This window comes from Manis pentadactyla, chromosome 13 (assembly GCF_030020395.1).
Source record: "Manis pentadactyla isolate mManPen7 chromosome 13, mManPen7.hap1, whole genome shotgun sequence".
NCBI classification, from domain to species: Eukaryota; Metazoa; Chordata; class Mammalia; order Pholidota; family Manidae; genus Manis; species Manis pentadactyla.
In genome coordinates this window covers 15,433,143-15,505,231 of record NC_080031.1, presented here as the reverse complement: position 1 = coordinate 15,505,231, position 72,089 = coordinate 15,433,143, and the positions used below count along the sequence as shown (strand labels likewise).

Below are 72,089 nucleotides of genomic sequence, written 5' to 3'. Positions count from 1 at the left end.
TAGCTTTGTAGTCCCTGAAAAATGCATTATTGTATAATGTAATGACAGTTATGTATGAGTATACCACTTAGGATTCATATTGCTTGATGAATAACAGTCCTAAAATTGTGATATTTTAACTGAGAGAAGTTTGAGATTTGAGGAATTGGCAATGAAGAGAATTAAGTGCCACTTAAATGTGGCACTTGCCCTATTTTCACTCATTTACGAATTATGAAATTGTAAGTCTAAAGTGTATATCCAAGTGAGGGAAAATAGTTTTCTAGATACTAATATTAATTGAGGAGGAAAAAACTAGTAAAATCTGCATTTAGAAGTGACCCAAAGTTGCTCAAAAGTAATGTGGTTTTCACCATAAGTTATTGACCTAAGATGCTTTATTTATGATATATTTAGATTTTTAAAGTAACTGAGAGAAGAATGTATAGAAACTAGATTTTCTTTTCTGAAATTAACAAAATTGCAGGGGAGGCTATAATAGTAAACATGTCTATGAGGAATAGTTGTAGCTAAGCATACTTCTACAGGCTTTAAGCTAAAATGGTCAAAATTTAAATTTATTCCTTATTTTGTTTATCCCTATTTTTATCATTGTTTCATTTTTTTCTTGATAGAATATGGTGACATAGGGTATTTTTATTTGGGAAGTCCTCAGCAAGACAACTAAGGAACAGACACTCTGTGGATATACCATTTTTAGATTATGAATATGTTGAGATTTATTAATGGGGAGTTCAGCCTATGTCAAATTATAGGATGAAGATTCTTAGTGTGACATCATAATTGTACCTTTTTTCCCATAATACTAAACTAACACAGTTAGATATTTCCACTACATTGTAGTGACTATATTTTTATGATAGAAGAAAATAGTTGCTTGTCTTTACAAATAGTCTCTGCAGAGATGTCAGGTGATGTTATTGGAATCTCAGTTATGCAGTATCTGAACAATGAGACTGCCTTAAAGTGTGTGTTAAGTAAGCTCCCTCTGTATCAGACCCAGGCCAGTTCCAACTAATACCAAGGTTCTTGTGTACATAATAGTTCACAAAGATTTTAAGAATTCAGACCATTGATTGAAAAAACCTTTTTTTTTTACAATTTTTTATTAAGGTATTATTATACAGTCTTACGAAGGTTTCACATGAAAAACAGTGTAGTTACCACATTCACCCACATTATCAAGTCCCCCACATACCCCATTTCAGTCACTGTCCATCAGTGTAGTAAGATGGCACAGAGACACTTCTTGTCTTGTTTGTGCTACACATTGCCTTCCCCGTGATCCCCCACACCATGTGTACTAATAATAATACCCCTCAATCCCCTTCTCCCGCCCTCCCACACCCCTCCCCTTTGGTAACTGCTAGTCCCTCTTGAAATCTGTGAGTCTGCTGCTGTTTTGTTCCTTAAGTTTTGCTTCCTTGTTATACTCCACAAATAAGGGAAATCATTTGATACTTGTCTTTCTTTGCCTGGCGTATGAAAAAACCTTAGGTTTTTTTAAACACTTAAAAATTTTTCAGTTTGAATGCCTGGTTTATAAAAATCAAATTCTTTGATTATTACCTTTCTCTTTCAAATTAACTAATTTTGCAGATTAAACTTAAAGCCCTGGGCTAAATTATGATGATTTATTGTTAAAATTGCTACTTGATGGATTGAGGGGCTAGTGTCATGATTTTTATTAAACTGCCCTTGTTTTCCTAAACGCTAGTCTAATCACATACAGATTCCACTATTCAATTAACCAAGTTAAAAAATCATCCTGTAAATGAATGTTCGAGTTACCAAAGTACATCTTCCCTGCATTACAAGTAGCCGGTCACCTCTTCTTAACACACATTGTTTTGCTTGGTATCAGCGGGAGCTGTGTTCATCTAAAGATGGGAAGCCTTTCGAGCAGTTCCCAGCAACACCTGTTTTCTAAAGAGAACCTTTTCTGTGATTAGGTTATTAAGTATGTTTTCTCTAAGAGCTTTCTTTTATTTCAGTTTTCTATTTAATTTTAAGTTGACAGATGCTATGTAAAGTCTCTCATACTGAGAGTAGTCCATTAAATTACTGGAAGTTGCACTGCTTTTTATGCTTCAGGTGCCTGAAATGAATGCCTTCGGGTATTTGGAAGGAGTAAGATCATAGACTTTGTACATTTTCTTCCTTATACAAAGTGATGGCTTCTAATGCTTTTATTTTCAAGGTGTTTTTGAAGAAGTAACAGTCCACAGCAGAGTAAAATTTGGTATTGATCCAAGACCCAGTAATATATTTGATTTTTCTGTTGTTACTGGTACCTCCTGTTGCATCAGATAAATTGCCTGCCTCTTTGTAGGGCACCCTTGTGGCACCTTATGTCCAACTGGAGGATAGTATATGGCTTCTTTGTGCCACTACTATCTTTTCAAAAGCCATTTTATAAAAATCGTAGGTAGCCTATTTTAATATTTAGATATATATATATATTTGTGAAATACTTTTAGAACAGACTTTTTTTTTTTTACTTTAGAATTCCTGTATTCCCATTTATAAAAGTAAATTTAAATTTTCCAGGATTAGGGCTTGATTTTTCCACAGCAGCATAATGAGAAAGTCAGATTGAGATAATAGACTGTACTTTAGTGATAGAAGAAATTGATGTCTGGTTAAAGGAGACAGATGTGAAGGGAAAAAAATGTTTTGATGTAACAAATGCATTTTTAAATGAAATTGTTTTTGTTTATGTAATTTCATATTTGCTGCTATAGTAGCTCAATATTTTCCAGAGCTAACATATAAATTTGGCTCCATTTAAAAACTGGAGTACTTTTTAGCACAACCAGCCTAGGAGGAAACTGTACCACAGTCTTCCGGATGGGTGACTGTTTTGTTTAGCTGATGCATGCTTTAATACTTGCCTATAATCCAGCATCAAGGAAGTCTGGGGGGAACTTTTTTACCTTGCTAGTTACAGCATTATGATTCTTTTGGGCTCTGGTATTTTGTGAAACTCTTGGAGGAGGATAGTGCTGGGGAAGAAATGTGAATTAAATTATGTAGGTGGGTGTTTTTATATCTTTTTCCCTCTCCTAGAACCAGTACAACTCTCTGAACTGTGCCAGTCCCCAGTTCACCAGCTTTGTATCCAGTTGTCATCTCATTCGAGTAAGGCTTTACTTGGTGACAGTGGCCATAGCTAAGTTACTTGGCATGTTTGACTTTCAACAATAACAAAAATGGTTTGGGATTTTATTTCATTTCCTAAAAATGTATATGTCAGAACTTCACATTTTATATACTAGTATCTGGCTATTAGTATTTTACAGGAACCATAGTTCTTGGTGAATACATATATGTATATATATATATTTTTGTGACTTTTTTGTAAACTAAGTGCCGTTTCGATGTTACAATCATTTTTAGAGTTACTGTAATCAATGTGAATATAATGTTTTTCAGATCTGTTCTGAGCCTATAGTGTTTGCTTTGTGAACATATGTGCATTGTATATATTCTGTATAGTTATATTGTACTGAAATATTAGCTTGTTTGATATAAGGAAAGTATGTATTGAGTACCTTTTTGCTAGCCTGGTTGTTTAATCTTTTTAAAAAAGGTTTAAACTTAAAAATATATATATTTAAACTGGCCTTTATTACATGGTCACAAAGTTTCAGTTAGAAGGGATGGGCAGGGAAAAAACTAGTTTTGAGTGTCTTTGAATAGAAACATAAGACTGAGGTTTGCTTTTCTTCATTAAAATATCTTATTAATGCTTTAAGGAGTAAAACTTCCTGCTGTTGTTATTTATTTTTGGCTGGAAGGAAGAATTGGTGGTGTGGGCCGAAGTCAGGTGGATAAGAAAAGTCATCAGAATAATGCATTACCTTAGTAAACATACACTGAGTGTGTACAGACCTGGAGTGTTACTTCAGACAGCACGTCAGCTTCCTGTGCAAGTGCGAAAAGAGCTGGAGTCCTGAGTTTCCACAAACACCATCTGCGATGAGCAGGGATGCAAAGGAGGCTAGTTAAAGTCTTCAAACCCTAGAGCAGTGGAGCCAGGTGTGGAATCATGTGCGAAGCCACGTCCTGAGTGGTGGGTCACATCTTTACAAGTTGCTCTGAATCTTTCTGAAGTTATATTTTACTGATTAGAGACCTGTTGGTGACATTTCCATAATATCTTAAAACCAGAGAGTAGAAACCAGTGAAACACAGCACATTGGGCAGGTAATGAGCCTAGGAGAGCTTGAAGGAAGGAAGGGCTTCTTAATTTTAGCTTCATCTTGATTTGGATTTTAATAATAACTGCTCTACAAAATGAGAGTAACAGGCAAAGATAATTATTTCATTGACCCAAAGCTACCAAGATCACTTTAGAACTAAGTTCAGAGAGGAAGAAGGGTAAATTTTAAGAAGCATTCTCTTTTGTTCAGTGATTTTTAACAGTGACTCACCAAACCACTCAAGGTCAGCAGTCTGTGTTGGGTCCTTGGTAGCCTCAGCCACAGATGATATATATAACTGCAGAATGTAGAATTTAAAATAATTATGTCCTACAGTTTTATTTACATGGGAGTTACATACCAGGAAAAAATTAATTCTTCCAGGATGATACTAAAGGTAATAAAGATGTACGTCCTCAACTCATAGAGTTGAAATCAGTAGTTTGGGCATTCTCTTTCGACAGGAATGTTTGTTCAAGTGCTGAGGTGAGGAAGTTGACAAAAATCTAGAAACATGTCAAGCATTTTAAGTGGGGGAACCTTGCTCATAAACATCAAGTCCCAAAGTTTAATTCATATTTATATGAGTGAACTATTATACAGATGGATAAACTAAGATAGGACATATTCAGTCCAAAAGAAATTACTCATCAACCAGCTGGCTTAGAGCTTGGGTTTGCATAGCCTCTAGGACAAAGGGAAAGCTGTTCTGTTGTTATTTTCTTGAACTCTGATTGGTTTACTTGACTTTTCCTACCAAAAAATATTTGAAATTTCTATACCTATCCATTTCATAGATAAGCAAACAAGGCATTGCAGAGGCTATGGACTGAGTTGGTGTTAGAACCAGAACCGTTGTGTATTTTCATTCTGTCACTAATGATTTGCCTCAGATCTCACTGGTAAATCCACACCCTTCATTCTATCCCTGCCTAATTTTTCCACAGCTAATATTTCTGCTGCCTTTGGCTGGAGGTCATTTAGGGAATGAGTGAGTCTCATTGACCAGGGATCCTGAAGAGTTAGGCTTAACAACACACACAGACCCAAACACAGAGTAAAGGCCAGCCTCAAATGAGTTACTTCTGATGATTCTTGCCAGAAACCCTCTGTTGGGAAGGTTGCTTTAGAACATAAGAAAAGATCACAACCAAGTAAAATTCCCACAGTCCATTTTAAATTAGGGGCTGGGCAGATTTGCCCTCTTTGGCAGTCCAATCACCAACGACGTGGTGGGACCTGTGGACCAGAATTCTTGAGTGGATGCAAATGAGTCTACCTACGAAATTAGTAAAAATTCCTTTTCAGTATGTTCTACAGTTCACATAATGCTAGCACTTTTAGTGATTTGGTCTTCAAAAACCCAGTGAAATAAGCAGAGAAAATAATAACCAATCTGTTTTCCACATAGTTAGTGCCCTTCCTGCACGTCACAGAACGGCTTCCAAAATGAGGCCACCAACAGGGCTGGGACCTGAGTGGCCTTGAGCTGGTAGAGACTGTGTTGTGCCTCCTCTCCCAGACGCAGTGATTGGAAGATAAGCCAGGAGCCTTTGTCCTGCCAGTACTAGCATTATGGTTCTTTCTGGGTACTAGCATTTTGGGAGACCCTTTAGGGAGGATAATGCTGGTGGGAAATATGAATTAAGTTATGCAGGTGGGCGTATTTTATGCCAGGACCTAGTTCTTTCAAAGAAAAGCCAGAGGTAAACCTTTTCTTACAGTGCAAAAAGAATTGCATATGACCTTGTTCTAAAGGTGTGCACTTGATGTGCTCTTACCTAGTTGATACTAGTTACTTTTCCCATCTCTGTTGATAACATTTTCTGTCATTTTCTCCATCCCTCCTGCTCTTTGGTTAATTCAGGCCTTTGTTGTTTCTAGCCTATAACATAAACGGGCTCCTAACTGCCCTTTGCTGTCTCAGTGGGACCCCTGCAATCCCTCCCTCACGTTGCTGTTAGAGTCAGCTTTCTAAATCAGGCCACTGCCCTATATAAAATCCACCTCCCTCTCTCTCGGATTAGCTCTTTCTGGCTGATTACAGGTGGACTTCCCAGACAGAGCAAGCGCCACCTGCCCTCGGACCCCAGCCCTCACTTCCACCTCCAGCAGCTCCAGCTGGGTTAAGGGTACCTCCTGTTCCCACAGCAGATTTTGTTTAGCTCCACCAAACTACTACTGAATCACACTGTTCTGTAAATCTACCTATAGCTTACTTGTGAGAAATGAGTTATATTGAAAGTGCTTGGAACCATACCTAGAGTATAGTAACCACTTTAAAAGTCTCGTTTGTCATTACGGGCGTGTGTCCCCTTTAGTACCTGACAGCATAGTACAGAACAACAGAAGTCTCACCCTTAGGGAGTTAATGCTGTCTGTGGAACAGTTGGGGAAGTGGGTATGACCAACAATATTATGAATAAATGGTCATAAACCCAATTTATCAGACTGCTCAATAAACTGGAGAGCCTCTAACCTTAGGAGCCTATAATTTCTGAAGTAAAGGAGAATTATAGAAATAAAACTAATACAGAAGTAACTGTTTGCCATCAGAGAAACACCCAATAGTGTGCTCTGGAAATTTGAAGGTGGAAGAGACCTGGCTGGAGGGACCCAGGAAGACAATGTGGAGAACACGTTTGAGCTGGAAGTTCCTTGAGAAGACCAGGATCTGTACTGGCAGGAAGGGGAGAGGGAGGCCGCTCCAGGATACGGCATTGAGCCTAAGGGGTAGGGTGCCCTGGGAATGAGAGCATTTCAGTTTGCAGAGCACTACAGGATCCTTGAAAGGGGAGAGTGGAAGAAAATGTTATAAAATAGAATGGAACCAGATCAGCGAACGCTTTAAGAAGATAAACTGAATTTGGTAGGAAATCAAGAACCATTGCATGTTTTCAGGTGGAAGAACAACTCTAGGAAGATTTACTGCAAGCATAAAGCAGATTAGAGAAAAAGAACACAGACTCAACTTTGAGATTGCTTAGAAATTAGTAGTTCCTGCAAGAGCCCAGAAGTTGGTAACAGAGTGGGGCTGGTAGAGGAGGATGTGTGGAGATGGGCGCAGGGTTTGATTAGAGGTGGGCCTGTGAGCTTAAGGCCCAGTCTCATCTCTGAACAGTGGACAATGTCTGCTCTATTCCAAGGCCTGTCACTTCTACTTACTTGACCTCATGAAATTCTTAGGCAACCTCCCTTAGTTTTTGAGGGGAACTCTGTGTCCTAAAAGAAATAGAGTAAAAATTAGGCAAAGTTCTGAGCCAGGTTCCAGAGGGGAGCGCAGATTTAGATTGGGGAGGCTGTTTTCTCTAGGAATAGTCATGCAGTTATTTAGCTGGGCAGACCTTTCTGGCAGAACTCAGCTCCCACTAAAGCAGGTTGGTGGGGTTGAAAAGATCCAAAGACATTTCTTAATGCTTATGTCACTGCTTCTCACAATTCGCCCTCCCCCATGCTTCAGTAAACACTGAGTGTCTGCTACACCACACACTGTCCTTGGCACTGCAAACACAGCATCGGACAGAACAACAGATTCGCACCCTCGTGGAGTTGATGCCCTCAGCGGGACAGTTCCGGAAAGGGGTGTGACCAACAGTAAACCCGATAAATACAGTGTGTTCGTGGGCAGGTGAGCGATTGCAGGATGGCCAGAGAGAGAATGACGTAAGTAAAGGCCCCAGGGAGGTAAGGCAAGAAGCTGCAGACAGGCTCTGCAAGGACAGGAGCTTGGCTTGTTCAGCCAGAGAGATTAAAAAGTGAACCAGATAGCATGAAGGAGGTTTGTTTCCAGGCATAATATATGTCTTTTCCTGCCCAATCAGAGGAAGCCTATTTCCCCCAACATAAGCCTAGGAGCAGGTTGCTCTGAGTTAGAAGCTGAGCTTAAAGGCCAGGCACTGGCAGTAGTTGAATATCTTCATTTTTTTATGTAGCTGAGTTCATCCAAATCTTTGGCTTCTATATGAACCTGAGATGCCATTTAAAAGACCTCTGCTAGTGTCAAATATCTGGACACATCCTGTCTTGCAGGGGACTGACCAGAGGTGTACTGCATGTGCAGGACACTCCATCGCAGGTGAGCCTCATCCATCCAGTAAGTGAACATGGAGTGGCTTTGGTAGGACAGTTTCTCTTCCCCAAGAACCTCCTGACAAGGGAGGAGATAGGCATAACTGCCCTGGAACATGTTATTCAATAGCTTTTCAATAGATGCAGCAAGGAAGCCTATGAAAAGGATGGATTTCAACAGGGAAACATGCATATGCATGAAACTGCACTGATTCATCCAGTGTCCCCCATATGTGTGGGTACACTTGTGGAGTTCCTACCCAGAACTGGGGTTCCACAGCATCCCAGACCCCCACATGTGAATGTGTGACAGCTATGAGAATTCAAATCTGCCATCAGACATGGCAGGTGGTTCCATGTGGTTCCAGATGTGTGTGTGTGTGTATATAACTTCTCTCCATAAAAACTGGAGAAAGCAGGTCTTCTATTTCAGTTGGAGGGTACACCTGTAGCTTCAATCCTCCCCATGCATTGGCGTGCCGCCCTAGCACCCATTCCCTGGACTGCTACTAGACCACCTTGTGAGACTGAGGCCCTGAGCCTCCAACCCGGAAGCTCATGGGCCCAAAAGGCCTTTCATGGTCACTGAAAATGAGTGTGCTGTCAGCAACCACCACCAGGCGCCAGAGCCAAACAAACCCTGTCCCTTGTTTGCCTCTGTGTTTACACACACCAGGTGCAGGAGCATTTCCGCAGTTTGCTGATTGCCTTCCCATTGCACCTTCCCTCCCCAGCCTTGGTCTACCCCAGCATCTGCACTTGTCAGTGGGTTTTCCAGCTCTGCCACCATAAAGGGCAGGCTGGGAGTAGGGTGGAGGGGATGGGCAGAGCCCAGAGCAAAGGAAAACAAGTATCGGCTTTGCCCAGCAACTCCCAATTTCCAGTGGGGACCAGATGCCTCATCCAGGCCCAGCCAGCCAACTCTGCACCTGGTCCCAAACTTTGGAGTGGGGCCTCCCCATGGTTCTCCCCATGTGTCACTCCAAGAGGCCACCTTTAAGAATGTTAAATGAATTGTTTTTATTGTAGATTTGACAGTTTGGTCCTTGCTTTCCAAAAATTATCTACAATGCGGTCTCATGAATAGACTTTAAAAAAATACAAGAGGATCACTAATCCCAGAGAAAATGAACAGTATCTAGGGGGTCAGGCTGCATATAACACCCACCATGCCACATCCGCCCTAATCTAGGGTGGCAGGACCACGCGATAACAAACGTGCTTGCCTTTCCAGAGCCAAGAGCTGGCCTGGCAGTGGCTGGGCATTGATGCATGTTTATGAAGCATATATATGAAGCTCCTGCCTCATTAAGGTCTTTCCTTCCCTCCGGTGACAGGCGGCGCCATCTCAGAGCGCACTGTGCACAGTCAGGAACACTCAGTCCGGAGGGATGAGTCCTTTAACGCCCCTAAGCTTCACTCTCCTGAGCTGTCTTGGGATCAACGCTGCACCCCAGGGCCTAGGGCAGGCCCGGCACACAGTAAGGACTCAGTGTATCCTTTGAATGGGTAACTGAGGAAGAATACTGGAAATGGGCCCCTAACAGTGGCAGTGTCAGGCTACAGAGAATTTGTTCCTTAAAAGTATAATATGAGCCTCAAAATACTTCCTTAACCCTGTCATTTTCACTCTCAATGGAGAAACACCTAATTATCAGCTGTTCATGGCAAAACCAAGCTCATGAGCTTCCCTAGTACTTGACGTGAACATGACCTAAAAGCGAGACAGTGACACCAGGGAAGAAAGCTTAACGGGTATGATTTGACCTTGGAGAGGAACAGCTTCACACGTGAGGTGTTTCCATCACATTAAATGGGAGGAAATCCAAACTCCGCAAAAGGCGACCGAGGAGCTTCTCCGGGCGCCAAGGAGAACAGAGCACGCTGGGCCCCCCCGCAGCAGGGACCAGGACCCCAAAGTCCCCGGCCTCCCGCCCCTGCTCCAGCCTGGGACTCCGCCAAGGACCCCGGCGTGACTCCCAGCCCTGAGCACGCTCCGAGGTCACAAAATGCGGCCTGCTCCTCGTACAGGGATGGGCCACCCGGTTCGGGAAGTACTGGTGGGGCTTCCGGGGGCGCTCGCCGGGCTGTGCCGCAGCCGCGGCCCCCGCCTTCGCCCTGCGCGCTCCCCCGGCAGTGCCGGGTCGGGAAGAGGAAGGGCGGCACGGGCGCCGGAACGTCGCTTTCACCAGGGTGTCCAACCTGGTGTTTGACAGGTGGGAACCAGGGATGCGCTTGTGCCTCGCCCAGACTGGATCGGGGAGGGGTTGGGGAGCTGCCCCAAACGTGCTGCCGGCCCGCGGCCGCTTCCGCGACTGGTCCTGCGAAATGTGGCGCGTGGGCGCCCCCTACTGCTCCGGCCGAGAAAGCCCCCAGCAAGGGACCCTTGTCTCTGCCCTTAACCCAAAACTTAAAAAAAAAATTTTTTTAACCAAATTAAAAGGCTTTGGTTTAAAATAAATACCCGGTGAAACAGGACACACACACACACACGCTCAATTTGTGGGTGTTCTTGGAGACTGGAAAAAAATCTGCGCAAAGGGGATTTCCCGGGGCTTGGCAGAGCCAGGACACGCGCCATAGTGTCAGCAGAATTTCTATCATCCTCTTTTCCGCTCTCTACCCCAAGCCAAGGTGCCCCCATCATTTTAGTTTCTGTTCCTTTTGCTTAAGCCTCTCCCAAAGCAAAGCCGCATTTGGCAAAAATGAATGGTTCCAGGGAGGAAGACGAGGGATGTTTCTGAACCTCAGGGCAGAACACATTGTTCTGTTGCCAATGGCCAGGACCTCAAGGAAACATTTTCTCCCTCCAGTCCACACTGGCCCCAGGCAGAGGAATAAGAGAAAGCAGATGGTTTGGCCTCTAAGAAAGGGAAATGCCCGGGGAACTGCTGGGGATAGCCAAGGAAATGGGAATGGGAAAGATTTTGAAATGCTAAAGGATCCGTTTCAGAGTCCAGCTCGTGAAAATTCATTCTGGCCTCTTCCATATGTGCTAAGCCAGTGAGCTTATTACCTGGCAAGAGAGGTCCTGGATGCACCCTGTCAAGCTTCAGGTGGAGGGTGCTTGGTTTCAGAAGGCAGTGCAGATTTAACTGCACAGGCTCAGGGGTCCGGCAACTGGGTTTGCTTCCTTCGTCTTCCCTTACTGAGAAAGCTTGAGCAGACAGTGCCCGCTCGGGGCCTCGGTCTCCTCTGGTGTAACCAGGAATGATAAATCTACCCTGTGGCCTGTGCTGAGGACGCGGGGGGCTGATGTACAGAAGGCCCTCGGTCCATGCTGCTGGCCGGGACCCACACTTCTTCTACATTACTGGAGCAGATGACCTCGCAGATCCTCTGGGGAGAGACGGCCATCACAACTCCCAGACTACCTGCAGGGCAGGGGTACAGAGAGGGCTGGGGGGCCGTGAGCTCCCAGTCACCATGAGCCTGGTCTCACAACAAGCAGGAGGGGACGGAGATTCCTCGGCTGCAAGTTGGCCTATGCGACCTTTAAAGTTCTTCCCAACAGTGAGGGTGAGTCGTGCTCTTCTTCCAGTTCTAAAGGGTGCCCCTCGGGCAGCTGTTACCCCAGGAGATGATTCTCAGTGAGCAACTGGAGCCTGGCGGAACAGCCCTGGCGGAGGCCCGTTCCCCTGTACCCGGCCTGGGTGGCGCCTGGACCACACACCCACCGGACGTGAACTCCTAGGCCCTCTCTGGGCCCTCAGGCCTTCGGAGCGTGTAGCAGCCCCACGTCCCACATCAGCTGCCCTCCCCAGGCACGAAGGGCACAGGGCGGCCCTCAGCCGAAGCTTGTTGAATTACTGAGTGCTGTCTTTCCTCATCTTCTCCTCTGGCCCATATAAAGAAGCTTGTTACCTATCTTGCCACAGTCGCATGTCTCAAACATAGATTCCAATTTTTTTCTAAACTATTTCTACAAATTTTTCCTGTCCTATTTGATACTTCACAGCACTTAGACTGAAATTCAAAGACATATCCGATGCCTTGTTTTGGGGAACTGTTCTCTGAACACTTCTGGGTGGAGAGCGGGAGAGGGAATGAGTTTCTTGGTTCTTCCTACCCGACCCAGCCTTACCACTACACACACGCCCGTGTCCTTGCAGCTCTTTGGAAAAAGCACAGGCTAAGGATGGTCGAATTTTCTTCTTGAGTTAAACAAATCCACATGAAGTTCCAGCAGAGGGGCCCGGCATAGAGACTGAGTTATTCTTGATCACAGGGGTGTGGGCAGGGAAAATAATGATAACTAACTTCAAGGTGAAGTGGGCGTGTGGTGGAGAGACATCAGGGAAAGCCAAGGGGAAGGGAAAGTCAGGCTGACTTCCCAGGAAAATACACATCCCTCCCACTGGAAGATCTGGAGACAATGGAACAGAACAGAATTCATTCCACCTGAGCCTGCAAACAACTCTAAACAGTGGCCTTTTAGGAAACGATGGAGGTGAGGGGAAAGGATAGAGTAAATGTCCAGTCCCCACGCTGCAGACACAGGAAGACGGAGCTTGGGAGGATACACCCTTGTTGAGAAGAAACCGGAAACGAAGAATGAAACTAATCGAAACCCTAAGCGGTAAGATTTGTTCATCCAAGTGCGGTGTCGTTACTGCCGGCGCAGACCATCCGGCAGTCCGCGCGCACAAGCGCCAATCTGCGGCTCAAAGCCACCCGCCCTCAGCGATGCTGGACGGGGGGACGCAGGAGCAGCCTGTGTGTTCAGCCGGCGCCCGCTGCTCCTGCCCTTCCCTGGAAGTAGGCACAGCAGCTCCCTCTTCTCTCCTGTCTCTGCGTGCACTCAGGAGGGCCCATCCCAGAGGAGGGCCGGGCCAGGTGCACAGGAATGGCCACTTGCTCAAACTCTCTTTCCTCCCTGTTGCCAGCGCCAGTGTTTGCCATCCAGGGAAGAACAGTTTGAACCATTTTCTAGGTAATCCCAAGATGTGAAGCAGGTGGGAAATATCCAAATGCCTGCTCTGGGGTTTGGTCTCATCATCCTCAGGGGAGTTGGGTGGATTTCCAAGCTCTCTGACTGTCACCCTGACAGCCCAGTGACCAGGGACCTGGGGGATAACGGTTATCTCCCCACGCTCTTCCAAAAAACACTCCTCCCTTCCTGGCCTCATCCAACTGCCCTTACTGGCCAAATGGAGCTGGTATGATGGCAAACGGAAGTCACCCACCTTCTGCAAGGCGGACCCAGGAAGCAGTGGCACTCCACCCAGGCTGGCAGAGTGCGTCAGAATGGAAGACAAGGTCATACCAGCCTGGCGCAAACCCCAGCCTAGAAAACGGGCCTTATGGCAGGAAGGTTTGTCAGGATTCCCAAAATAAATGGGGACGCATGTTTAGAGGAGTGGCTCCCAAATGCCGGTCCACCAGATTCCTGAGAGTGCGGTCTATCTTCATTCAATGTGTGAAAATTGCCTTTCTTTATGAAATGATGGTGTAGGAATAAAAATAGATTACGGTGGCATAGTACCTAAGAGTACTGGCTCCAGAACCAGATTACGAGCCCTCAACTCCAGGTCCAGTCTTTCCTGAACATGGGACCTTAGGCAGCTATTTAAATTTATGATTCCTCAGTTTTCTGTCTGTAAAATGGGAATGGCCACAGGGCTGTTGTGAGGCTCAAATTAAATACGACAAGTGAAGCATGCAGAATTCTTAGAGGCGTTCTTCCGTCAATGCGTATGTTGGATCTGCATCCTCTTGCAATTTAATGGAGCCGAGAAACTCAAACATCTGAGGACCACTGGCTTAAAGATCCAATTTCCCTTACGTGTGGTAGCAGGCATGCAACACGCACACACACACATACACACACCCATGATTCCATGCCTGGGAAAGTGACATGCATCATTTCATCACATCCAACAAGAAGTGGTAAGGCCCCCTGAATTAGTCTGTAGGCAGCTGGGGTCTCCTGGGGAGGGAGAGGGAGTCCTGGTGTGACAGCAGGGTCACATACTGTGGCACATTCTAATCAGTTTATCCCCAGGACCAGGAGCCCGATCCCTAAAACATGCACCTGGCTCTTCCCCGGAAATGCCTGTATGTGGCAACTGTCTGCTAACTGCAAGTGTTCAGTGGGGCAACACTCTGAGATGTCACCCCCGTCCTGGCCACAGGTCACCTCTGTTCTCAACTTCAAAAGCTGTCTCTGACTCTGCCCAGGGGACATATGTCCTCCAGTCCCTGTGAGGGCCAGCAGGTCCTGACTGCACTGGGGCAGGGGACTATGGAGGAAAAGGACTGAACAGGAAAGGCTTCGCACTGGGGCCTCTTACATTTCCACCCCGAGATGGGCACAGCTGTACTGCATGCAACAGTGACTGCAAAGCAGCTCAAGATGGCCCCAAGAACGGTTGGACCTGGGGTCCGCCCCCACACCACCTCACCATCCTCCCGCAGCCACTGAGGCAGTGAGCAGCCCCCGCCTGTGAGTGCAAGCTCATGCCCCACGCCCCACCCACCCGGAGCGAGGTCCTGTAATGTCCCCTGGAGGCAGGACAGCGTCTGCCCAGCCTCCCCATTCTGCAGCTTGTGGGTCTCTGGAGTCCAAACCAGACCTTTACCTCGTTTACAAAGCCTGTCCTAACTAATCCAAATCTCACTGTTATTCCTGCAGAATCTAGGTCTGGGTCAGACTTCCTATCCATGCAATGGGATTAAACATTCACTTAAGTAATTTAAATGTTTTTGATTGGTGGTTAAGGCAACTGAGATACAAGGTAGTTTGGAGGGACCAGAAATGGATCGTTTCGAGATCCTAGCAACTGGAAAGGGCTGGTCAGTCAGGAAAAGCCCCTGCAGTGGTTCCCTGAGCTTGCGGGCGACCCAGCCCACAGCGCTGGGCCCTTGCGCTGGGAAGCCTGGGTTTCTGCCAGGGAATTCAGCTCCTGGGACTGGGAATCCCACGGCGCCCTCACACTGGCCCCGCCCCCTCCTCCTCCTACTTTGCAGCCCTCAGCTACAGTACAGAGTCTGTGGGTGCCACACGCGCAGAAGCTGCCAGGGTCCCCTTCACCAGCTTTGGTAAAGGGGCCTGAGTTCCCCCTGGAGCCCACACAGCAGGGCAGCAGCTAGGGGGCTGGGAGGAGTCCCGTGCAGCTGGGATTTGCAGCCTTGCTCCACCCACCTCAGGCCTGCTCTGACCTGCTCTCACCCAGTTCACACCTGTAAACCTTAGGATGCCAGAGAATGGCCCTGAGCATAAGGCTACAGGACCAGTTACCTGATTTGTGGGGTCCCTTGTTCAAAAATTACATATTTAAGAAAGGTAACAGAGCATTAAACCACGTGCTGGGCCCTTCAGGGCAGAGTCTCTGTGACTGCCCAGGTGACAGCCCCACTGAGGGTGCGACGAGGGCCACCATGCTTCCCCCACCTCCTTTACTCCAGGGTGTGACTGCATGAGTGCGCCCCGGGGTGCACGTTCATCCTGTGCTGTGGACCTGGCTTCAACCACAGCAGACTGCATTAAGTTCAATTTCCCATCACACACTTGGACAGGTTGTAGAGTTCTTGGGTAGAAAACGCAAATGTGTGCCAAACAGTTTTGGTCCTTGGTTTCTCCGCAGCCCTTCCCCGGAGTGAAGGAAAGGTCGGCCAGCAGTTGCCCCACGCAGGCCTCTGGCCCCACTGCATGCATCCCAGCCGATGCAGGGGCCCCCGCTACACGTCCTCAGCAGGGAGGGATGAATGCGGCCCAGTTGTCACTCCCTTTGTCAGCTCAGCAGCATCTGAGGACCAGTGACTGCTCTTCATTGGAGACATCAGTGACGAGCCTCAGAGAGAAGAGTTTGATTTCCAGCTAGTTAAGGACTCAGACCATTCTTCTTCCCTCCCAGCAGAAGTAACACTGGACTTAGCTCCAGTCTTTTGAAAGGCATTGAAACTCTGTTGAGTTTCCAGGCACCAAGTCTGAGGCTTGCAGGACATGCCTGCAGACCGGAGCCCCAGGTGTGTGGCGTGGGCCCTGCCGGCGAGGCCGGTGCTGTCAGCCTGCAGAGACACTGCTGAACCTGAGGCTCTGGGAGTTTAGGTGCGGCAGAAGCCCCTGGAAGACTGGTGAAAGCAGAGTGCTGGGCCCCCCGGAGCTCTGATGCAGGACGTCTGGGCGGAGCACGACGATCTGGGCCTGGGACTTCCCAGGGGTGCCAATGCTCCGGACCCAGGCGCCATGCTGCAGGAACATGCGTGGATGATATGCCTGCCTTGTCCCCCGACAGACATGCCACTGACACTCCTGGAGAAGGAGGGGCAACCCTGAAGGGCGACCCACCGCCTCTTCACCCCGCTCCCCAGGTGAAAGACAGTGAGCCTGAGAAACCACAGTAAACTGGAACAGGGGGTCACAGAGAGACACTGGGCCATGTGGGGACAAAGGCGTTTGACAGTGAAGTCTTCTGATGACCTGCCTGTGTTTCTGACCCGGAAAGGGCATTTTCAACACAATGTCAGACCCTGGTGGGAGAATGAGGGTGCTGGGGCAGGCACGGGCCAGGCAGGCCTCCCCGAACCACACCGTGTGGGCAACCAGTCCCACACCTGGGCCAGGGCCCAGCTGCCTGAGGGGCACGAGTACTTAGGAAGCAGACAACAGGTGAAGCCTCTTTCTACACATCAGCTCCTCACAGCATGGCGCCATCTGGACAGGGGTCTTCCTGTAGCATTTTCATTCCTATACTTTACACACCTTGGTGAGAATAGATGCACTTTCCCTTCCCTGGAAGGAAAACCCAACATGGATGCTTGCACAGGTGTCAAGACAAAACTTCTTCCCTCCAGCAGGGAAAAGACTCAGGCTAAAATGAAAGCAGCAGCTCACCTCCTCCAAGAAGTCTGTCCAGATTGCTCTAATCAGATTGCATCTTTCCTCCCTTTGGTTTCCAAAATTCCCGGAAGGTAAAGACCATTCATTTAATAAATGATGTATTAGCATCTTCTAGAAACCAGGCCTGAGCTTCCCTCATGACACTGGCCACTGGATTTCTCTTCCTAGGTTTGTTCCTCACCCCTGGTCCCAGCTCATGTAGTGCCTTGGCATACATACAATATATAGTGCCCTCAAATGTCCCTCCGAGAACTCCCTAAGCCCTCCCCAGATCCCTGACACTGTCCCTCTGGGTCACTCCCTGCAAGGGGACCGAGAATACTCTTAATTAGTAGGTGAAAACCAAAGGAAGATGGCTCTAGAGACATGGGAACCCTTATGCAAGGCAGCATCAGTCCTGCAAGGCCTCAGACACACCCACTGAGCCCACACTGGACAGCCAGGAGTTCACACACACCCTCACGTCTGCGTGTGCCAGCACACACGCACACAGCGCTCACAGGACCTCCTCCCACCTAGCGGAATGCACCGCTTCCTCCTTTCTTCCTGGGACAAAGCTCCACCCACTTGGGTGCCCGGGCTGAACAGCCACCACCCACCCTCCCCACCTATGCCTTTACCCCAGACCCCTGTCTCCCCTCTGCACCCTCCTATAGGGGTACCAGCAGAACCAGCCCCCTGCTGGCCTGGAGAAGGCCCTGGGGCACTTCACCTAACACCACGGTCTGTGCTGAGGGGAATTTAAACCAGTTCTTGCAACTGGGGTTATGAATGAAGGAGGGAAGCCCACCGACTCAAGAAAAAACATTTACCTAAAAAGAAATAAAATGTTTTACTCACACACACAAATGCACACACTGAACCCATTCCACAGCTGGTAAAGCAATTCAAATCTTAGACCCGACTGTCTTCCTGGGTGCTCCAGCCTGGGCTTCCTGCAGAGTGGGACCTGCGACCCATGGGCCCTGACCAGCCCCACCCCAGGGGGCCCAGAGACAACGTGAAGGCTGCTCACGTGTGGGAGAGGCAGAGGAAGTCCAACTTCAGAAATAGGCCTCGGCCCAGCTGGGGCTGTATCCTCAAACACCGCCCCCATCAGTATCCTTGCTCCGTACCCCCTGACCCACTGTGGGGGCTACGGGGGCCCATCTGCTGTCTCCAGAGTCCTGGGGATTCAGGTCACAGTCTGGGGGCTGGGGGGCCCCGAGGCAGGGTGTGGTTGGTGATCCTGCCCTCAGCCTGCAGGTGTGCACGCTGGGGCAGCCGGTGACAGCCCCACATCTACACGCCAGTCTGCTCCTTTATCCAGTCCCGAAACACAGGGAGCCTCGTGTACACGCCAGGCTTGTTCCTCTGAGCGCAGCCGTCACCCCAGCTCACCACGCCAGCCTGGAAGATGCGCCCATCGGCCTCCACACTGGACAGGGGGCCCCCGGAATCACCCTGAGGGAGACAGGCCCTTCTGCGTGAGTGCCCCTGCCTGCCCCCAGCCCCCCACCGCCCTGCCGCGCCGGCCCACCTGGCAGGCGTCCACGCCGCCGCTGAGGTAGCCCACGCACATCATGTTCTCGGTGACCTGCTGCGGCAGCAGGCTCTCGCAGGTGGTCTGGTTGATGACGCGGATCTCTCCCTTCTGCAGGATCAGTGCTCCCGAGCCTGGGGACAAGGCAGGGCAGGCTAAGCCGGCAGCCGCGCTCCAACAGCAGCGATGCCACGTGGGGAGGCACCGTCCCGGGGTCCCCAGGGAGTAGCCTCACAGCAAAACCCAGACGCCTGACAGACGGCTAAAGAACTCACGACGCACTAGCAGGATGGGATCTTATGCAGCCACATGAGTAATCAGGCGGCAGGCTGAAAACCCACCAGGCGGTAGAAGATGGGGTAGGAGATGGAATGGAGACCACGGGAGGGCCGTGTGAGAACAGGACCAGGAGACGGGAAGAAAGCACCGCATGCCCACAGCGGTCTGCAAGGCAGCGGGACCCTAAGTCAGGTTTGCTTTCTCCCCTCTATATTCTACAGGTTGTCAGCAGCGTATTCGTATTATAACTGGTTTTTTCAATATAACATTACCAGCTAATGGCCTTCAGATGAAGGCAGGACAGAGGCGGCCAGTCCCTGAAGGATCCTGACACAGGCCTCTCTAAATCACAGTGTTTCCACAAGTGTTCCTACGTTCACCAGGCACCATTTGGGAAGGTGCTTTTATCTTCATTTCAGAGGAAAATGAGGAAGCAGGCTCGGAGAAGAGACAGCTCGCGCAGATCCCCCAGACACCGAGGGCCACAGCCGGGCCTTCCACGCAGACCCCCACCCGGCCCCGCCTGCCCTCCTGCTGTCCCGCTGGGCAGCCCATCCTCCCTCCCAGCCCGGCCCCAGCTCACCTCCCTCCTGGGTGTGGCCCCAGCCTGTGACCCAGATGGCCTTGCCGGCCGGGAAGACATACAAAGCATCAGGCAGGCAGATGGGCCGCACGGTGCTGCTGTACGCGGCCGGCTGCTGCAGCTCCAGCAGAGCGATGTCATAGTCGAAGGTGAAGTCATTGAAGGACGGGTGGACGATGATGCGCTTGAGCTGGTGCTCCTGCACCCCGCGGGCGCTGCGCTTGCTCTGGTCATGCAGGCCCAGGAAGGCGGTCCACACGGCGGGGTCCGAGTACCTGGGCAAGGAGGCGCGGGGGCCGCCTGGATGAGCGCCCGCCCCCAGGAGCCATGGGACGCCCGCCCAGTAACACTCAGCCCCCTCTACCTCTTGGTTTTCCTCTTTCAGTATATTTTAATCTGATTACCAAAAAATACATATCCTATTAATCTGGCCTTTCACAGAAGGAATAACACAGAACTCGGTCCACTTTTTTCACACCGTGGTGTGTATTCTAAGAACGAAATGAACTGAAAAGCAGTTCATCTCCTGGGGTTGTGGTTGGTGACAGGGTAAGTGTGGCGGCTCTGGAAGTGTCATGTCTGCGGGAGGACTGAGCAAATGAGGACGAGACGCTGATGCTGCCAGCAGCCGGTGCTCGGAGTCGGGGAGGGAGATACAGACAGGGGAGGGAGGAACGGGGGGTGCCGGTGGCCGGAGCGATCAGAGGCGGCACGGAAAGCTCAAGGCTTTTCAGAGAAAAAGCCCCAAAGCGCGGACAGGCCCCAGAGCACCCAGAACTCAGTTCGTAAATACCCTTCTCCATAAAAGGAACCCAGGCTCCTTGGAGAAAGGTTGATTCCAGGTCTGCGACAAGTAATGCATAAAGCAAACCTGGAATATTTCATTTTAAACCAGAGGTAAGCAAGTTCTCCATCCATGCTGGAGCCAATATGATAAGGCGTTTTCACCGGCCAAGAGCAAGACCACGCAAACATTAAAATAAATCGGATTAAATTATTATATGAGCTGAATAACGGAAAAAGGGAGATAGAAACCCATGAGCCCCCTCTGAACCTAAAAAATAATTCGAAACAATGTAGAAGGAGAGAAGGAAAACAATCCCCTACAGAGAAACACCAGCTAATAAATACAGAGGAAATGATACCTTATCATACCAAGCTGGGCACCTACAACAGCAATAACCAGCACACACAAGCAGCGCCAACACAGGCTAAAACCGCTGGGAGGAAGGTCGCTGGGAACGTGTTCACCCTGATTCAAAGCATTGCCCAGGGTTACTAACTCATAACCAAGGGGGGAAAAAACCCATGGATGCCCCTTGTCCAAGCAGCCAGGTCTCGCATTCATCCCCACGAATGGGATATCATGCGCTTCCTGAGGACACAACACCCGTGCAGTGTTTCCTGACAAAAAAAATGTGCAACCTAACTCTAATCATGAAAAAACAATCAAAACACACACACTGGGAGAAGTTCTGCAAAGTACATGGCCCGTACTTTTCAGAAATGGAATGCCACACAAGAACAAAATTAAGAGGCTGCAGAAACTGTTCGAGTTTTATGAGACCAGAGAGAACTAATGCCTAATACAAGCTGACCCCTGGCTGGATCCTAGACTGAAAAAAAAGAGCTTTAAGCCTTGGGGGGAATCTGAGACAGGACAGCGCAGGCTGGCAGTGCCCCGTCAACAGTGCGATGTGATAACCACACAGAGGGATGCGGGGGGACCCCCTCGTTCCTGGGAGGCGTAGGCTGAAGGGCTTAGTGCAGGAATGCTGTGACAGCTGCAGCTAACTCAGAAACGGTTCCGAAAAATATACACGCATGTGTGAAGAGAGGGAAAGAAGACAAATGTGGTAAAATTCAACAGTGAATGTAGATAAAGAGTATGAGGGTGCTCATTGTGACTTTTTTATTGTATCTGTAACTTCTCTGTAGCTTTGAAGTTTTTCAAACTAGAAAATTGGGAGAATGTATCTTTAAAATAGAAAATATGTAAAGACAGAGAAAAGCATAAAAACCTGCTTCATATTCCAACCTCTCAGGAAACTCAAGAAGGCTACTGAAGTGGCCAGGCACAAAATGTCCCTGCAGACACTCTCCCTTACCCCCTGCACTGACCCCCAACCTCCCTGAAGCCTGATCCTCACCCCTGCTGGCTCCCTGCCCTCTGACCCCCCAGCCATCCCCTCCCTTCTCCTCCCCACAGAATCCACACCCGGACTGCAACACCAAATTGGCCTTTTGCCTCAAGTCTGTCTTCAGTCTTCTGTTGTTGCCAGATAATAACTTCCTAAAAAGCGCTTTTGTGAGATCCCTTTTGTCTTATTCAACAGCCTAAGATGATTCCCAAGACCTACCAGATCGGGCCTCTCCTCCCAGGCTAGGCATTCTGCACCAGCCATTAATTCCTCCTTACCCCTGAACCTCTCCTCCCGCTCATCCTCATATCCGACTTGTGATTCGTCCATCCAGCTCCTCATTTACTCAGTAATTACTGGGCACCTAGGAATTGCAGAGACCCAGTATTCAAGTTCATGGTGCACTTGGGGACCAAGCATGAAATACACCCTCACCACCATTAGAGAGCCTGTTCAGCCTGCAGCCACAGCTCAGCCCCTCTCTCATGAAGCCTTCTCTCTGAAGCATCACACAACTGAGAACAGTCTTCAATTCTGTGAGCAGACTTAGTCACCAGGTTTTTAAGGGACACCCAGCGGCTGCCATGGTGTTGCAGAAGACAATGTAGTGCACAACAGAGCAGACAGCACAGCAAGCGCTCTCTGTGCCAACACGTGAAGTCATTTTGTGCCCCAAACAGCCTCTCAAGGTAGGGCTGCCCACTTTAAGATGAGGACTTGGGCACAAGGGGTTAAACAACTTGCCCAAAATCACACAGTGAAGAAGTGGTGGACCACGACATGAACTCAGGCAGCCTGTGTCCTTAACCACTTCACACCATGTCTTGGTGACACCCTGTGAGCACCTGCTGATACAGAAACTCGTCCGGAGGAACTGCCCTCCGGGTCCTTGCACACTTCACACCCACCTGCCTCTCGGCTCACAACTCTCCCTTTGTCTGGAAGGCCTGAGCCACCTTGCCCAGTGATAAACACCCCCTCATGTTTCAACACTCAGATCAGACAGCCCTGCTCATAAAGGCATTCCTAAGTCACCCACCCCAACTCTGCGGAAGAATCTAAAGAGGCACACTGGGCCCCAGCACCCAGCACACCATTCTGGCACAGCTCTTACTGCATGCATGTGTGCCCACGTGTGCACATGTGCATTTGCATGTGTGTGTGTGTGGCCTGTCCAGCCCCCGGCCCAGAGAAGTCTCTGAAGCACAGGAACAAAATCTCCCTTATCTTTGTCTCCCAGGGCTAATACTAACAATGGGTGCTGAATGCATTAATTCACTACGAATGGGCAGAAGTTAAGACTGATGATCAATAGAAGATGAAGGAAAAGGAAATGAGAAATAAAACGATGGAGAAGGGGAAGCAGTGAAGGAGGGCACAGGGCAAAGGCCTCAGGAAGTAAACAAACACACACATGCACACACACATACTCCACGGACATGCCCCTCATCTGAGAGGATCTAGAAACAGCGGGACTGCAGTAATGATGAGGCCCCTGAACGCCCAGATCTTGACTTCTAAACACCATCCCCATGAGAGGGCTCCTTTGGGAGATGGTGGGTTGTAGGGTGCGCCAGGGGAAATACAAGGCAAGCCTAGAGCCCCTGGTACTGCTAGAAAGCAAGGAAATAGCTCAAAAAAAAAAAAAGAATGGGGATATGTCAATGGTCCCAGAGGCCACCCTCAGAGAGATCCCAAAGGTCAAATCTGGAATAATCTGAGCCACAAAATAAATAACTTGGCATTGAATGAAAACCCAGAAGAAAAATATATACAAGTCTATACAAATATAAACAGACAATTAAATAAATGGGAGAAAAGGGACAAATCCTTAGAGAATTCCAAAACTGACTCCCTTCCAAAGAACAGAGGATAGAAGGAGGAAATCCTTCACGGTGGAGGAGGCTGGCACACGCTGTCTGAACCAAAAGATGATCAGAATCAGCAGTGAGAGGGCACGTTGCTATTTACCTGCTGATGGGTTGTGACATTCTTTGCTGACACTCATAATGCAGTGTAAGCATGAGAACACCAGACAGACACAGATGGGGGGCGTTCCACAGGATGCCCAGCCCCCGACTGTCAAAGTCAAAACGAACAAAGAGCTAGAAACCATCACAGGCCAGAGCAGGTCAGAATGCAAAGTGCTGACCCGGACTGGCCCCAGCAGTGGGAAGGACAGGAGGGTAAGAATGCGCTATGCTAGGGAAACATGGAGCTGGGTCACCAGGGAGGGACCAGGGTGGGTTCCTGCTGTTGACAAATGCACCACGTTAACATCAAGAGAAACTCAAGAGGGGACGAAGGAATTCCATGCTGTCTCTGCCATGGGTCTGTATTCCAAAATAGTTTACTGTACAAAATTCTTAAGAAAGCTCTTATAACTCCAAAAAAGAACGAAAATCATTTCCACACGGGGTGGAGTGAAGTATGACAAAATGGGAAGTGAAAGGCCAGTGAGGTGGGATGAGGCTGCGCTCCAACGGCCCAGCCAGGCCCCGGGACAATGACGCTGACCCCATCCCTCGAGGCCTTCACTGCCACCTCCACCACCCGTGCCTTGGTGCGCCTGCCTGCCCAACGCCCCGCCTCATGCAGCTGCCTGGGGCAGGAGGACATGCCCCCAGCAGGAGGGCCCCTCGCCAGTGCCCACTTCTCCAGGAGCAGCTGTCCTACAGGCTCGCTCCCAAAGTCAGCAACCAGAGGGCTTGGTAGCTGGAGCTAAAACACGGAGATCCCAGCGCCGGCAGGACCACTCGTTCCTGCTGGTCCTCCGGCCTCCCGGCCTCCCTGCTCATCCCGTCCCGAGATGCCCGCACAACTCTCCCTTCATGACCTTCCCTGCTCCAGGCCGGTGTCTGTCTGTGGGCCTCTGGGCCAGGCACAAGGCTCTGAGTTTCAGGCATGTTATCGTGTTTATTTCTCAGAACTCTACGGAAAAGACTCAAGGTGTCACCATTACCACTGGAGAACCCAAGGCCTGGGAACCATGAAAAACTTGGCCCAGGTCACGTACCCAGCCAGAGCTGGAATGTGGGTGTGAGGCTCATCCTAACTGACCCAGGTGCCCTTGGTGCAGACTAACCCCTAAGGTCATGGAATCCACACATCGAGTTCAAGCCTGGCTCTGCCACTAGGTAGCCGTGCAACCTCATGCAAATGTCCAAGCAAATGCCTGGACCTGCTGGGTTGGGTTGTTAGGAGAGGCACCTAGATACTGCCTGGCTGGCATTTGTTGTTATTATCCCTGTATTTAAGCCCCATCCTGAGGTGTCTGCCACCCATGCAGCCCTGGCCCTGGCCCCTGCACCATCCCATCTTGCCATGAGAGACATGGGCTCTGCAATCCCGAAGACACAGAGGAGGGCCCCAGTCCAGAGGGCCTCTCTGCCTCCCACCCAGTGCCCACCTGAATACGCTCTCAGGGATGAAGCAGTGAGCTGCAGACACCATCCAGTTGGGAGAGATGAGCGAAGCCCCGCACACGTGGCCCTGGCCCAGGACATGGAGGCTCACCTGCCAGGGCCACTCGCCTTCTTCTGCGTTCTTGCCCCCGACAACCCGAGACTGCCTGGTGAACGACCGCAGCCCACAGTCTGCAAGGGGCACAGAACCCGAAGGACGGTGTTTCAAGGTGGGGTGCCACCCCCTGGCCCCATGACAGCCCCTGTGGGGCAGTCACCTTTTGGGGGGAACCAATGTGCTGCTGGGGCAGTTGGAGCATGAGGGACCCCCTACAAAGTACCTTCAGGCCCCAGAGACCCACAGAGGCTTCCACCCTGCCCCTCTCCTCTGCTCCCAAATGCAAAACCCTCACACTTCCTCCTTCCCACTCCTGCGCAAATGCATTTAGGGGTCTCCAGACATCTGCTGGTTTGCTTAGATTTAATTTGGGTGTCATTTGCCTAGATGTCCTTGTTGAATGTTGAAGGACACAGCTCTCAGAAGGCGGAGTGGATGGGTGACCTGAAGTCACAGAACAGCTGCAGCTATGCTCAAATTTAACCTAGGGCCGGTGCTTCTGAAAGACAAAGAGGCCACAAATGAAAGTCCGGGCCGGGTGGGGGCAAACGCCTGCTGAGAGCTCCAGTAAGCTGCACCTCTCCTCCAGGCCGGGACTTGCCACTCCCCTATGGCCAGGTCTACAGAACAGGGGCCAGCCTAGGATACAGCCAGGGCTCCCTGCCAGGAGGCACCGATGTGCTGGCTGCTCTGGGCCTTGCCTCCAAGAGCAGAGCTGGCCCATGGACAGGGCCTTGGTGCCAGTTAGCAAAGTCATCCTTTCTTCTAGACAGACACACCCTCTCACCAGGACAGAGCCAGGGAGTGAGGCGCTAGCATGATTTCTGCCTGTTTGCCCCTTGCACTGTGAACAACCTGCACAACTGAATTCAGCACCCCTACTCACCACAATCCTTCTCATCTGAGCCATCAATACAGTCCTTCTTCCCATCACACTTAGGGTCCTTCTTGTTCACACACAGTCCATTGTGGCAGCGATATGTGTGTTTGGTACAGGTGACGATGCTCACTGCTCCAGGAGGGGCATGGGGGAGGGAATCAATTCCTTCATGGCTCCCAACCAGAAGCCTGATGATCCCCCTACCTTATGCCCCTCACCAAGGCCTACCCCACCCATCCACACCCATGTCGGTCCTTCCAGCCTTCCTACCAAAGGCTCTTGACCTTCCATAAGATTCTCCACCAACTGACACGCTGTCTCATCTTACTTGACATGCAGGTTGTTTATTGAAGTCTGGGCAGGCTCCCTGTGAGTGTGCTCATGGCTGCCTCCTCGGGGTGCAGTACCCACTCACAGAAAAGCCCCCAGGGAAAGGTGGGCTGGGCCAAGCCTCACCGTTATTGCACGTAGCCTCATCAGACACATCCCCACAGTTGTCCTCCCCATCACACTGCTGGCTCTGTGGGATGCACTTCCCATTGCCACACCTGAAGGTCTGAGCCGGACAGCCTGAGAAGACACAAAGCGCCCAGCAGTGACCGGACCCGCAGGGGACAGTCAGAGGCAAGGAAGGCCAGATGCCCGCGCCACAAGCACTCACGGCACTCCAGCTCATCACTGTTGTCCCCACAGTCATTCACGGTGTCACAGACCCAGAAGAGAGGCTTGCAGAACTTGTTCTTGCATGTGAACTGGTAGGTGGCATTGCAGTCTGAAAGGGGTGAGCGACAGCTCAGCTAGGATCTGAGCCCGCCCTCAGCCATCACCGATCTCTCCCTGCTTCCCGGGAAAGCACAGCTGCCTGGGGATCCCTCCCCCATCTGGAGAGAGGCCTGCTGCGCCCCTGCCTTACAAGCTATGGACACCAACCTCAGTGCTACAGAAACACTACCACCTGCCCCAACAGAAGACAAGGCTTCCGTACAGCACAGGGAGGATAGGGGCTTGATGTCCGCACAGAGGCAACCTCCCCACCGCCCTGGGGGGCAGCTGGCAGGACCCGGCACAGCAGGAGCAGAGGGGCCCGGGTCCGCAGCCCTGACTCACTGCAGTTGAGCTCATCACTGTAGTCGGCACAGTCGGCCCAGCCATCGCAGCGCAGCTCGCTCCCGATACACCGCCCTGTGTTACACGTGAACTTCCCGGGGCACGCTGCAGGGGATATGGCAGGCCTGAGGCCCCAGCGACCACACCTGCCTCCCACAGAAGCCCCTGCCTCACCTCGCCTCCCCTCCCTCAGAGCCAGCCTCACAGCCACACTGACCAGAGAGAAAACTCTGGCTCACCCAGCCCTAAACCAGAGAAGGGCTGCAGCGGCGACCCAGGGTGGGGCTCTCCCAGGCCCACTAAGCTGTGGCAGGGGAGGGCTGGCCCCAGACATGCAGCTGGGGTCCCTCCTGACTGCTGCCCACCAGCCTCCAGGAAGCGCCAAGTGCAGAGAGGCTGGCCAGGTGACTCAGTTCCTTGACCAGCCACACCTGCCGGGTGCCAGGCCCCACTGGCAGCACCGAGCGAAAGAGCAGCTTGGCAGACCGATGATGCACACTTGCTATCCAAGCGTCAAATGGCATCACCGGATTTCCTTAATGCTAATACATTTTCCACATTTCAGTGTTTCTGAAATCGGAATGTGTCTGTCAACTGGTGTCATCAGGCAGATGACAAAGTTGAAAGGAGGCCATTGTCACTTTCTCTACACAGGTAGCTTAGTCGTATATCCAAGGGGCTTGTTCACCTAATGACATTTTTGGTGGTGAGCCATGCCACTGAATTTTAACCCAAATTCCAATTTCTGCATACAGTGAAAATGTCTGCCAAAAGGTTATTCCACGCTGCAGGGTTGAAACAAGAAATCACCGTGTGTGTGGAACTGCTACTCCCACAGCAGGCAGTGAGACAGAAGGCAACAGAAATCACCAGATCTCTTAGGTACAGACGGTAGAATTCCCGAAGCTTGGAGTGTTAGTGTACTGATTCATGCCTCTGTATTTTCTAACACCTCAAAACTATGCTATTAATCTGGCAGGTGTTAAAAGGCCACAAAGAACAAACAGCTTCTCAAAGTCACAGGGATGCTGAACCAAAGAGACAAGTGACCCAAGGGAGCTCGGGGGTCCTCCAGTTCAAGGTGACCCCGAGGGACTGAGTGGCTCAGTTGTCCCAGGGTTCCCTGTCAAGTGTTTTAAAATGCATGAAAGGCAGCCTGAATCCCCTGAAAAAGCTATGCATCGGTGACATGCACCTTAGCATCGGGAGGGCACGATGCTCGTGAGGTCCAGAATCGTGAGCATCCCGGGTCAATCCCTCTAGCGAGGCTCCCCTCCTCAAGACGTGTACTCACGGTCACCGGAATCATAGGGGAGGTACTCAGCCAAGAACCCCGTGTCGGTGTAGGACTGATCCGAACGGAAGCGGACGGTGATCCTGCTGGTCGTGCTGGTGACGACGAACTGGGGCCTCTCTCCACAGTACCTGGAGAAGGCGGACGACGGTGGGATGGGGACCACACGCCAGGGATCAGGCCCGCACGGGCACGGGGCCCCCTCCCGGGCGCTCACTTCTCCCCGTTGACCTCCACGTAGTCCTTGGGGCAGCTGCCCAGGGGCACACTGGGCTCCAACAAGTAGAAGACTTTGAAGATGACTTTCACATTTTTGTTGTTGGGCACCTATGGACAGACATGCAGCCGGTCTCAGCTCCTTTTTTCCCTCCTTCCCAAACCCAAGGACACCACGTGGTGGCGCGGGGGCTGCTGGGGGCACTGCTGCACTTCCTCCTCTCCGACCGTGCGGTGACATGGGACACAGCCCGAGTGGTTCAGGTCGGATGTTTGGAAGAACTTCTGGCCTCAGAGGTGACACTATTATATCAAACTCTATTATACTAAAGAAGGCTGGAGAGTTCTCCTGACATTAGGAAGGACATTAGTGGCTGACATTAGGAAGAAGGAAAAGAGTCTCTGACCAGGATGTGGGGGGCAGACCCTTATCCGGCTGCCACCCAATAAGTGCATTCTTCACAAGTGCATTCTCTGTGCTCCACACACAGTTCCTACCTCAATGTCCCATGTGCAGTTGATGTTGGGCGGGTAGTGGCCTGGATAATAGGGGCTGCTAAATGTCCCCTGGGCGTCACGTAAGTAGCCTCCACAGCCTGAGAAGAAAGGCAGGAGAAAGAGCGTGAGGGCCGAAGACCTCTGGGCCAGGCTAGCAGCCCAAGGGGAGCCGAGGAAGCCAGCCGAGCTAGTTGCTGGGAGGCTGGCTGCTTCAGGGAGGGCTCCTGACCCAGGCGAGGGGTTAAAGGCCTATGGCTTATGCTCCAAATCTCTGCCGCTAACCTGGGCCAGCTCACCAGGCACAGGCACCGGCTCTCCGGAGCTCAGGCCAGCCCCTTAGCCTGTCCCCTCTCCTCCTGCCCCCCTGCCCTTCCTTACTGCTCATCTTTGGCAGCTGGAAGAACACGGCCTCAAAGCCAGGATGTCGCCGCTCAGTGTTGGTTATCAGCGTGATGAGCAGGACGTTCTGGGAGGAGAGGAAGGTCAGGTTGTAGGAGGGCGGGTAGGTGCCGCACAGCCTGTGGGGGCAGAAGGGGCAGGCACTGAGCAGACAGGACCCACGCAGAAGGGCCCAAGGACCCCACCCCAGCCTGGGCCTGTCCACAAAAGGCCCAGGCTGGGGTCAAAAAGCCCCTCCCCACACAAACCATCAGAGACCTGAGTAAGGATTTAATTGTAAGATTGTCTTTGAAACAGCAAAAACTCCGAAACTGGGTGCCGAGCAGTAGAGGATTCATTAAATAAACTATGGGCTGAAAATAACAGTACAGTAGTAGTAGGAGCACCACCAACGAACACTTACTAAACATGTCAGGCGCTATCCTCACGCTTCTATGTCTATCGACTCAGGAATTCTTCATAACTCCAAGAGGGAAATACTATTACCCCCACTTCACAGAAAAGGAAACTGAGGCATAGAGAGGTGACATACTTTGCCCGAGATGCCACAGTTCCAAGGGGCAGGGCTGAAATTCAAACTCAGCATTCAGCCTCCAGAGCCCATGTCAGGCTGCCTCAAAACAACACCACGTTACGCAAACATTAAATGACAGAGGCGGGTTTACTGATTCTGGAAGACCATCGTAACTACTCCATTTTTGAAAAGGAGGTACAAAACCAAATGTGCCATATAAGCTCATTTCTAAATATACACAAAAACGTACACATACACAGAAAAAATCTGGACGAATATGCATCACAAATTCAAGTGATTATCTCCAGATAGTAAGATTATGAATGATGTTTGCCCCTGTTGTGTGCATCTGTCTCCACATTTTCCTTTCAGGACCATGTATTTGTTTGTTGTACAAATAATAAATTAGAGCAAAGGAAAGAAACTGCACAGAAGGGTGTTTAGACAGAAGTCCTGGCTGCTAAGCTGTGGCAGCAGATGGTTCTGTCTTGTTCGGTGCCCGAATGTTAGCCCATTATTAATCATGAGCCATCTGCCCAGCTCATTTCCACAGACGGCACTAGAAGGCTCTGGCCCACTGAGTCAAGGAGAGCTGGGCAGGGGCAGTTCACCCCGACCCGAAGCCCCTCTGGGGCATGCCCCATCCTGGTGTGCCGCTGCCTGGGGCGGGCATTCACCTTGGCACCGCCCTTTCTCAGAGGTGTTAACATGCCCCTTTATTCCCTATAATACTGAAGCTTTGGTATCTGTAGACTTGCTGATCCTGCAGAGACTAGCCCTCCCAGGGCGACCCAATTCCTAGAGATACAGAATCACCTGCAGGCCAGCCTTTCATATGCAAACTAACCAATCCAGAGCCTACCCCTCAACCACCTACACTCCGGCCACCCTCACCTGTCCTAGTCACAGGTACTAAAGACAGCCCCCTAGGCCCCAGAGTCCACTAGAATTATTCAAACCAGCCAATCCTAAACTTACACGTCCTGCCTTGCGTCGTTTCGCCTTTCCTGGGAACCACAGGAAAGGCTCCTGCCCACGTTTCCCTGCAGCCCTCTCTGCCTCCTGACTGACCCCGGAGCTTCCCTGTGTGGCCCCTCCTCTTGGGAACTGTGAGTGACACTCTTCTTTCTCAATAGTGGCCGACTCCTGATCAGTTGGCCTCACACCTGAGTAATAATAAAAGCTCCATCTTACAAAGCAGGCCACACCTTCACTCTGGCAAGTAAAGGAAGTGCCCCCTGCCCATTGGCATCGAGCGGCCAGCAAGCCTTCCGCACCTTGCCAAGGCTGATGAGATCCCTCTGAGATGTTCCCTGGAGCTCACGCTGTAGGCCACCCCACACCTGCTCTCTGCTGCCTGCAAGTCTACTGTGCTCTGTGGACAAGACTCACACACTCTATCTCCAGCCTACACTACAGTTCACTCCAGAAGCCCGGCCCACCAAGGGTAGCTGCCAAGCTCCCGCAGCCCACTTCTACTGCCCCAGACACTCACTGCACCAGGGCACGGGGCTCCACAGGGCTCAGGGAGTCATACACCATGACCAGGTCACTGACACTGTCATCGCAGGAGGCAACATCAAAGCTGCGGAAGGTAAGGCTCAGCACAGAGTCAGCATCCCCCCGCAGGGTCCACTGGCAGCGGGCACGAGCTGGGTAGGGGCTGTCAGGGAAGCCAGGTGTGGTGAAGCGAGTCAGCTCCCCACCATGGGCATGCAGGGCAAAGCTGCAGCTGTCTGTGTGGGAGACAAAGAGGACGTCGGAGCAGAGCTGGGCAGAGCCTGCAGGGTGAGCAACCCAGAGCCCCACTGTGGGGTGCACCCAGGCTTGGCCCCTCTGACAGGCCAGGCTGCCCCAGACCTTGGAGAGGCTGCGAAGGGGATTTCTCATGGCCTCAGAGAGGTGGAGGGGTATGTGTGGCCTTTGGGGACCGCCTAGACTAAAGGGGCATCTGGCCACATCCCTCCTCTTCTCTGGGAGGAGGGCATCATACTCACTGTCCTGGGTGGTCTGTACTGTTCGGGGGTCAGTGGCTGAAGAACAAGAGGGAGAATAAACTATTTACTGATATGGTCTATTTCCTCATCCCCCTCAAGGGAGGGGCCCGGCCAGCAGGCAGAGTCTTCTCTCCGTGCCCTGGTATGTTGGTTCCTGCTCCACCAAAGGCTGGCCGGACATGTGCCCACCCCCAGGGCCCCTGCACTCACGGAAGGCCACCACCGACGTGAGCTCAAAGGAGGTCAGGGCGCGGGCCCGGGGCGGCAGAGTGACCTTCTGCTCCTGTGCCAAGGCACGTTTGGCCTCCTCCACCAGGTACTGGGGGATGCTGAACTTCGACCAGTAGTAGGCGATGACGCTGCCCTCACTGGAGAGACAGGCGCCAGCATGAGGGTGGGTGGGCTCCAGGCACCCCACCTGTCCCCACGCTTTCCCAGATGCCAAGTGCAGCTCAGGCCCCAACGGGGTTCACCAAGACACCTTCCCCAGGCAGGGCTGCCCGTGACTCTCTTCCATGCTCACCCATTCCTGATGCCCTGAGCATGAGGTCTTGCTCCCTACCTGTGGCTCTCACAGTCTCATGCCCAACCGCGTGTGTCCTGAGACCAGCTCAGGTTTAGGGGTGAGGAAAAAGCCAGGACTGGAGTCACGGCTCTACCACTGGCTCGGGCACCCCAGGTAACGACTTCCTGAGTCTGTTTACCAACCTCTGAAAGGGGCTGAGAAGCCACCTGCTACACAGCGTTTGTAAAGATTAAATTAAACCAGCAAAATCAAAAGTACTTTTAAGATAAAGTCTATCTAAAGAAAAAAAAAAAAGGTTTTTGGGTATCTTGAAGGCTGCCCAAGCAAGGAAAATGTATGTGCAGATGCACTGCAGGCTTCCTCACACCTCAACCCTCCCAGACCCAAAGGTGGGAAATAACAGGCAATCACCACGGTTCCTGAGTGGCTTGCAGGGAAGGAACCGTGCTAAGCACCCTACCTGCACCCACACACTTCATCCCAGCGCCAACTCTACGGGTACTGCTACCGAGACAGAAGAGGTGCTAAGCAATAGAGCAAGGCCTGGCGCCGGGCTCTCCCAGCCAGGGCCACACAGCTCCGGCAGCCCACAGGCTGTGGCACTGGGCCCCACACACGATACCACAGCAATCCCACTTCCAGCCCTCTGCCCACCCAGCCATCTCCCCAACACCCACCTGAAGGCAGTCACAGCAGACTCCGTGTAGTAGGGGCCCAGGGCTGGGACCCTACTGTATAACACCTTCAGCTGAGGGAGGAGAGGAGGCTCACAGTAGGCCAGAGAGAGGCAGCAGCCCTGGCCCCAAGCGCGGGCCCACCCCGCCCTCCCGGGCCTCCTTCCCAGGGACCTCCTAGAAGCCCACGTCACACGCCAGCCCAGGGATCTGGGAGCAGAGAGAGGAGTGTCCCGTCTGCCCCAGCGAGGTTGGTGCTGCGAGGATGGGACAGCGTTCCCCGCCCAGGGACGGGACTCACCGCCTCCTTCACTTTGTTGGCCAGGTTTGCAAACTCAGTGGAGTTCGGGTTCTCATAAGCATCCAGGAAGTTCTCATTTGTGATCCTCAGGTAGCCATTGAAGACCTTCTGGACCCGCATGTTCTGGTCTATGAGAGACCAGGGGAGGAGAGTGGTCAGAGCAAGTGACACCGCCCCCACCTGTCCCCCCACTGTCCACCAGCCGTCCTCAGCCACCCTGGGGGAGTGAGGCCAGGAGGGCTGAGTGGATAGGTGAGGCTGAGGCCGGCTTGGGCCAACCCAGGCAACTGCCACCACTCCCCACTCAGAGCGGGGAGGGGCGGGGACCGCGCCTAGGCCACGCCCTCTGCACCCGGCATTCTCTCCCTCTCGTCCACCACGGGGGCCCCTGCGCCTGTCCACGAGAGAGGAGGCCCGGCCGCCCCCGCCCACTCACACTGTAGGTGCCACACCAGGAGGCCGGCCGCGAGGGAGAGCGCGCAGACCCCGGTGAGCGCTGCCAGCAGCACCACCCAGCGCTTCGGGCCCCGCTTCTCCACCTTCCTGGCATTGTTGGCGGGCAGGAACTCCACACCTTCCTCGCAGCCATTCATGCTCTGGACAGAGAAATAAAAGCACGCCGCTCAGAAACTCTCCCAAGAGCCTCCCGGGCCCGGGAGGAACACACACGTCCTAAGGTCCCGCTTGGAGAAAGAAGCCAGGAGTGAGAAGAGCCGTGCGCATCCATGCACCCCAGCGTCTGCACAGCACCAGGCATGTATTGCCTGAGAGTTGTTGGTTTAAATAAAAATGAAACCAACAGCCTGTCTGAACCGGGTCACCGAGGCTCTCCCTGGAATGAATCATCTTTGACGCAGAAAGATGCCCGCCCGGCGCGGGGACAGCTCCTCGCAGGCAGCGGGCGGGGTGCAGGGAGTCCCACAGGGTTCCGCCCACCAGTCACCTGGGCGGGGAGCCTGCGGGCAGAGGGGAAGCAGGACCCCCAATCCTGGGGCCTTGCCCTGGCGCTGTTTAACCAGCCAAAAGCAGAAAGGCAGTAAACCTGGGCAGCTGTGGGACGAGCCGCTATGCTTCCAGTCCCGAGTGTCCCAGCGCAGGGTCTCAAGTCGAAATGAGAAAACTGGGTCCCTACTTGTAATCCACATCTGTGCTCAGACCCAGAGCGTGAAAAACAAACACAATTTCCAACAGGCAGGTTGGCAGCTTCCCAGGCTTTGTCCACTGGGGATACCCAGGAGGGGGGGGCATGAATACACACAGGGGCAGGCGGGCATGTCTACAGTGCTCAGCGACAGGCAGGCGAACCTTCCTGCCCTGCAGCGTACTGGATGGGCCTGCTCTGAATTCTGGGGAGGAGCTGCGCCCCTCCAGGCCTAACGGCCTCCAAAGGGTTTGTGACAAAAGCAATGCCCCCACGCCAAATTCCACAGGTGTGGCCATTTCTGACAGTTTGCAGATGTGGCTCTTCTGATGTTTACCTCACCAGAGGTAACCTCTGTAAGTGATGTGCTTGGACTGATATTTCCTGATTTATCACATTTAAGCTTTATCCATAACTCACCCTAGGAAAGATTCTCCCCAATTTCTAATTTTAGTTTCCTAATTTGTCATATTCTGACTTCATCCAATATCCACACAGAAGCACACCCTAAACACACCACGATAATCATAATGCAATACATGAATATATCAAATCAACACATTGCACACCTTAATATTATACAATATTAAATGTTAATTATATCTCAATGAAAAAAATTTTTTTAAAGGAAACACACCCCAGAAGTGACCACTTAAAGTGCTTCTTTCAAGCTGCTTGTTCTGGAATATGTCACCATTATTTCTAAATAATATGCAAGGACCACTATCTCTTAATTCATCTATTTAAAATACAATCAACTGACCTCCTATTATGATAATGCGGATTTTAATGTCCTTCCATCTCTCTCTCTCTTGCTCATTCTCCCAGTAGTTATAGGGCTAAAGTTTTAAGAAATTATATCCACACTCTATGTTTTCATTATTAGTCTTTGAAAATATTGCTCACTATTGGTTTCCTTTCCAGTACAATTTGTTTCTCCTGCTACAAATATTCATTTATTTGGGTTCCTTTTTAACATATATTCAAGGCTTTCCTTACAATTAAAAGCTCTGTAATACTCTTCTTTACCTTCTACATCCACTGTCCAATAACCTCTCATTTCACTTTCTCCCTGGGGGCCTCCCTCCTAGAGCCTCTGTCCTTCCCTGTAACAGGTGAGTGGGGCTACCTTCACCATCACCCTGGGAATTTCCTTTATCTCCCCCTTGTGTTAAAACCCCTATTTCCTGGTTCCTGTGTCTTCACCTCTCCTGGCTTACTTATGGTAATTAAGTAAGTAAGTATACACTGAACATGTACTTCAGTAGCTTCCTAAGAGGGAAATTTTTTGAAACTGCATGTATCTGAAAGTATCTTAATTCCTCACTCACATTATTTATAGTTTGGGTGGGTATAGGGCTATAGGTTTCAAATAATTTTCACTTAGAATTTCAAAGGCTCCATTGCTTTTTAGCTTCTAATTTTGTATTTGAGAAAGATGATAATAATATGAATACATTATTTTTTATTTATGATTTGTTATCTTTCTCTGAAAGTCTTGAGGATGTGCTTTGAATTGGGTCTTTAAATTTTATCATGCTGAGCTCTCTGCCTGCCCTCTGAATTTGGAAACTCATATCTTTTAGTCTGGGTAACTTCCTTATATTGTTTCTTAGATTGTATCCTCCCCTTCATTTTCTCTGATCTACTGAAAGTTCTACAGTTCCTATTATATGGATGCTCTACTTTACTCATCCTTTTTCTGCTACAATCCATTTCATTGCTTTTCTATGTTTGAGTTTTCATTCCTATTATGTTTTTCATTTCTGCTATCAAAAATTTTAATTTCAAGAATTCTTTCTTATTCTCTGCATTTTTCTCTTTCTTGTTCTCTGAATTTCGGAAGCAAAATCTTCTCTTCTTTATATTTCCATTGGGTACCTTTTCTCTGTTTTTGACTCTTTCATGTTGAAGTCTTTCCTGACGATGCTTGCTTGTTCAATAGTATATAGGAATGAGCTCCTAAAGGCTGTTTGGAAGCCCTGTGTGCATGGCTTGCCACAGGTGGCTTCACTGTAGGCCACAACTAAATGGCTAGCCAGATTTTTTTACTGGGCACTTTCAGCTGTTAGGCTATGCAGATCTTTTCTACGGGATGGCTTAGTTGCTCCAGAGAGTAATTTTCTAATCTCCTGAATGGAGTGATTTAAACCCAGCCATTAGCATTCAGAACATGTGAGAAAATATAACTTGGACTCTTTTGACCCCTTACTATAGTCTCACTCTTCACCTGGTGTCCTCAAGTCTGGAGAAATCCATTTCCCATCTTTTATGGGGGACTGATGGGGTAGGAGTATTTTTGTTGGGGACAGACAATTTTCCCACTCACACAGACAGGTGGGGATCTGGGGATTTCCAACCATGCCCTTCCCTCTCACAGCTCTATCTTCTGTAACACCTGAACCCAATTCCTGATCGTGGTAGAGGAGGTTATCCAAGAGATACTGGAAGAATATTTCCAAAAGCTAAAGAGAGATAAATTCAAAGGGGTCACTGAATGGTGAGAAGATTAATGAAAAGGCACATTTAATTAAATATATAACTAATATATAACTAAATACATTCATGATAAAATTTCAGAACACCAAGGATAAAGAGTAGACCCTCTTCTCCTCAATGTGGCTTTATTTTTCCTCTCTCATATTTTACATTTCTTTGTCATTTGGTTCTATCTGGGATTGTTTTGCTTTAACTTACTCTTATAACCCTCTATCAATATTTTAAATAGCTTCACCGAGGCATAATTGACCTAAACTGAACATATTTAAAGTGTACAGCTTGGGACATATATACACACCGAGGAAACCATCTCCCATTCCTCCCCGATTCCCTCTCCTGTCCCCAAGCACCCACTTCTCTGCTGCCTATCAGTAAAGATTGATTTGCTCTTTCTAGAACTTGTATGAATGGAATTATACAGTATGTACTCTTCATTGTCTGGCTTCTTTTACCAAGCACAATATTGTACAGTCAGCCTTTTTAATTGCAGCCATTCTAACAGAAGTATAGTGCTATCTCATTGTAGTTTTAAGTTGCTTTCTCCCAGTGACTAATGATGTTGAGCATCTTTTCATGTGCTGAATTGCCATCTGTTCAACTTCTTTGGTTAAGTGTTTTTTCAAAAATTTTCCCTAATTTTTTAAACTGGTTTGCTTACTTATTTTCCTATTATTGAGTTTTGAGAGTTTATATATATGCTGGATACAGATATATACTTTGCAAAGATTTTCTCCTCGTCTTGTGGCTTGTATTTTCAATCTCTTGACAGTGTCTTTTGAAGAACAGAAGCTTTCATTTGGTGAAGTCAAATATGTCAAGTTTTTCTTTTATGAATTGTGCCTTTGGTGTTGTACCTAATCTCTGCTACAAGCAACAAGGACTTCCTCCTGTTTTTTTTTTTTTCCAGTAGTTTTATAGTTTGAGGCTTTACATTTGGGTATATGATATATTTTGAATTAACTTTGTTATATGGTACAAGTATGGGTCAAAGTTCTTTCCTCGTTTCTTTCTTTCTTTTTGCATACAGATACCGAACTGTTCCACTACCATTTATTGCACAGACAATTCTTTCTCTAACAAATTGCTTTGCACCTTGTCAAAACCGGTTGTCCATATATTTGTTGGTCTACTTCTAGGCTCTATTCTGTTCCACTGATCTCTTTGTCTATCCTTATGCTAATAATATACTGTCTTCATCATTATAGCTTTGTTAAGTCAAAAAAGTTATTGAAATAGGTTACTAAGGCTGCAGGATACAAGATCGATATACAAACATAAATTTTATTTCTATATACTAACAATGACCAGTTGGAAACTGAAACTAAAAAATTACCATTTACAATAGCATCAACAACATGAAATACTTAGGGGAAAACTGGATAAAAGATACACAAGACCTGTACAGTGAAGAATAAAAAAGCATTGCTGAGAAAAATTTTTAAAGACCTCAGTACATAAATCAAGCATTATCCCATGCTCAGGGACTGGAAGACTCAATATGGTTAAGACATCTATTCTCCTCAAAATTTATCTATAGATTCAATAGTCTTGATCAAAATCTTGGTAGGTTTTCTAGAAAGTGATGAGCTGCTTCTGAAATTTGCATGGAAATGCAAAAGACTCTGAAAAAGGGGAACAAAACTGCAGAACTACTATCACCTGATCTCAAGACTTATTATAAAGGCAACGGATGTTTGCTTTTATTTTGAAAATCATAGATTTCATTTCCAAAAGTATGTTTTATTCTTGATGGTTTCTTTTTTGAGCAGCCTTTCTTATTTTATGAATGCCCTACCTTGCTGCTCTTTCATAAGATACTAACTAGATTTTTTTGTATTATCTTCAGAACTTTGCCTTTTTCTTTCAGGTCGTAGGTTTTTTTTTTTTTAATGTCCAATGGTCCTTGGTGGTCTAATCAGATTTAAAAATGAAAAAGTTGTAAGGCTTTATAGTAGGCCCTCTGAAAAGACTCTGTGTGTTTATATGTGCCAGAGGAAATAAAACAAAATGACAGTTTATCATGTTTATTTTCAATTTACAGAGTAATTTCACAACTATTTCCTTATCTGATCCTTACAACAATCCTGGAATCTTTCATGACTGGTGCCATCACCCCCATTCTATAGATTGGCAGGGAGAAAGGATGACTTTGCAAGATCACACAGCCACTCAGTGGCAGATGCAGATTTGATCCGGCTTTCTGCTTCCCAGTGTGATCAGTTTCCAGAACTCAAAGAGCAGGTAGGCAGGGAAATGAGAAAGCAAGCTCCTTGGGAGAGGGAAGGTGGCTGACAGCAGGGACAGTGAACCCCAGGGGTCACCCCCAGCCTTGCCATAGAGCAAGGCTGTCAGCAGTGGGACGGGCTCAATGACAGGGCCCTGGTCATCCCTGCAGTGTGAATTCTGGGGCTCCACTCAGCCCAGAAATGCTGTTTAATCAGTAACTACACTGCTGTCTTTTATAACCGTACTCTCGGCTCCATTTTCAGGCATATTAGAGATCATCTTGCCTAACTCTATTGATAAAGAAACTGAGGCTGAGAGAGAGGGAGTGACCTGTCCAAAGTCACAAAGGTAGTAAAGTGAGTAAAGCAGCACTGCTGGGACAGGAGCCACACCCTTCCAACCCCAGACGGGCTTTCAGGCATGCTCACGGTCCGCCAGCCTCCCGAGGAAGAGGTGGCAGGAGCTCCCACCCCTCAGGCTTAACTGTGTACATAACCATCTCGCTACACGTAACAAAGTCTCTGCAGGGCCACATAGCTGATGGAAGGGAATGTACGCCAGTGCCGGCTTTTACCTCTCCCTTCTCTCTTTCATAAAAGCAAACACATTTGCAGGTGCACCTACACAACCCAGGGCTGTGAAGCCAGGTGCTTTCTTACCACAAAACAGAGACAGGAGCCATAGAACTCTCTGATTCCCACCTGCTGCTAGAGTTGGATCCAGTCAGAGGCCCCAGAAACACAGGATGGGTCAAGGCCGGCTCAGACAAAGGAGTGAGGAAAGACTTCCCGGAGGACAGATGGGCGTGGAGGACTTGGGGTGCACACAGAGTGAAGACCAGGGCAGGATGAAGCAGGAGAGCCCCAGGAGCCGCTGCTGGGACGTCAGATTATTGCCATTCCCACCCAACTGCCTGGAGGGATAGAAGAGGCAGTGCTGAAATCCAGGAGGAGAGATGTACGCCCTCTGGAGAACACCACATCTCCTGTTGTTTCAACACTAGAGCAAGTGATCCATAGTCTCTCCAAGGCCAGTGGTCATCCAAAAAACTGATTTATACAAGGCATTTGATGATACAGGAGAGAACTGTGCAGTCACCTGATTCCCATTAAGAAACTCACCACTGCTGAAAGCTAACTGCTTGGTGCCCCAGTCAACCAAAGGATCCTACTTGAGAGGAACCTTCTCCTGGTTCCCCAAACACACATACTTCCAGACGGACTCCAAATTTTCAGGGCCCACTCTCCCCCTGGACCAGCAAATCCAAAGCCAGGAAGACGCCACTGGTAGCTCAGAGTGTGATCTTCACTAGAGAAAAGCAACTGGTAAGTGTTTATGTTTAGAAACACAAAAATATCCAAATATCTACACAAGGTTCCAATCACAGCAGAGTGGGGGGGTATAAATCTTCATGCCAGACTTTTTCTTTTTTAAAATACTGCTCCTCATTTGGCTATGGTTTGGTGCAATCTACTGGGAAGGCAGAGCATGAACCTGAGAACTGAAGAGGTCACGCAGAGTCCTGGAGACGCCATGAAAGGACATCACGTGACAACTGGCGATCTGCTTCTGCTGCTGAAGAGCAAGATGAAGGGGCAGAGGTGAGGACACTGGCTGGAGACACAGGTGTGATGCTCAGACCTCGATCTAGGACAAGAGTGGCTACCTTCATATGCCACTGCCACCTCTGCCACTGATTTGGTTCAGTGATTCAGTGTCCCACCAACAGATGGGATGGATTTCAGTTTCATGATGTCATTGTGGCCACCAAGGTCATGAGTACCATGAAATATCCCTGCGATTTTGTTCAAGCAAGAAAGGACAGTGTGAGCCTCTCCAAGGCTTTCCAAGGTGAGCAGACACTGTGCAGCAGACACTCACAGATGCCTTCCTTTGCAAGGAGAGAGACTCAGACAGCAGGGTCACTTCCCGATGCCAGTTCTGGCCAAAGTCCCCAAAAACACAGCATGGCTCGAGGCCACCTGAGATGACAGAACAAGGAATGACTTCCAAACACGAGGGCTGTATTTGTCATCCTGGGCAATGTTGAGCTCGGCAGAAGCACACAGCCTGCAGATGCCACAGATGAAACTGTAGAAACGCCTCTCTTTCAAGCTGCTGCTGCTGAAGGAACCCTGTCCACACAGAAGGGGCCTGTTTAGAGGGGCTCTCTCCAAACTCAGGCAGCTGTGGACAGAGAGCAGCCAGCCCATGCACAGGCTCCCAAGGGCAGGGACTGTACCCACCCTGCTGCCCACTGAAGTCTGGGCCCAGCACGGTGAACAACATAGAAGAGACATGGGATTTGTTCATCGCAAGATGATTGAAGGGACAAATAAGAAGGGAAAAGAAACCCACATGGGAATCCTGTGCCCACTCACCAACCTGGGGCAACTGATCCCACCAGAAGCCAGATTCTCAAAAAGCGGTGGATCCTGTTGATCAAACCACCCCAGCATTTCCCAGATTTGTCAGGTCATAAAGAATAACAGTAACAGGTGAGGCTAGTGGCCCAGCTCACCCTCTTCCCAGCACAATGGGAGTAACCAGCCGGGTCAAGTTGGAGTTTCAGTCAGCCTATTTTAAGTAACCACCCAGGACACGAGGTACCTGCTGTACAGGGCTGGACTTCACATCTGCACCTTGGAACCCTCCCATGATACGTTATAAACACCACCCGGAGTCCCTGACTGCCACCAGACTTCCTCAGAGGCACATACTCCCAGGCGAGGCCTGGTCAGCTGGTGGCCCCAAAGCCTCCTGCCTGTCTGCTGCCCAACCCTCTCACCCTTGCCCTTGACCCGTCACTGTCTACAGCTGCCCCCCCCCCCCGAAGAGGTAGCTGCTGGGAAGTGGGTGAGGCTGCAGAGCCCCGAGGAGGGTCCAGCATCACCTGTGGATGTGTGACCCCATGTGCCCTAGAAAGACAGAAGCTGACCCACGGCCAAGAGTTTCTGCTGGAGGAAATAAAAACTCTGCACACCTGGTCAGAGCAGGAAGAAAAACGGCCGCAGGGGCCTGACTCAGCCAACCGTGGGCACTCTGTCAGCACAGAAACCTGGCGGTTCTCGGCAGGCAGTACCTGACTCCGCAGGTCTCAGCCGTGTTCCCCCTCCCAGCCCCCCAGCAACCTGCACAGCCCAGGCCCCGCCCACACAGCTGTGGGACAGGGACCGCACACACCTGCACCGAGACCCTATAAGGGCACAAAGAACTGGGGTCCGGGGAGCAGCCACATACCCATCTCTTCTTGACCTTCAGAGGGGCTGGGGTGGATGTGGCCAAGGTGAGGGGCAGGCCTGAGAACCCTGAGCTACTGGGGCAAATAGCTCTCTGTGCCTCAGCTTTCCCCTCTAAATAGTGGGTTAATAACCCCTTGCAGCCTTCTAAGCAGAGGTGTTGTGAAACATAATTAGCTGATCCTGCTAATGACAGGGACCAACCTACTGTCTCCCTTCAATTTTGATTCCTCCACCCATCCATCTGCCCAAGCCAGGCCAGGCCCATTCCTCCCACCAGTCTGGTGGAGCAGCTGGAATTCAAGTTCAAACACTAAAATGAAAAAAAATAAAAATAAGCAGCCCAAGTCAGCGCTCCAAAATCTTACAACTACAGACTATTTACTGTTAAAAGAACATAAGGGATGTGAACATTCCCCAGGAATGGGTTGTTTTAATTTGTCTGATTTCCCTCAGACTGTTCAAGTTCAGTTGGACAATATCCACCATATCATAGATAAGTTTTCACAAATGCCTAAGGTGCCTTAATGGTTTTCTTGGTTTCACTGGAGATGGCTGGTAATTACAGGTATGCTTTGGTTATGTAACTATACTCCTATTATGTTAATGTGTGTGCGCAATTTAAGTAGTAGCTTAAAACCTATACATGCTGAAGTACTCTACAAGAAGATATGTCAAAGAAATAATCAATCTTCCCATGTTTTCTGCCGCCTGCTACTTCTATAGCTTTTCTTCTTCCTTCCTAATTACAACCCTTAAATAGAATTCGTGCCTCATATCAAATTTACCGAGTATCATAATTCTTCCAAGTGGTAAAGATACCTCAAGACAAATGCTGGGCATAGAAGCCACAGGGCATAAATATGCAAAGAAGTAAAAAGCTAACCATTTCAAACAATAAGGCTTCTCTCTCACTCACCAACTTTACATTTCCCTGTATGGCCCCGGAAGATGACTGGTTAGCCAGAGACGGGTAAGATTCCTCAAGGGAGGAACAACCTAAGACAGGCACAGTCGCAGGGGGGCTATCAGGTGAGAAATTGGGGATCAACAGAGGTGAGGCTTAGGACCTCACCCCCCCTGTTCTGAGAGAAATCTTCTGCATACGTGGATGTTTTATTGCCCTTGTCTAGCTTGGATTAACACATAGTCTACAGGCACACACCTGATCATCTACATTTGCTCCCTTACAACACTAAACTATGTTTCCTACCTTTATCTTGTATCTATCTACCACTTCAGCATTTTATTAAAAATAATAATAAAGAGAGAAATGTGGTATCCACATATAAATCAAGTATAAAAATCAAATGAGTATTCATATTTGAACTGACTGTTTAGAGTTCATAATGCATGAGCAAAACCGAAAGCTTCTGTGATGACTGCCCTTGTACTGTTCACTATGTAACTTATTCACTATGTAAGAATTTGTTCTCCATGTAAGAACTTGTTTGTTATGCCTCAGAGGATTGGAGACTGACGAAAATTAGGCTTGGGGTGGATTAATGATTGTGCATTGAGCATTGACTCCCCTATACAGAATTTTATTGTTGTTAACAACCATTTGATCAATAAATATGAGAGATGCCCTCACACACACACACAAAAAAAAGTACAGACTTCCAATGGTAAAATAAATAAGTAACCGGGATGTAATGTATAGCATAAGGAATATAGTCAAGATATTGTAACAGCTTGGTAGGGTGATAGCTGGAACCTAGAATTATCATGTATATAAATGTTGAATCACTGTGTTGTACACCTGAAACTAATGTAATGTAATACTGTGCGTCAACTACCCTTCAATAAAAAATAATTATCTACAAAAAAATAAATAAATAAATAAGCAGCCCAAGTCTACCATGCAGACCTCAAAGGGCCAGGCAGGAGCAGACCTGTGGTCTAACCCCAGGGAGCCACAAGCCAAGGCCAGCCTGGGTCCTGCGGAAAGCGACAGGAAGGGCTCGGCTCCTGGCCCCCTGGTTCCTGTTCCCCTTCCCGTCCATCCCCCCATCCCCGCCCCCACCCCCAGGAAGGCAGGGATAGCCTGGCGGGGCCTCTCCACCCACTCACGGCACAGAGGCAACTAACTGAGCCAGCAAAGCCATGAGTGTGCCTGGCCATGTCTATTCTCTGCGCCTCCGTTTACATATCACTTCTGAAACATTTCTTGGAACAATTTTTTGCAGAACCTCAAAACAGTAACACAATAAACAGACTGGCTCAAGTAGCAGCAGGACCCAGAGGGCCTCCAGACTACTCCTCGAGACACTGTCCCAAAAAGACTGTGACAGGTTTCAAAACCACCGAGTCAGATGATGCCTGATGCACAGGTGCCCTGGAAGCTGCCAGGAAAGGGGGCTGCGCCAGGACCAGGGCCTGGAGGCTCTTGGGACACCCAGGCTCCTGGGGGCCACCCATCATCCCTGTGCCTCCCAGCTCTGTGAGGGGGCGAAGGCCACACAAACAGAATCAGCATTTTTGTGCATCTGTGTGCCGGCATTAGGCACATTTAATATATATTATCTCTAATCCTCACAAGTAGCTTTCATTTTCAGATACGGAAATGGGTTAAAGGAGGGTAACTTATCAGAAAGCTAGAAAGTAGCAGGGCTGAATCTCAGACCCAAATCCAACTCCAAAGCCAGTGTCCCTCTCAGGTGACAGCCATCACTGCCCCTTCTTCCCAGGGTTACAGACAAGCAACCTGGAGCTCGGGGCTGAACTGCTGTCAGGAGCACCCTGCAAACTCCACCTGCGAGAAAACCTACTTCATGGGCTAAGGATGTGGACTTTCACCCACTCCACACTGGTCTAGGGTGCTGACACCCCCACCTCTGGCCTTGTGCCAGCCAGGAGGCCCCCAAACCTGGAGAGAAGCAGGAAGCTGGTCCCATCCTGCCCACTGAGAAGGTCTCAGCCCCCGTGAACACCGACCAAACCTGCCTGCCCTTGGGGACACAGACCAGGGCCAGGCCCCTCCTCCGACCGTCAACCCACAGTACTACCTCCTGGGACCTCACCTCTCTCACGACCTGCACCCCTACTTGGCATCAGCGATACCCGCTGCCATGCTTGCACAGACCAGGCAGTCCTGGGAGGTGAGGGACCCTCCCTTCTTCTTTGTACTGCTCCACCCCAGCCCCCTGTACCCTTAACTTTGCCCACTAGATTGCTGATTAATTGATTGAGAGACTTCTCTCTCCATAGCCAGACTTAAGTAGCCACACAGGGCAAGCTGGGATGTGGGCAAGCCACACATCCAGGCCAGTAGCCTCAGAAACTAAACGAGAGAAGTGGGAGGTGAAGGTGGCACCAGGTAACTGCTTTTTGTTCTTTTCTCAGCTTTGCAGTGACCCACATTCTGATTTCACTGCCTAGTGCTCTTTTTAATTACTGGAATTTTTAATTAAGATCACTGCAGATAAACATGAGGTTGTAAGAAATAATACCAAGAGAGCCCATGTACATTTTGCACAGTTTCCTGCAATGGTAACATCTCGAACAACTGCATTTTAATACTTCAATATTTATATAACCCACTAATCTAGGTTTCCCATTTTACTTATACTCACTCCTGTGTGCGAGTATTAAGTTCCACACAATTGTATCAATGGTGTAGTTTCCTGTATCCACCTGCAAAATCAAAAATCTCAGAGTTCCGACACAATGATCCCTCCTGCCGCCTGCCTGTAGCCACGCCCACCTCCCTCTGCCCCCTCCACTGACCTCTCCGCCAGTTCTAGAGTTCTCATTTCAAAAACGTTATATAAATGCATCACCAGTATGCAATCTTTGGGGTTTGCTGGCTTTTTTCCCTCCCCAAAATTTCCTGGAGAATCTTTTGACTTATCACATGCACCAACAGTTTGTTCCTTTTCATGCTAAGCAGTATTCCACAGCACTCGGGGTCCACAGTCTGCTTAACTGGTTTTAACAGCTGCCTTGGTGGACCCAGGGATCTGCTGAAGTTGTGGAAAAACCCCAAGCCCACTCGCCTCCTGGAATTACTAGATTCTCAAAACACCTCCTCCTCCCTGCTAGGCATGTTAATGGCTTGGGTGAAAGGACTGAATTTGCAAACAGGAAAGCACCGGCACCCGGAGGCCAGGTGGCCACTCTTACAAATCAGAATCTCTGTGCTGAAAGTAAAAGGATAGAAGAGAGAAGGGGAACACAGAACCCTGTTCTTGGAATTGGAATCTTAGAGCTGAGACAGAATTTAGAGGCCACCCAGCGCCCATCCTCCCAGATATCCTTTCTGAGGGAAGTGCCGATAGGAGGAAGCTCTTCTTTGCTCCCAAATCCAATCAGCATCACAATAAACCCTGTCCATTAGCACTGCAATAGAGCCAGCCCAATCTCTCCAGCTCCGGGCGGCCCCAGAAATGCTCCAGACAGCAATCAAGCTGAGCTGGCTCTTTCTCTGGCTACACATGCCCAACTCAGTCAAAGTATTTGCGAAAACCCTGGCCATCTCATTCAACATCACAGTATGCAATATGCCCGTTAAAATACAGTACCCAGAATTCAAGAGCAAAACCTAATCTGGCCCAACGAGCGTGGTCTCCCTGGGGGCTGTTGGTCAATTACCTCCCTCATCCTGATGGCCCTATTAACTGTCCAATAATACATTCAATTAGCATACAAAAATAATAAAAATAAAGAATAAAAATAAGCAGTGATAGATCCACTTGATGAAACCTCTGCAGCAATCAAAAATGGTTTTGCAAAACGTAGGAATAACATAGAGAAACTCAGATACAATGTTAAATGAAAAGCAAATCAGAAAGCACATGAGCACCTCCCACCCTCCCGAACTCAGCTCAGGTGTCTCCTCTGAGAAGTTCCCAAGAAAGGTCCCTCTCAGTCACAGGGGACATGGAAGGGGACACAGAGAGGGGAGGGGCTGCGTCTTGCTCCACACTGCTAGCCGGGGTTAAGAGATTTAACAAATGTCTAATGAATTAATTAATTACAACCATGTCTTCAGCTGCAGAATTGGAATTACATTATGATTCCATTTTGAGGAGAATACATGTCACATATATTTTACTATCCACGTAAGTATCCATTTATGCATTGAAGACTTATGGCAGAATAAAAGCATTTATAAGCCTTATAAAATCTGGGGAGAGAATTTCAGAGGAGTTTCACTTTCCCCTTTGTATATTTCTGTATTGCTTGACTTAAAAAAAAAAATCTCCCTAACTTCTGTGCTCAGAAAAAGAAGAGTAACTTTTTATTACAAAACAGGTACAGGCAATACCAAATCATTCAAATACCTCTCTTATAAATTATAAAAATACTTTCCCCCATTTTTTAATTATATTTATCTGAGTTATCCAAATGTTCTCTAAATATATACATATTAGCCTTTCAAATAATAATTTTAAAAAGCATAACCAAATAGAAATACAGAGAAGGCAGGAATTTACATTTTAGGGAGCCATACAACATGCCTGGCTTTTGCTGAGCTTGCTGTTGACCCAAAATCCTGCAACTATTGTGGTGCCCCACCTGCTCCTCATCTCCCGGGGCTCCTCACCTCCCAAGAGAGGGAGGGAGGTGGGATTTCGTTCCCATTGTTGCGAAGTGCGGTAAGCAGAGCTGGTTCTCCTAACACAGATGGACACCGTTCTGCTCTTGGCAGCCATCATGCAGGCTGTCCGGGGCCTTCTGACTCATAATTAAGTCATCCAAATTACTGGCCTTTCCCAACCGGTTGGGTGTCACCTACAAAGCTGATAAGCAAATGCTCCAAGACCTCCTCTGACTTGCTAGTAAATAAGAAATAGCACAGAACTCAAGCAGGAGCCTAGAGCAGCCCACGGCCACACTGCCCAGAGTGACTCAGTTCCATGAATGGACCCTCTTAGGCACAGCTGTTCAGTCAGACACAAACCTACCAGACTTTCCTGTCCTCTGGCCCCCAGGCCTCCATCATGCCCAGCAGACAGAAGACTGATAGCATGCAAGACTGTACGTGCACAACAAACCAGATAAAAACATGCACGTGACAAAGAGAGCAAAGGAGGATGAAGTGTAAACAACCTGATTCACTGACTTGGGTAGGTGAGTTTTTTTCATTTTAAAATTTCAATTATTATTTTTAATCATATGTACGATAAATAAAGACACATTTTGTTCAAAGCCTTGTTGAAATTAATCTCCAGCTGGTCTCCTGGTCCACCAGATGTAACATCGAAAGGGGAAGCCAGATGAGTGTGGTATGATAAATTTTTAGTGGACTTGTGTTGGTGTGTGGTGCCCACCACACTTGGTTCAGTGGTGTGTTCTAGGGCTTTGCTGGGGATAATCATCAATCCCTATTGTCTTGGGCATGCAACTATATTTGTATTTTGCAGCTAAGATCTCAAGCTCTGAAGTTGTACTGATGTAAATTTGAACTCTTGTTCTATCTCTACCTGCCTTTGGGCCATTATGCAAACCTTTTGGGCCTCAGTATTCTCATCTGTAAACTAGGCGGTTTTTTAAATTTTTTATTAAGGTATGATTGATATATACTCTTATGAAGCTTTCACATGAAAAAACAATGTGGTTACTACATTCACCCACATTATCAAGTCCCCACCCACACCCCAATACAGTCACTGTCCATCAGTGCAGCAAGTTGCCAGAGATCCACTATGTCCCTTCTCTGTGATACACTGTTCTCCCCATGATCCCCCACACCATGTGTACTAAACATAATACCCCTCAGTCCCCTTCTCCCTCCCTCCCCACCCACCCTTCCACACCCCTCCCCTTTGGTAACCACTAGTTCATTCTTGGAGTCTCTGGGTCTGCTGACTAAGCATTTTTTTTTTCATATAGTTGCTGTGAGGATAATAGTAATAATAATAACACGAAGAGGTGCAATCCATGGTATATGCTTAATAAATGCTAGCAAGGACTATTCATACTCTGAACACTCCAGTAGCAAGTGTACAAGGTCAGAAGCAACACCTTTGGGCCCTGGGCTCCCAGGGGGCTCGGTCACACTATCACTCTTTCTCCAAGAACAGACTCTCTCTTAAGAGGGACATGAGCCCTGGGAAGAACGACAGACCAGAGAAGGAACTCACACCAGAGAGACTCCAGGACCACAGGGCCACCAGCCACAGCACAGGCAGGCCCCAGGGGAATCTGAGAGGCTGGGAGACGGCAGCTGTAATGACAGGGCCAAGTGGCCCTGGGCAGGTTCCCCTCAGGCGGGTCCCACAGGTAGTGGATAGCTTGGGCTTCTCACTCAGGCAGCTATCAAGCAAGGGCTGTCTTCTCTCAAGCCTCATTTTCCCCATATCTTACAGGGGAGCCATGAACTACCAGGTCTTCCCAGGATCAGGGAGAAGGGAAGGTCCCAGAGACGGCAGGCTCCCTGTATATTTGCTGCACCTGTGAGTCCCCACCAAGATAACAATCTTAGTTTCCCATGCTTATCACCTTCCCTGCTCTCTCCTCAGCCCTGCACACACCTGCCCAGCACATGCTCAAGAAAACCAGGAAAGAAGGAAGTTTGTTTAAAGTTTGGTTTTGTAGGGGGGGGGGGGGGAAGATGAGAGGGAGGAAGCAATGAGTAGCCTGTGGTCACACATGTTTCCTTTTCATGGAAGGGCCTTTCTCACAGAAGCTGTGAGGTCAGCGCCCACGACAACCCGGGTTCTCTGCCTCCTCTCCTGTACCCTGTTACCACTGCATTATCTTACTGTTTGTCTCAAGCCTCTTCCAGCTCAGAAACTGAAACTGTGATTTGTACACCACACTGCAGCTTACAGAGGGCTCCCTTTAAATCCTTGCAGCAAACCTGGAACACATGTCATCCCCATTTTATAGCCACAGAAACTGAGGCTTGAGAGATGAGGCAACACGTCTGAGATCACCTGGCAGGAAGTCAGCAGCACCAGGTCGCAGCTCCATGCTGGGCACTCCTGCCACCACATCACAGACGGCCGCTCACCCACCTCCCCTTCCCAGGCTCTTCAAGCCCAAGAGAGATGCCCCTCCTAAGTGCCCACCTGGGCTTCTCCAGAACCTAGCCCTTTTATACATATAGAATATAATTCCCTGTATCCCACACTACAGGTGGTGGTCCCTGAAGGCAAAGACTGGGTGTCTGGGGTCTTTCACAGCATTACTCCCCAGCTCCTGCACATAGTCCCTCACCCAACCATCTGTTAGGGTGCCTAACAGATATTGCTACGTGGATGAGTGTATGTTCAGCCAATTAACAAGGAGACAACTCTGGATGGCCACAGCTGTACAACCTAGTTCCCACAACCTCTGATTCCCAGTCTTGGTCTCCATATGACCCTGGATACTGAGTCTTACCTGGGGCACTCTTGACCTGAGAAGGAACCAGTGGGTGTCAAAGCAGTCTCACGGCCACCATTAAATATTCAACAGCGGTCAAGACACTCAGTGAGGCAGGCTTATCAGTCCTTGTTAGTGACCTGGATAACCAGCATCTGTACACGGGCTCTCATGCAGGGAGGCACACAGGATCCCCAGACACGATGCGTGCATCAGAGCCCCAGAGACGGTGGGGAACACAGAACGGCCACTTCCTGCTTGATGGAAACAGGTGGGGGTGGGGCCAGAGTCATCAGCTTTGGGAAGGATGAAACCCTATACAAGCACCACAGACAGAACCTTCCTCTGTCCATGCAGAGAGGGAAGTAACCAGGAACAAGGAACTCAAAAGCACAGTGCCCTGTGGGGCCTGGTGGGGCCTGGCCAGGCTCTGCTGAGCAAACCCAGGGGCAGCAGCTGCACCTCCTGGTCAGGGAACAAGTCAAGGCAGAGGCTGTGGACGCTGACTGCAAACACCACAAGGTAATCCAGGGAGTGAGATTTCTGGTAAGGCGTGGAGTGGGTAGGGATATCTGAAGACTTCTTACAGCAGCAGAAATGAGCCCTAGGCACGGCAGGTTACTTCCTTCAGGACACTGCGTCACTTCTAATTTTTGTACATCTCCTAGCATTGCTCTCAAGACTGTACATTTCTTACAGGAAACAACCATATCTTATTTCTCTTTGAGAGCCTCCTCTCCAACAGCACCAGGCCTCGGACTAGGTACAAAGCTGGTTCCAAGGAGCCCGGCAGGAGGAAAGACAAAGAGTGATCCACTGGCAGGGCAGATCGCGGAAGGAGAAGGGGAAGGAAGAGCTGGGTGGCGTGGAGAATGGATGAGCTTCCAGAAGATGAGAAAATGAGCAGGGACCCAGCGGGGAAAAAGCAAGGCTTGCAGGTGACAAGCGACGTCAGTTAGCTGAAGGAGCTCAGAGAAGAGTGTGGTGGACCTCAGGCTGGCACCCGACAGGGCAGTGAGCGGACAGGGGGGAAGCCCCAGCTCTCAAACACGAGCAGCAGAGAGCCCCAGAAAGGGAAGTCGGGAAGACGCGCAGTCCAGAAATAACAAATAACAGACAGCAGGCACCTCTCCTCTGCTTAGGAGGCAGGAGTCTAGAGCCCCAGCAGGCAGTTATCGAGGACTCATAAACACAGCAATTACAGAAAGGGAAACAGAAGGCGTCCATCCTCTTGAAGGTGGACCTGCCTCAAGCAGGGCCCAGGCCCAGCGGGAACACAGCCCAACCCTCCAGGCTGCTGCTCAGTCCCCACTTCCTCCTCACAAGAAGTGAAAAAGTGGAGAAAACAAGAGGGTCCAGCCTCAGTTGCTCTTTGTGGATTGGCTGACCACTGCGGCCCTAGAGCCTGGTCTCTGCAAGTTCCCTAAGTCAAGAAACTGCTTAGAGAGAAGGAATCAATTTCCGAGCTCCCCAGCCTGGCCTGACAGGGGAGCCACGGCCCCAGTGTGGGGCAGCAGAGGAGGTCATGGGATCCAGGACCTGGGAGAATGTGAGCACCAGCAGAGCAAGATAGCCCATCACCTGCCCAGTGGCCAAGCCACTCCGGAATCAGCCCCTGCCTCTCAGCACCCACTTGTGCCAGCTGTGACCTGCTGGGTGCTGGCCTTCCATGAATTCTGGGGTCCCCTTGGGGCAGAGGGGTGGAAACTGGCTGCTAGTTCTGCTGGGGCACTGCCACCCAGGTGTGTCTTTCAATAAGGTAACTAAGAACCATTCCCAATGCTACACTGAGATTTACTTAGGTCTTTCAAGGGATCTCATTGTTACTTCCACCAAACAAGAGCTTCCAGCTTCAGTATCTTCCAGAGGCTCAAGTCACACGTTTCCACATCCTTTCCTGCACAGTCACCTTCCCAAAGAGCTCCATCCCGTCTTGGAGAAGCCCAGGCAAACTCACCCCTGTGGTCCTTAGCCCCAGGCTCTCTGGCAACCAAAGCTCTGGTCTCCAGTTGCCCTCTGCAAAGGTCCCAAAGTGCCTCTGGCCAGGAAGAAGAAAAACTTCCCGCAGCGGCCAAGGAGGGCCCCCTGGAAACCTCCATTCCCCAGCCGAAATCACCCCACCCCACGACTCCGCCCCTGGTTCCTGCCAGATGTGTGCTACTGATGAGGAGTCAATGGAGAGACCTGAGAGAGCCCTTTCTCCAAGTCAGGCTAAGGACTGAGGGACAGGAAGGCCAGAGGCGAGATGCAGCGTCTCCAAGGACCTGAGAGTTCCCGCCTTCATCGTGGCCGGCGCGCGGTGGGCTGGTACCAAAGGTCTGGCCAGGCACCTGCCGAACCGGAAATTCCACCTGCCAGGCCAGCGCCCGGGCCACAAATGGGCAATGGAGCGGTTCCATTTGCCAAAACAAAGCGCGGCGCTGCAGGGGCCGGGGGGCCTCGGCGCCCTCTCGGAGTGGGCGGCTCTGGGCCACCCCGGTGTCCTTCCCGACCGTGACGACGCCCGCACCCTGGCCGCCAGTCTGGCTGCCCCACGCCTCACCCACCTCGGGCCGCGCGCTGTACTTGAGTCCCGTGCCGAAGTCCTTGGAGCCCCCTTCGCCCTTGCGGGCCTGGCTGCTCTTCATGGTTTCGGTGGCCGGCCGTCGGTTTCAGAGGCGTCGTCCAAGCGGGCGGCTGGTTCCCATCGCCGTCGGGACGCACGGGGCGCGGGGGCGACACCGGGAACGCGGGGGACACTGGGGACGCGGAGGGCGCGGGGGCGACACCGGGGGCGCCGGGGCTCGGGGTCGTCCGCGGTGGGAGGAGGGCGTGGGGCGGGCCCGGGACTCCGGGGTCGCGGGGCTCGCCGGGGACCCTGGGGCGGCGGGGTCCGCCGGGGACGCGGGGCGGGCCGAGCTCTGGGGCAGGTCCAGCCGCGGTCGCGCTGCCGCCCGGCCTTCCTGCCCCGCGCAGGTAGTTTCAGGGTGTGGCCTCCGCGGGCCCGCCCCGCCGCCCGGCGCCTCTCCCGGCCCGCCGCCCCTTTGCCGCGCCCGCCTTCCGGGAGCTCCCAGGAGCCTCCCCCCGGCCAAGGAGAACAGGAGGCCCCGCGCCGGAGGGTGACGGAGCAGTAGGGGTCGGCGACCTGCCTGTGGTGGCCGTTAGCACCACCCGGCCCGCACACGACAGGCCCTCGGTAAGCGCCTGGCTACAGTCAACCAACCTGCGCTCTTCCTCTCCAAAAAAGCGGCCGTTTCGGCTGCAAGACGACCTGCTACACTGCTAGGTCTCAGTTACAACCCCTCCACACCCGAACGCCAGAACCGCCCTTGACCCCGCCTCCCTCTCCGGCCCCTGCCCCCCTCCGCCGCCGCAGGGCCCGTAGCTGCCCCTTCGCCCTTGGTGGCCCGTGCTGGGTGGCCTGCGCCCAGCTCTCCCGGGGAGGTCGCCAGAGACCTGAGTTGTTCAACCAGATAACCGCCTATCTGTTCCCAGTATCCTTCACCCTCTTGCAGCCTCTGATACCACTTGATCCCGTCCTCAAATGCCTGGATTCTGATCCTACCTTCTAGCCCTTAAATGTTCTCTCTTCAGTTTCCTCCCTTTTTTCTCTACCCTTTCCTGGCCACTCTTCTCATCTGGTGTCTTCAAATAGGCCAATCTCTGCCTTCCTAGCATTGACATCATGAAGGAGTGCCAATTTTGCACTAACAGTTGCTTGGGAACCTCCCCACTTTTGTGTTCTCCTGGTATTGCATAGTCAACAAATATTACTGGGCCCAGGTTATATGCTAGGCACTGTTCCAGGGCTGGGAAACAAGTACACAAAATAAAGACCCCTGCTTTGCAATCAACAAGCCTCAAACTTCCTTCCCAGACTTGTCCATCGTCCATTGTTCCCTGATTATAATAGCCACATTCTCCTAGGCCCAAATCTTGGAATCATCTTTGACTCTCCACCTCCCTTACATCTCATATCTAATTAGTTCCAAACCTGGTCAAGTCTTTCTCTCGAGTAGCTGAAATGTGTAGCCTTTTCTTTCCTCCCCATTTAGAAGACCCCTATTCCAGCCCTCATCACGCTTTGCCTGGATTTGTGTAAGAAGCAAATAGATCTCCTGTCTCTGCCGCCCTTTGGTCTCTACTGCAGACAGCAGTCAGGTTACACTTCCTAAACCACCACTTCTTTAAAACCTTAAGTGTCTCCTGGAACAAATCCAACTTCTTTAGCATGCTTTCACAATGTGACCTCTCAGCCTTTGCAAATCTGCCTCCCAGCTTTCCTGTTCAGACCCCTTCTCTGCATCCTTATTTTTCCAACATTTGCACCTTTCCTAATGCTTATCATCCACTGAGAAGCCCTTCTCCTTCACACTCATCTCTGCATATTGGGAGAAAGTCACTCACACTGGTCATTCACCGAGTGTTGTTCTCCAAGTGTTTCTAGCTCCCTACCTTCTGGGTAGAGGCTAGAATTGCACTGCCTCCCCTTTGAAGGCAGTGTAGCTATATGGCTAGTTATGGACCAGGAAATGCCAATGAGGAGATACACATCACATCCAGGTAGGAGCATAAGGAGGCAGTGCCCAATTCCCACATTCCATGACCCTAAGTGGCTGCAATGAGCAGAGACTCCTGCTGACAAGCATTGGATATGTAGCATGAATGGAAGTCAGCTGTGGGGATGGTAAGCCACTGAGAGTTGAGGGGTGTTCATTATCACAGCAAACCTAGACCATCCTGACTGATTTGCTACCTCCTCCATGAGATCTTCCTTCCCTCTAAACCAGAACTAGGTCTGTTGTGGGTTGTGGAATTTATCACCTATTCTTTGCATTTCTGTTAGTGTTTTACTCACCTTTCAGTCCTCAGAGCCTAGTACACTGACTAGCATAATAAGTCATGCCAATTTAATAAACAGAAAATAAATCTGCCACCTTCCATCATCTAAAGCCTTCCAAAGCTAAATCGAAGATACCAAAAAATAATTTTCTGTATACTGGGACAAAGCTACCTAGGTACTATATCGGTACTACTTTTACCAATAACAATTGGTAAGCTTTCAATTAGTGTGGATGATTAAAAGTAAGCCAGATCTGAGGTGACATAAATGAGATTCACTCATGGCACTAAAACCTGCCTCTTTGCTGCAAAAGCAATGTCACACGGTCTCCTGGATTCCTGGAGCATCGTCTTTTATCACACGGAGCTAACAAATGCCTTGCACACAGAAGGCTGTCAGCGCAATCATGTGAATGCAATACTCATGCCGTGAATTTACTGTGGGCTCCAGATTAAGAGGAAGCCATGCAGGCTCAGACCCTTCCCCCGTGATCATTGTGTCATGTCAGCTCACCGAGGGCATGCTATGTGTGTGATGCAGGAGGAAGTGTAACCATATGTCATTACATTAAATCCATTTGGTTTAATCCTCATAAAATTATGATGTGTGAGGTGAGTGCTTTTATTCCTAAATTATAAGTGAAGAAACTCCAGAGCAGAAGCCTCAAGGATACAGCCAGGTTCTCACACTCCTAAGGGATAAATCCAGACTCAAACCCAGGTCAGCCTGGAGCCCAAGCCATTTGTCTACTGCAGTGACCAATGCACACAGTGTCCAAGGTCATCCCTCCTTGTCCCCAAACACTCCCTCTCCAAAACTGTCATCTCTTAAGTCCTCCTCTTCCTGACCCCAGGATTCTGTCTGCAGGCAGAAGGCAGGTTTCTGTCCCAGACTTTTTTAGAAGGCCTCTCCAAACAGCTCCAGTGTCCTTGGGACAGAGCCACCTTAGCAGGTATACAAGCATGGACCTGACCACAGGCTACAGGACACTGGCTTCCTGGCACTAACTGTGAGTGAGTAGGGCCACATCAGGGAGACCAGCTCCAGTTTAAAATCACAGAGCTCTTTCTGCCCGGATGGTGAGAACAGGGCCAACCCAGCTGAAGCCAACTGTCCAGGCCTGCAGGCAGTCCCAGTTCTGCCAGGAGACATCTGCAAACAAGAGGTGTCAAGAGCCTTAGAATGAACCTGCTGTGGTGCTGTCACCATGAATGTGTCTAAATCTTCTGGAGTAACAGTGTTTGTATGTGTGGCAGCTGGTGGCACTTATGTGTTGTGCTGGTATAGCTCTAGCACTTCCTGGGACAGGGAAAATGCACCTTTGCAATACTGGTTGTTTGGCAGCCTCGCAGTGGCTCTGCCTGTCCCCACATGCCCTGCCAGCCTCTGGCCTTACAGCACTTGCCGTGGCCTGGAATCCCCACCCACTGTTCCTCCGTCTCCCAGGAAATCAAATCCAGCTAAAACGTCACTGTTGTGGAACTCTCTCCAGGCATAATTTACTCTTCTTCTCCCGTTCCCCCAAAATTGGTACCTTCCTCAATTAGAGGATTGTGTTCTTGGTCCACATAAGCACTCTCTAAATGGAATTGCAAGAAAGGATGAGTGATGACAGTGTACACAGCTGATGAGCATGTCAGTACACTGAGCTATTGTGCAAGCTTCTGCTCCAGGGTTTCTTCACTTATAATTTAGGAATAAAATCACTCACCTCACACATCATAATTTTATGATTAAAACAAATGGATTTAATGTAATGACATATTGTTACACATCCTCCTGCATCACACACATAGCATGCCCTTGGTGAGCTGACATTGCACAATGATCACGGGGGACGGGTCAGACCCTGCATGGCTTCCTCTTAATCTGGAGCCCACAGTAAATTCACAGCATGTGTATTGCATTCACATGATTGTACTGACAGCCTTCTGAATGCAAGTCATTTGTTACCTCCATGCAATAAAAGATGATGCTCCAGGATAGGGATTAAAGATGGTGGATTAGGAAGGCAAGAGAGAAACCTCCTCCCAAAAACACATGAAAGAGGAAAGTACAGCAAATGCAACTAGTCCTGAACATGACCTAAATACTGCAGAACAGACCCCCTGCACCTGAGGAAGAAGAGAGGACCACACAGAAAAGGGTGAAGCAGCAAAGCTGAGATTGAGTGAGATCCAAGCCCTTCCCGCATCCCAGCCTAAAGGCAGGAGAAAGCAGAACAGAGGAGGGATGAGCCCAGGAGTGCTGCACACCTGGCCCTGGAGATCTGCTCTGGGAGCAGCAAGCCCACATTACACTGGGTTCTGGTGATTATAGGGGCTGGACACCAGGGACAAGCAGAACACTCTGGGAGGCTGAGACTCCAACCAGCGTGGAGGGCAGGCATGTTCTGGCAGTCCTGAGACCCACAGCAGTGGCGGTAGTTTGAAACACTTGCCAGCAGTGGGAGGGACACCAGAGGGATGAGGGTTGGACAGAACTCTCTCCTCAGGAGATGGGGCAGGGAGAGGATACCTCCCTTGCCCTTACTCATCCCAACAAATCAGAAACTCTTGGGAGCCCCAGATGCTCCATTCCCCTTGCTGGCAACACATCCCTGAGGATCCTCCCTGCATGTGCTGCTGACAGACAACCCATTTGGCCCAGCAGCAGCATCAGATTATGCTACCTGGCAGGCAGAAGGAGACTCTCCCAGCTTGATTGGCTCCATTTCAGCCCAACCAGAGAGATGCCTGGAGGAGCCAGCCCCAAGAGCTCCTTCCTCCCTGCAGATCCAAACCTGGTGCTGTGTGTCTGACCAGGGAACACTGGTCCACCTACCCCATTAACCCTGCAGCCCCACCACTGCTGCAGGCCAGGCAGAGGGCAGCCCCAACCACAGTGAGCTCAACAGAGATTCCGGAGCTGATCACAAAGGCAGCAGCTCAAGGTCACAGCACACCAACAGCTGGCATCCCCACAAAATAGAACCAGGCACTAAAGAGTAAAGCATCTTGAGCTTTTGTGCACCATAGCAAGCCTTCTTTATAAAGTTATTACTCTTTAGAACCAGAAAGCATAGCAGAGACATCTAATACAAAGGAAGAAACTCAGAATCCCTGACAAATGAACAGGCAGAGGAATATGATACAAACAAAACTACAACACAGAACCCCAGAAAGAGGGCTAAATGAAACAGAGATCACAAATATTCTTGATAAAGATTTCAAAATAAAAGTCATAAACATGCTCACAGATTCAAGATCTCAGGGAGGACTTCAACAAAGAGATAGAAAACCTGAAAAAGAGCAACTTAGAGCTGAAGAATACAGTATCTGAAATGAAACACAATAGAGGGATTTAAAAGTAGATTAGATCATGTAAAGGAGATGGTAAATGAAATAGAAAGTAGAGAAGAGGAAAAAAGAGAAGCTGAGAAACAGAGAAAAAAAAAGGATCGCTAGGAATGAAAGAATGATAAGAGAGCTATGTGACCAATCCAAATGAAACAATATTTGCATAATAGGGGTACCAGAAAGAAAAAGACAAAGGGCTAGAAGGTCTCTTTAAGGAAAATATTATTGAAAACTTCCCCAATCTGGGGAAGGAAATAGACACACAGGTCACAGAAGCACAGAGATCCCTGAACAAAAGGAACTGCAGGAAGACAACACCAAGACATATAATAATTAAAATGGCAGAGATCAAGGATAAAGAGACAGTGTTGAAAGCAGACAGAGAAAAAAGATTACTTATAAAGGAAACCCCATCAGGCTATCAGCAGACTTCTTAACAGAAATTCTACAGGCCAGAAGGGAGTGTCATGATATATTTAATGTACTAAAACAGAAGCACCTCTAGCCAAGAATCCTCTTCTGAGGCATTATATCATTTAAATTTGAAGCAGGTATTAAACAATTTCCAGATAAAAGTTGGAAGAAATTTGCCACCACTAAGCCAGTCTTACAGAATAGGTTAAAGAGATTGCTGTAGATGGAACTGACCCTAAGGCTAAATAGCTTTCACCAGGTGAAAATAAACCCACAGTAAAGGTAGTAGACCCACTAATTACCAATCAAGTGCAAAATTTTTTTAAAAAAGAAGAAGCAAAATCAACTATACACTAAGTCAGTCAAGGGATACATGAAAGTGCAGATTATGACATGTAATGTGAAAAATGTGGAGGAGGAAGTAGAAGAAGAAAAAAGTACCTTTAGGTTGTGTTTGAAATAGAGTAATGAACAATTTAAGATAGACTATTATATAGTAAAGAAGCTATCCTTGAACCTTTGTTAACCACAAAGCTAAAGCCTACAATAAATAAACATACACAAAAATAAATAACTTTTAAACAGAGAGAGAAATCCAATTACAACACTAAAGAATACCATCAATAACAAGAGAAGAGTATAAGAGAGGAAGAAAAGAACAGAGAGAAGATATAAAAGACAACCAGAAAACAATTAATAAAATGGCAATAAGTGCATATCTATCAATAATCACCTTAGATGTAAATGGACTGAATGCACCAATCAAAAGACGTATAGTGGCAGAATGGATAAGAAAACAAGACTCATCTATATGATATGCCTACAAGAGACTCATTTCAGATCCAAACACATACACAGACTGAAAGTGAAGGGATGGAAAAAGATGTTACATGCAAATAATAGGGAGAAAAAAGCAGAAGTACTTAAATCAGACAAAATTGATTTCAAAACAAAGAAAGTAACAAGAGACAAAGACATTACATAATGATAAAGGGGTCAGTCCAACAAGAGGATATAACCATTATAAATATCTATGCACTCAACATAGGAGCACCTAAAATTGTGGAACAAACACTAACAGAATTAAAGGGGAAAATAAATTGCAACACATTCATTTTATGAGACTTTAACACACCACTCACATCAATAGATCAACCAGACAGAAAATAAAGAACTAGAGGTACTGAACAACACATTAGACCAGATGGACTTAACAGGTATACATAGAACCTTCCACCCCAAAACAGAAAGATACACATTTTTCTCAAGTGTATATGAAATATTCTCCAGAATAGATCACATACTAGGCCACAAGAAGAGCCTCAATAAATTCAAAAAGATTGAAATTTTATCAAGCAGCTTCTCAGCCACAATGGTATGAAACTAGAAATAAATTACACAAAGAAAACAAAAGAGCCCACAAACACAAGGAGGCTAAACAACATGCTTCTAAATAAACAATGGATCAATGTTCAAATTGAAACAGAAATCAAGCAATACATGGAGACAAATGAAAACAAAAGCACAACAGCCCAAAATCTGTGGGATGCAGCAAAGACAGTTCTAAAAGGGAAATACATATCAACACAGGCTTTCCTCAAGAAACAACCAAATAAACAATCTAAAATCATAATTAAAGAAACTAGAAAAAGACGAAAAAATGAAATCCAAAGTCAATAGAAAGAGGGACATAATAAAGATCAGAGCAGAAATAAATAAGAGAAGACTAAAACAATAGAAAAAAATCAATGAAACCAGGAGCTGGTTCTTTGAGAAAATAAGCAAAATAGATAAACCCCTAGCCAGCCTTATCAAGAAAAAAAGAGAGTGTACACACATAAACAGAATCAGAAATGAAGAAGGAATAATCACAACAGATACTGCAGAAATACAAAGAATTATTAGAGAATGCTGTGAAAAACTATATGCCAATAAATTGGACAACTTAGAAGAAATGGACGACCTCCTATAAAAATACAACCTTCCAAGACTGACCCAGGAAGAAACAGAAAATCTGAACAGACCAATTACCAGCAATGAAATCAAATTGGTAATTTAAAAACTCCTCAAAAACAAAACTCCAGGTCCAGACAACTTCACAGCCAAATTCTACCAAACATTTAAAGAAGAGCTAATACCCTTACTTATTAAAGCATTCCAAAGAGTATAAGAGGAAGGAATACTTCCAAACTCATTCTATGAGGCCACCATCACTCTAAAACCAAAACCAGACAATAACACCACCAGAGGCAGGGAAGATGGCGGCGTGAGTAGAGCAGCGGAAATCTCCTCCCAAAACAACATATATCTATGAAAATATAACAAAGACAACCCTTCCTAGAATAAAGACCAGAGGACACAGGACAATATCCAGACCACATCCGCACCTGAGAGAACCCAGCGCCTCGCGAAGGGGGTAAGATACAAGCCCCAGCCCCGCGGGAGCCGAGCGCCCCTCCCCCCAGCTCCCGGCGGGAGAAGAGCAGGCAGAGCGGGAGGGAGACGGAGCCCAGGACTGCCGAACACCCAGCCCCAGCCATCCGGGCCAGAGTGCAGGGCCCTCGATACTGGGAAAACAGGGCAGCAAGAACAGTGAGCGGGCACTGGAGGCTGGGCAACAGAGGACATAAGAAAAGCGCGCGACCATTTTTTTTTGCTTTTTTGCTGTTTTGTTTTGGCGAGCGCTTTTTGGAAGTCTTAAAGGGACAGGGACCCCAATACTAGGGAAACAGGGCAGAAAGACCGGTGAGCAGAGGCCTGAGGCTGGCACCGCAGAATAAAGAAAAACGAACGACCACCTTTTTTTTTTTTTCTTTTCTTTTTTTTAATTAAAAACTTTTTTTTTTTTTTAATTAAAAAAATTTTTTTTTCTTTTTTTTTTTTGGTGGGCGTTGTTTTGTTTTGGCGGGTGCTTTTTGGAAGTCTTAAAGGGGCAGGGCGGGTCACTTAATCCAGAGGTAGGGAATCCGGGATCTCTAGGCACCCTAAACCCTGGGCTGCAGGGAGCAGGGAGGCCCCTTACGGAGATAAATAGCCTCCCAGCAGCTCCTGCTCCAACGCGACTCCACCATTTTGGAGTAGCTGCCCGAGCCAGGCCACGCCCACAGCAACAGCGGAGATTAACTCCATAGCAGCCGGGCAGGAAGCAGAAACCCTGTCTGCGCGCAGCTGCGCAGCACAAGCCACTAGAGGCCGCTGTTCTCCCAGGAGAGGAGGGCCACAAACCAACAAGAAAGGAAGTCCTTCCAGCCGTCACTCGTCCCAGTTCTGCAGACTATTCCTATCACCATGAAAAGGCAAAGCTACAGGCAGACAAAGATCACAGAGACAACACCAGAGAAGGAGACAGACCTAACCAGTCTCCCTGAAAAAGAATTCAAAACAAGAATCATAAACATGCTGACAGAGATGCAGAGAAATACGCAAGAGAAATGGGATGAAGTCCGGAAGGAGATCACAGATGCCAGAAAGGAGATCGCAGAAATGAAACAAACTCTGGAAGGGTTTATAAGCAGAATGGATAGAATGCAAGAGGCCATTGATGGAATTGAAATCAGAGAACAGGAAAGCATAGAAGCTGACATAGAGAGAGACAAAAGGATCTCCAGGAATGAAACAATATTAAGAGAACTGTGTGACCAATCCAAAAGGAACAATATCCGTATTATAGGGGTCCCAGAAGAAGAAGAGAGAGGCAAAGAGATGGAAAGTATCTTAGAAGAAATAATTGCTGAAAACTACCCCACACTGGGGGAGGAAGTAATCGAACAGACCACGGAAATACACAGAACCCCCAACAGAAAGGATCCAAGAAGGGCAACACCAAGACACATAATAATTAAAATGGCAAAGATCAAGGACAAGGAAAGAGTGTTAAAGGCAGCTAGAGAGAAAAAGGTCACCTATAAAGGGAAACCCATCAGGCTAACGTCAGATTTCTCAACAGAAACCCTACAGGCCAGAAGAGAATGGCATGATATATTTAATACAATGAAACAGAAGGGCCTTGAACCAAGGATACTGTATCCAGCACGACTATCATTCAAATATGACGGTGGGATTAAACAATTCCCAGACAAACAAAAGCTGAGGGAATTTGCTTTCCACAAACCACCTCTACAGAACATCTTACAGGGACTGCTCTAGATGGGAGCACTCCTAGAAAGAGCACAGCACAAAACACCCAACATATGAAGAATCGAGGAGGAGGAACAAGAAGGGAGAGAAGAAAAGAATCTCCAGACAGTGTATATAACAGCTCAATAAGCGAGCTAAGTTAGGCAGTAAGATACTAAAGAGGCTAACCTTGAACCTTTGGTAACCACGAATTTAAAGCCTGCAATGGCAATAAGTACATATCTTTCAATAGTCACCCTAAATGTTAATGGGTTGAATGCACCAATCAAAAGACACAGAGTAACAGAATGGATAAAAAAGCAAGACCCATCTATATGCTGCTTACAAGAAACTCACCTCAAACCCAAAGACATGTACAGACTAAAAGTCAAGGGATGGAAAAACATATTTCAAGCAAACAACAGTGAGAAGAAAGCAGGGGTTGCAGTACTAATATCAGACAAAATAGACTTCAAAACAAAGAAAGTAACAAGAGATAAAGAAGGACACTATGTAATGATAAAGGGCTCAGTCCAACAAGAGGATATAACCATTCTAAATATATATGCACCCAACACAGGAGCACCAGCATATGTGAAACAAATACTAACAGAACTAAAGGGGGATATAGACTGCAATGCATTCATTCTAGGAGACTTCAACACACCACTCACCCCAAAGGATAGATCCACTGGGCAGAAAATAAGTAAGGACACGGAAGCACTGAACAACACAGTAGAGCAGATGGACCTAATAGACATCTACAGAACTCTACATCCAAAAGCAACAGGATACACATTCTTCTCAAGTGCACATGGAACATTCTCCAGAATAGACCACATACTAGGCCACAAAAAGAGCCTCAGAAAATTCCAAAAGATTGAAATCCTACCAACCAACTTTTCAGACCACAAAGGCATAAAACTAGAAATAAACTGTACAAAGAAAACAAAGAGGCTCACAAATACATGGAGGCTTAACAACACGCTCCTAAATAATCAATGGATCAATGACCAAATCAAAATGGAGATCCAGCAATATATGGAAACAAATGACAACAACAACACTAAGCCCCAACTTCTGTGGGACACAGCAAAAGCAGTCTTAAGAGGAAAGTATATAGCAATCCAAGCATATTTAAAAAAGGAAGAGCAATCCCAAATGAATGGTCTAATGTCACAATTATCGAAATTGGAAAAAGAAGAACAGATGAGGCCTAAGGTCAGCAGAAGGAGGGACATAATAAAGATCAGAGAAGAAATAAATAAAATTGAGAAGAATAAAACAATAGCAAAAATCAATGAAACCAAGAGCTGGTTCTTCGAGAAAATAAACAAAATAGATAAGCCACTAGCCAGACTTATTAAGAAGAAAAGAGAGTCAACACAAATCAACAGTATCAGAAACGAGAAAGGAAAAATCACGACGGACCCCACGGAAATGCAAAGAATTATTGGAGAATACTATGAAAACCTATATGCTAACAAGCTGGGAAACCTAGGAGAAATGGACAACTTCCTAGAAAAATATAACCTTCCAAGATTGACCCAGGAAGAAACAGAAAATCTAAACAGACCAATTACCAGCAACGAAATTGAAGAGGTAATCAAAAAACTACCAAAGAACAAAACCCCCGGGCCAGATGGATTTACCTCGGAATTTTATCAGACATACAGGGAAGACATAATACCCATTCTCCTTAAAGTTTCCAAAAAATAGAGGAGGAGGGGATACTCCCAAACTCATTCTATGAAGCTAACATCACCCTAATACCAAAACCAGGCAAAGACCCCACCAAAAAAGAAAACTACAGACCAATATCCCTGATGAACGTAGATGCAAAAATACTCAACAAAATATTAGCAAACCGAATTCAAAAACACATCAAAAGGATCATACACCATGACCAAGTGGGATTCATCCCAGGGATGCAAGGATGGTACAACATTCGACAGTCCATCAACATCATCCACCACATCAACAAAAAGAAAGACAAAAACCACATGATCATCTCCATAGATGCTGAAAAAGCATTTGACAAAGTTCAACATCCATTCATGATAAAAACTCTCAGCAAAATGGGAATAGAGGGCAAGTACCTCAACATAATAAAGGCCATCTATGATAAACCCACAGCCAACATTATATTGAACAGCGAGAAGCTGAAAGCATTTCCTCTGAGATCGGGAAATAGACAGGGATGCCCACTCTCTCCACTGTTATTTAACATAGTACTGGAGGTCCTAGCCACGGCAATCAGACAAAATAAAGAAATACAAGGAATCCAGATTGGTAAAGAAGAAGTTAAACTGTCACTATTTGCAGATGACATGATACTGTACATAAAAAACCCTAAAGACTCCACCCCAAAACTACTAGAACTGATATCGGAATACAGCAAAGTTGCAGGATACAAAATCAACACACAGAAATCTGTGGCTTTCCTATATACTAACAATGAACCAACAGAAAGAGAAATCAGGAAAACAACTCCATTCAAAATTGCATCAAAAAAAATAAAATACCTAGGAATAAACCTAACCAAAGAAGTGAAAGACTTATACTCTGAAAACTACAAGTCACTCTTAAGAGAAATTAAAGGGGACACTAACAGATGGAAACTCATCCCATGCTCGTGGCTAGGAAGAATTAATATCGTCAAAATGGCCATCCTGCCCAAAGCAATATACAGATTTGATGCAATCCCCATGAAACTACCAGCAACATTCTTCAATGAACTGGAACAAATAATTCAAAAATTCATATGGAAACACCAAAGACCCCGAATAGCCAAAGCAATCCTGAGAAAGAAGAATAAAGTAGGGGGGATCTCACTCCCCAACTTCAAGCTCTACTATAAAGCCATAGTAATCAAGACAATTTGGTACTGGCACAAGAGCAGAGCCACAGACCAATGGAACAGACTAGAGAATCCAGACATTAACCCAGATATATATGGTCAATTAATATTTGATAAAGGAGCCATGGACATACAATGGCGAAATGACAGTCTCTTCAACAGGTGGTGCTGGCAAAACTGGACAGCTACATGTAGGAGAATGAAACTGGACCATTGTCTAACCCCATATACAAAAGTAAACTCAAAATGGATCAAAGACCTGAATGTAAGCCATGAAACCATTAAACTCTTGGAAGAAAACATAGGCACAAACCTCTTAGACATAAACATGAGTGACCTCTTCTTGAACATATCTCCCCGGGCAAGGAAAACAACAGCAAAAATGAGTAAGTGGGACTATATTAAGCTGAAAAGCTTCTGTACAGCAAAAGACACCATCAATAGAACAAGAAGGATCCCTACAGTATGGGAGAATATATTTGAAAATGACACATCCGATAAAGGCTTGACGTCCAGAATATATAAGGAGCTCACACACCTCAACAAACAAAAAACAAATAACCCAATTAAAAAATGGGCAGAGGAACTGAACAGACAGTTCTCCAAAAAAGAAATACAGATGGCCAACAGACACATGAAAAGATGCTCCACATCGCTAATTATCAGAGAAATGCAAATTAAAACTACAATGAGGTATCACCTCACACCAGTAAGGATGGCTGCCATCCAAAAGACAAACAACAACAAATGTTGGCGAGGCTGTGGAGAAAGGGGAACCCTCCTACACTGCTGGTGGGAATGTAAACTAGTTCAACCATTGTGGAAAGCAGTATGGAGGTATATCAAAATGCTCAAAACAGACTTACCATTTGACCCAGGAATTGCACTCCTGGGAATTTACCCTAAGAACGCAGCAATCAAGTTTGAGAAAGACAGATGCACCCCTATGTTTATTGCAGCACTATTTACAATAGCCAAGAATTGGAAGCAACCTAAATGTCCATCAATAGATGAATGGATAAAGAAGATGTGGTACATATACACAATGGAATACTACTCAGCCATGAGAAAAGGGCAAATCCAATCATTTGCAGCAACATGGTTGGAGCTGGAGGGTATTATGCTCAGTGAAACAAGCCAAGCGGAGAGGGAGAAATACCAGATGATTTCACTTATCTGTGGAATATAGGAACAAAGGAAAGACTGAAGGAACAAAACAGCAGCAGAATCACAGAACTCAAGAATGGACTAACAGGTACCAAAGGGAAAGGGACTGGGGAGGATGAGTGGGTAGGGAGGGATAAGGGGGGGAGAAGTAGGGGGCTATTAAGATTAACATACATGGGGGGTTAGGAGAAAAGGGAGGGCTGTACAACACAGAGAAGGCAAGTAGTGATTCTACAACATTTTGCTATGCTGATGGACAGTGACTGTAAAGGGGTTTATAGGGGAGACCTGGTATCGGGGAGAGCCTGGTAAACATAATATTCGTCATGTAAGTGTAGATTAGTGATACCAAAAACAAAGGAAAAAAAAAAAAAAAAAGGGGCAGTTCCTGTGTGGTAACCTCCAACGAGTTCTACACAAGGGTATAAAGGGCATATAAAAGTGTAGGCAAAGGGTCTGTTTGTGTTTATACAGAGGATCAAAGCCTAATTGGGCTTCCCTGAAAATGAACTAAGAAACGATATGAAAAAGAACTTCCAACATCTGCACTCTCTGGAAGACTCATGCCAGAAGATGATCATCAAAAAACCCCAACGAAGATCCACGCACTGCTATAGCTGTAGATGCACTCATCCCACCGGTTCCTGGACTTGCCATGGGAATGAGGAAGGAGATATCTAAGCTGGCCTGTGCATACAGTAAAACAACTAATTTGACTGGATCTATACTGTTGGAACTCAACCAAGAATTTGGAGAAGTGCAAATTGTAGCGCTCCAAAATCTTACAACTACAGACTATTTACTGTTAAAAGAACATATGGCATGTGAACAGTCCCCAGGAATGGGTTGTTTTAATTTGTCTGATTTCTCTCAGACTGTTCAAGTTCAGTTGGACAATATCCACCATATCATAGATAAGTTTTCACAAATGCCTAAGGTGCCTTAATGGTTTTCTTGGTTTCACTGGAGATGGCTGGTAATTACAGATATGCTTTGGTTATGTAACTATACTCCTATTATGTTAATGTGTGTGCGCAATTTAAGTAGTAGCTTAAAACCTATACATGCTGAAGTTACTCTACAAGAAGATATGTCAAAGAAATAATCAATCTTCCCATGTTTTCTGCCGCCTGCTACTTCTATAGCTTTTCTTCTTCCTTCCTAATTACAACCCTTAAATAGAATTCGTGCCTCATATCAAATTTACCGAGTATCATAATTCTTCCAAGTGATAAAGATACCTCAAGGCAAATGCTGGGCATAGAAGCCACAGGGCATAAATATGCAAAGAAGTAAAAAGCCAACCTTTTCAAACAATAAGGCTTCTCTCTCACTTACCAACTTTACATTTTCCTGTATGGCCCTGGAAGATGACTGGTTAGCCAGAGATGGGTAAGATTCCTCAAGGGAGGAACAACCTAAGACAGGCACAGTCGCAGGGGGGGCCATCAGGTGAGAAATTGGGGATCAACAGAGGTGAGGCTTAGAACCTCACCCCCCCTGTTCTGAGAGAAATCTTCTGCATACGTGGATGTTTTATTGCCCTGGTCTAGCTTGGATTAACACATAGTCTACAGGCACACACCTGATCATCTACATTTGCTCTCTTACAACACTAAACTATGTTTTCTACCTTTATCTTGTATCTACCTACCACTTCAGCATTTTATTAAAAATAATAATAATAAAGAGAGAAATGTGGTATCCACATATAAATCAAGTATAAAAACCAAATGAGTATTCATATTTGAACTGACTGTTTAGAGTTCATAATGCATGAGCAAAACCGAAAGTTTCTGTGATGACTGCCCTTGTACTGTTCACTATGTAACTTATTCATTATGTAAGAATTTGTTCTCCATGTAAGAACTTGTTTGTTAAGCCTCAGAAGATTGGAGACTGACGAAAATTAGGCTTGGGGTGGATTAATGATTGTGCATTGAGCATTGACTCCCCTATACAGAATTTTATTGTTGTTAACAACCATTTGATCAATAAATATGAGAGATGCCCTCACAAAAAAAAAAAAAAAAAAAAAAAAAAGGATAGACTTCCAATGGTAAAATAAATAAGTAACTGGGATGTAATGTATAGCATAAGGAATATAGTCAAGATATTGTAACAGCTTGGTAGGGTGATAGCTGGAACCTAGAATTATGTATATAAATGTTCTACCACTTTGTTGTACGCTTGAAACTAATGTAATGTAATACTGTGCATTAACTACCCTTCAATAAAAAATATTTATTAAAAAAAAATAATAATAACACCACCAAAAAATAAAATTACAATAAAAAAGACTGATATCCCTGAGGAACATAAATGCAAAAATCCTCAACAAAATATTAGCAAACTGAATCCAAAATATATCAAAAAGATCATCTATCATGACCAAGTGGGATTTATTCCAGGGATGCAAGGATGGTACAATATTTGTAAATCAATCAATATCATGCACCACATTAACAAAAAAGAAGGACAAAAACCATATGATCATTTTAATAGATGCTGAAAAAGCATTTGAAAAAACTCAACATCCATTCATGAGAAAAACTCTCAACAAAATGGGCACAGAGAGTACATACCTCAACATAATAAAGGTCATATACAACAAATCCACAGCCAACATCATACTTAAGAGTGAAAAGCTGAAAGCTTTTCCTCTAAGATCAGGAACAAGACAAGGATGGCCACTCTCACCACTTTTATTCAACACAGTACTGGAGGTCCTATTCACAGCAATCAGACAATAGAGATAAAAGGCATCCAAACTGGTAAGGAAGAAGTTAAACTCTCACTATTTGCAATTGGCATGATATTATACAAAGAAAACTCTAAAGAATCCATGAAAAAAACTACTAGAACTAGTAACTGGATTTAGCAAAGTTACAGGATACAAAACTAATACACAGAAATCTGATGCATTCCTATATACTAACAACAAACTAGCAGAAAGAGAACAGGAAAACAACTCCATTCACAATTGTATCAAAAAGAATCAAATACCTAGGAATAAACCTAACCAAGGAAGTGAAAGACCTATAGTCTGAAAACCACAAGACACTCATGAGAGAAATTAAAGAAGACACCAACAAATGGAAATCTATCCCATGCTCATGGATAGGAAGAATTAATATTATCAAAACGACCATCATGCCCAAAGCAATTTACAGAGTCAATGCAATCCCTATCAAAATACCAATAGCATTCCTCAATGAACTAGAACAAACAGTTCTAGAATTCATATGGAACCACAAAAGATCCCAAATAGCCAAACCAATCCTGAGAAAGAAGAACAAAACTGGGGGGATTAGGGGATTATACTCCCTGACTTCAAGCTCTACTACAAAGCTACAGCAATCAAAACAATGGAACAGAATAGAGATCCCAGATATAAACCCAAGCATATATGATCAATTAATATAAAGGAGCCATGAATATACAATAGGGAAAAGATGGCCTCTTCAACAACTGGTGTTGGCAAAACTGTACAGCTACATGTAAGAGAATGAAACTGGATTATTGTCTAACTCTATATGCAAAAGTAAACTTGAAATGAATCAAAGACCTGAATGTAAGTCATGAAACCATAAAAGCTTTAGAAGAAAATATATATATAGGCAAAAATATCTTAAATTATGATTATAATTATCCTTATTGCATGAGCAATTTTTTCCTGGACACATCTCCACAGGCAAGGAAAACAAAATAAAAAATGAACAAGTGGGACTACATCAAACTAAAAATCTTCTGTACAGCAAAGGACACCATCAGCAGAACAAAAAGGCATCCTACAGTATGGGAGAATATATTTGTAAACAACTTCTCTGATAAGGCGTTAACATCCAAAATATATATAGAACTCATACACCTCAACACCCAAAAAACAAATAACCCAATCAAAAAATGGGCGGAGGACCTGAACAGACACTTCTCCAAAGAAGAAATACAAATGGCCAACAAGCACAGGAAAAGATGCTCCACATCACTAATCATCAGGGAAATACACATTAAAACCACAGTGAGATATCACCTCACACTAGTTAGAATGGCCACTATGTAAAAGACAAATAAATGCTGTTGAGCATGCAGAGAAACAGGAACCCTCCTACACTGTTGGTGGAACTGCAAATTGGTGCAACTGCTGTGGAAAGCAGTATGGAGTTTCCACGTAAAAATAAAAATAGAAATACCATTTGACCCAGTAATTCCACTCCTAGGAATTTATCTGAAGAATACAAAATCCCCAATCCATGCACCCTTATGTTTATCACTGCACTATTTGCAGTAGCCAAGAAACAGAAGCAACCTAAGTGTCCATCAACAGAAGAATGGATAAAGAAGGTGTGCTACATATACACCATGGACTAAAGAAAACAAATCCTA

The 72,089-nt window shown here is 47.8% G+C and overlaps 1 protein-coding gene across 1 annotated transcript; it reads right to left on the bottom strand.

Annotated features, from left to right (window-relative positions):
- Positions 1-17,928: 17,928 nt before the first annotated feature.
- Positions 17,929-54,291, bottom strand: ST14 (ST14 transmembrane serine protease matriptase). Its single transcript, XM_036930258.2, has 19 exons — positions 53,533-54,291; positions 34,005-34,164; positions 33,569-33,696; positions 33,271-33,341; positions 32,278-32,435; positions 32,068-32,103; positions 31,566-31,806; positions 29,536-29,675; positions 29,158-29,255; positions 28,661-28,770; positions 28,444-28,574; positions 27,150-27,254; positions 26,704-26,814; positions 26,499-26,612; positions 26,049-26,171; positions 25,050-25,236; positions 19,500-19,774; positions 18,635-18,771; positions 17,929-18,558 (listed from the first exon to the last, which is right to left on the bottom strand). Exons 1-19 carry the CDS (start codon positions 53,611-53,613, stop codon positions 18,397-18,399), a joined length of 2,568 nt encoding a protein of 855 aa, XP_036786153.2. The 5' UTR covers positions 53,614-54,291; the 3' UTR covers positions 17,929-18,396.
- Positions 54,292-72,089: the final 17,798 nt, after the last annotated feature.

Coding starts and splice junctions, on each gene's coding strand:
- ST14 (XM_036930258.2), bottom strand. CDS start 53,613: ATGAAGAGCAGCCAGGCCCGCAAGGGCGAAGGGGGCTCCAAGGACTTC. Junction 28,771..29,157: donor ACTGCACATGGGACATTGAG/GTAGGAACTGTG, acceptor GTCTGTCCATAG/GTGCCCAACAACAAAAATGT. Junction 19,775..25,049: donor ATCCCTGAGAGCGTATTCAG/GTGGGCACTGGG, acceptor CTCCTTGCCCAG/GTACTCGGACCCCGCCGTGT.